A 72,089-nucleotide genomic window follows, 5' to 3' on the forward strand; every position below is an offset into this window, starting at 1 on the left:
CTTCTGTGTAGTTCTTTGTCTTGAGGCTTATAGTCTCCACTCATTTCCATAGTTACTTAAATCAGCACACGTCACCCTCCACCTCCTTCAATGAGGTGGTTCCATAATTAGTTTACAATCCTTCCTGGTATCCTTGGAACCCCTCAATAGCTTTTTAAATCTGCCTACATTAAGTTTCCTTATTTATACTGTAAAGTCCTACAGGTCTGAACAAATGCGTAAAGTCATGCGTCCACCGTAATGGTATCCTACAGAATAATAGCTTCACCACTGAAAAAATTTCCTGTGAATCATCTGTTCAGCCCTCTCAACCTCCCCTTGAAGGCTTCTAAATGTTAGTCTCTATAAATCTGTTTCTTCCAATGTCATATAAAAATGCCTGGGTGTGTTAAGCCTCTGCCTTCAGCTCAGGTCATGGTCTCGGGGTGCTGGGATTGAGCCCCACATTGGGCGCTCTTCTCAGTAGGGAGCCTGCTTCCCCCCCCCACTCTGCCTGCCTCTCTGCCTGTGATCTCTCTCTCTCTGTCAAATAAATAAATATAATATTGTAAAAAAATAAAAATAAAAATCAATCATACATCAAGTAGCTCTTTCAGACTGACTTCCTTAACTAATATGCATTTAAAATTGCTCCATGACTTTTAGTGGCTTAACATACCATTTTTTTAAATCACTGAATAGTATTTCATTGTATGGATATGCCAGTTTGTTTATTCTCTCATCTATTGAAGGGTATCTTGGTTGCTTCCAATTTGGGACATTATGAATAAAGCTGGTATAAGTATTCATTTGCAGGCTTTTGTGTAAATGTTAAGTTTTCAAATAAGTTGAGTAATTACCTAGGAGTGCAGTGCTTGGATTACACCAGACTATGTTTAACTTTGTAAAAACCTGCTAAAGTTTGCAAGTATTTTTAACTCAATTTATAGTAAGAAATACACTTTAATTCATGATCCAATATAAACACAAATATTCATTTGACATTTATCCACTGAATATTTACAATGTGCCGTAACCTAGGCACTGTATTTATAGTACTAACTAAAATAGAGAAAACTCCCAGTTTTGATGGTATTTACATTCTAGGGAGGGAATATAAAGAAAATAAGCAAGACATTTCATATGCTAAATAACACCTCTGTAAAAAGTTACAGTAGGAAAGGGAACAGTTTACAGAAAAGGAAAAACTATGGAGACAAGATAAAACAACAAATCAACACTTCCCTTGTCACCCGGTGTGAAGCTATTTAGCAGCAAATGCTTTATTTCCCCTCTATAGTTATTAGTAAATACCATCATAAACTGTTTGCTTTCTGCTGGCAAGGCCAGCAATACACCTTCACTGTCCTACCTCAGGGGCTTATCAACTCTTCAGCCCAATATCACAGTCTAGTCTACAGACAGCTGGATTGTCTTTATCTTCCACCTGATGTCTTGCTGATTTCATTATACTGGTGATATAATGCTGGTTGAACCTACTGTGCTAGGGACGTAGGAAATACTCAAGACACATTGGTAAGACACTTGTCTGCTTCAGGGTGGGATCTAATCCCACAGAAAGGCAGGGGAATGCCACCATGGTAAAATTTCTAAGGGTCCAGTGTTGTAGGGCATGCCAAGGTATTCCTTCTAAGGTAAAGAATGAGTTGCTCCTCCTACCAATAGGAAAGAGGTACAACCATTATCGCGCCACCTTGGATTTTGAAGACAGTATACACCACATTTGGGCCTGCTACTCCAAGCCATTTACTAAGTGAACAGAGAAGCTACCAATTTTGAGTAGGGTCCAGAACAGGAGACTGTTCTGCAACAGATCTGAGCTGCCAAGCACACTGCTGTGCCATTTGGGCTGTATTAACCAGCAGATCTAACATTGCTTGAAGTATTGGTAGTGGAGGGGCCTGCTTAGAGTTTTTGGCAGGCAACTATATGTGAATCACAGCGCATACCCTTAGGATTCTTTAAGCAAAGCCATGCATCCTCTGAAAACAACTATTCTTTTGAGAAACAGTTTTTGGCATGCCTGATGGGCCACAGTGTTAAGACTGAACACTTAACCCCAGGCTACCAAGTTACCATGTATCCTGAACTGCCCATCAAGAACTAGGTGTTCTGGGGTGCCTGGGTGGCTCAGAGGGTTAAAGCCTCTGCCTTCGGCTCAGGTCATGATCCCAGGGTCCTGGGATCGAGCCCCACATCGGGCTCTCTGTGAAGCAGGGAGCCTGCTTCCCTTCCTCTCTCTCTGCCTGCCTCTCTGTCTACTTGTGATCTCTGTCAAATAAATAAAATCTTTTAAAAAAACCCTATAATTTAAGAACTAGGTGTTGTATGATCCACCAAGCCATACAACTGAGTACTCAAGCAGCCCTTCATCATTTAATGAAACAGCATATACAAGATTAGTCTACAGCAGGTTCTGAAAACTCAAGTATGCCCATGACCTCTACTAATGCCTATATTCTACCCTCTTACTGTCCTCAGTTCACAGCTATAGTCTCATGAGAAGCTTATGACCAGCTGACTGAGAAAGAAAAAGCTCAGGCTCTATGTACCGAGTGCCCAGTATACGACCAACAACTGATGCTCCAGTGGTGTATACGGCAGGGCCGAAGAAGGTAGTTTCTCATGCCAGAAGCTCATAGGCAATTAATGGCCATGATGGATGGTCTACAATCTCCAGGAGGCATAAGAGGAGATTGCTAAGGTCTCTAGAGGGAAGGAAGGGCATTGACAGGAGTGCCTGTCGATTTCAATCTGGATTGATTCTAGAGTCTATTTTTGGAGAAGGTCCTATACAAGTTGAGTCAATTTGAAAGTAACAGCATTAGTAAATTAAGTGAACCTTGTAAGTGGAGAACAAGTTGCTTGCAGAACCCAGAAAGGACTAAACGATGTATTTGCATTAACATTCTGTGTGCTAAGAACACACAACAGAGAGAATCATCAATAGCTATTTCTTGACAGTGCCAGGGATGGAGCAGCCCTTGGTTTACCAATACTGAGCCAGATCTTTGCAAATACGTATGGGGAAATGAATTATCCACTTTTGTGATTCTTTTGTATGTGTATGTCTCCAATGAATGTGTGAAATAGCTCCTTAGAAGAGGATGTCATCAGTATAATGTCATACCTATGCTCCTGAAGAAATGTGGATGCAGTTAAGATACTCCCTGCAAAGACTATGTGCAGAGGCAGAGGTGCTGAGATACCCCACTGGTAGCCTGGGAAAGGTGTACTGTGCCCCAAATTGTGGCTGAGGCTGTTGAAGAGGGCACTGAACAGAATATAGTAGCCAAATCTGTGAGAACAAAATCTGTAGTGGTGGCTATTGGGATAGAAGGAGTAATTTCAGTAAAGTGGTGTGGGGTCCTAAACAGATGGGCCATAGCACCGAGGTTACGGTAATCCACTGTGAAGTGCCATCATCATTTCCAGGTTTAAGAAGAGACTATACTGGACTATTAAATGGAGAAGCAGTAGTGATAATCACTTCTTCTCTAAACAGGACATTACAATGGTTTCAACTGTGGTGTACAGTACATGAGGGGTCCCATTTTGTCAATCGATTGTTTAAGTGCCGAAGTTTATATTCACTGGATCAGAACCTACCATGGGATGGTGCTTTAAGTCAAAGGGTGCCATACCATGGAGAACTTTGGCTACAGTTCTGTTGGTTAAGGTAAAACGAACCTATTTATCCTGAATGTCTCAGATTGTTCAGGTTATTAAAATATCAGAGACCAGGTGGCTTATAAACAACAGAAATTTATTTCTCACAGTTCTGCAGGCTGGCAAGTCCAAGATCAAGGTGCCCTGTAGTATCAGGGTCTGGTGAGGGCCCGCTTCCTGGTTCACAGACGGCGGTCTTTCTGTGCTGTCCTCACACAGGCAGAAATCCAAGGGAGTTCTCTGGAGTCTTATTAGGGCATTACTCCCATTCATGAGGGCTCCGTCCTCATAATCAAACTTTATTCAGATGCCATCACACTGGGGTTTAGATTTCAACACGTGAATTTTAAGGAAACACCAATATTTAGTCTATGGAACTTCTATTTTATATTCAGTAAAATCCAAGATTTTAAGGAGTAACATGATTAAATTGAGTGGAATGCCCATACAGCCGTAATCTGAGCCCTGTTTTAAGGCCTTGGAAATTTGCCAATGGTGCATTTCAGCAGATATTTAAATCAATTCAGAAACTAAATAGTAGAGGTACAAAAGCCTATCAATGCCCTTTTGTCTTTGTTGTATGAATTATTTAAGTATGTTCCCCCAATGGGGTCAATTCCATCATTTTGTGGTCTTCTCTTCCTGTATCCAAGTCCCTCCCCCTTCCTCATTCTTTTTTTTTTTTTTTTAAGATTTATTTATTTGACAGAGAGAGATCACAAGTAGGCAGAGAGGCAGGCGAGGGGCGGGGGAAGAAGGCCCCCTGCTGAGCAGAGAGCCTGACGTGGGGCTCAATCCCAGGATCCTGGGATCATGACCTGAGCCGGAAGCAGAGGCTTTGACCCACTAAGCCACCTCTGTGCCCCCTCATTCTTTCTTGCTGTGTATTTCCTTTTTGTTGTCACTAGATAAACCTCAGGGTTTTTTTCTTTACTCTGATCAAATTTACAAATTTCCTTCCCCGGAGATCCTCCAGTCAGGATCTTCAAGGCCATGGGCCTGCTCCATGGTAATAGTTGCTTCTTACAGATTAAAGATCCTGTTGAAGGTCCTGAGTCAGTCTCATAAAGATCCTGGGCTTAAGTCGCATTCAAATAATCCCCTTTGCTGAGGCACAGAGTGGGTGTTTTCCCCTCTAAACAAGAGGATGAGAATTTCTTTCCAACACAGGCACAGGGGGAAGACTGAAGCAGCAGGAGTGTGCTTGGCCCATTACTCGGTGGTTGACGGATCATCTTCTGTATGGTTGTCTCTTTTTTTCTGCCATGCCCATCATCTTCTCTCTCTCCTTTCTCTCTGTACAAATTCCCTCAGAATATTTTGGATTTCTAGCCATGTAAAGTTGCAGGTTTCTGTTTTCGTCACCTGTAGCATGGACCTGGGTGGTCAGAAAGGAAAGCACCAGAGCCCAGCAGTCGGCCTCTTTGGCAGTTGTCGCTTCCTCCAGGGAATACCAGTCAATCTCCCGGGGGTCAGGGTTCACAAACAGTAAGGTCATTTGTCTATAGCCCGGGTCAAAGCCATTAAGCTCCATAATTCCAAGGTTAGACCCTTGGAGTAGTGATAAAACTGCAGTGCTGAGCAGACCTCAGGTTCACTGGCTAAAGGTTTTGCATCAGAAGAGCATTTGAGCTACTTTCTCTGGCGATTTGGAAGGGATCTCTTTTCTTATCACCATCTGAGCCACAGGATACCATAAATGTGCATCTCAACACCATCGGGCATCAGATGTGTGCACAATGGCAGCAAGGGAAGGAGTAGCAGAGGAAAGAGGGAAGGCTCCTGCCCTTACCTGAGCAACAGCGCATTAGGCAACTGGAATGCCATGCTTATCCTCCTGGAGCTGGTTGTCTTACCTTTCCAAAATTTCACAAAGGACAGCTGCATGCCCATCCCAGCGGTACACAATAACAAACCATGCTATGCATGGGTACCCTGAGCAGTCAGGGGTGGTCACCAGACTATGCAGTAACCACAGAGTTCTAGCCAGATCTTTGGTAGGTGGGGTGCAAATGCAGTTAGGGAACAGTGTTGTCACTGCCTTTACAGGAAGGAGCTTCACAGCCACATTGAGCCCAAAGGGAAGTCACCTGGTGTATGGCCAATTAACAATTCTCTTAGGGACAAGAGCTTTTTAGGGTGGGAAGACACAGTGACACCCCAAAAAGGTGGCAGTACAGTGGTCAAAAGGCAGGACTGGCAACAACTGGCAGCTCTGTCCCAAGGGGCCTTTGTCATATCACAGAACCAGTTAGTCAGTCAAGAACAATTAGTTAATGATAACTAAATGAACTACATCTTAGATGGTGACCTTCATCTTGGATGGACCATCCTGTTCATTATGATAAGTGTATTAACTGCCTACTGTTCACTCGGTTGGTGGTGGGATTCCATCTTGGTTTCAGATGTAAAAGAGTCCATTATACGAGGACTTGATTTCAGGCAACAGTTACTATAATTTAGAATATTCCAAAGACTATAAATACATCTCAAATGTTCATTAATGTTGATTATATTTTCAGTGCAGAAACCTGACAAACAAAAACCATAACACAGAAACAAGATGTTATGAAGAGAGGTAAGACATTTATGATACTTCCAAAAAAGATAATAAGGCTTTCAAGAGCAGAAAAGCTATAACTGAAAATAGGTTTAGTGGCTGTCAATATGCGATTTCTGAGAATGCATTCCTGCCTCCCACCATGGGAAAACTGGTACTGAATAATGTGAGTTCTTAATTTTTTAAATATAGAAGAAAGCAGCTTCACAGATTCATCTACACTGCTATATCCAGGCAGGGTTGTTTAATACACTTTATTTTTTAGAATAGTTTTAGAGTTACAAAAAAATTGAGCAGAAAGTACAGAGTTCCTATATACCCCCTTCACTTCCACCCACTGCTACAGTCCCGTTATTTGAATTTTGCATTAGTGTGGTACATTTGTTACAACTGATGAGCCAATATTGATACATTATTACTAACTAAAGTCCACAGTTTACCTCAGGGTTTACCCTTTGTGTTTTACACTTTATGGGCACTGACAAATAAATTACATGTATCTACTATTATAGTATCCTACAAAATTGTTTCGCTGTCTTAAAAATCCTCTACAACCCACCTATTCAACCTTCCCTGCCTTGCCCCAAACCCCTGGCTATCACTCATCTTTTTACTGTCTCCATATGCTTCTGCTGTTATCAGAATGCACTACAGATGGAAACCAAAGTGTAAAGCCTTTTCAGATTGGCTCTTTTCATTTAGCAACATGTGAGTAAGTTTCCTCCAGGTCTTCTGTTCCTGTGAACTCATTTCTTTTTACCACTCACTCAATCACTGTACCTTGTAACCTTGTTATAATTGCTTACCAGTGTCAAGGTACTCTATTGTTGACTCCTTGGAATTTTATACCTACAGAATCATATCGTGTGAATATAGATAGTTTTATTATCTCTTCCTTCCAAACCCAAGTTTATTTTGTCATACTGTGTTAGCAAGACTTCCAGAAGGAGGCTGAAAAAGAGTGGTCAAAGGGGCCCCCTTCCTCCTTATCTTACCAGGAAAGAATCTATTCTCACCATTAAGTATGATGTTAGCTATAGGGCTGTTGCAGACGTGTTTTACCGAGTTAAAGAAATTCCCTGTATTCCTAGTATGCTGAGATTTCTTATTGTGAATATGGGTTAAGATTTTGTGAAATGCTTTTCTGCACCTATTGGTATGATCATATGGTAATTTCTTCTTTTGCCTGTTGATGTGATGGGTTAGATGAACTGATTATCAAATGTTGAACTAGGACTGCATACCTGGAATAAACCCCACTTGGTCATGGTGTGAAAATACATACTGTTGGATTCAATTTGCTAATGACTTGTTGAGGATTTCTGCATCTATGTTCCAAGACATAGAGTTCTGTCTGCAGTTTCCTTTTCTTGTAATGTCTGCCTTGTTTTGCTACTACAGCAATGTTGGCCTCACAGAATGAGTTAAGAAGTAGTTCTGCTTTACTTTTTGGAAGAGATTGTAGAGAAGTGGTATCACTTCTTCCTGAAGTGTTTGGTAGAATTCACTAATGAACACATTTGGGCCTGACACTCTCTGATTTGGAAGATCAAGTATTAACTCAATTTCTTTAACAGCTATATGCCTAGTTAGATCTTTCTGTGAGTTTTGGCAGATTGTGTCTTTCAAGGAACTGGTCTATTTCATTTCATCTAGGTTGTGAAATTTGTGGACAGAGAGCAGTCTATAGTATTATTATCCTTTTTAATGTCCATGGAATCAGTTGTTATGGCTTTCCCTCATTCTCTTGTCAGCACCTTGTATCTTCTCTTTTTCTTAGTTAATTTAGCAGAGATGTTTATCAGTTTCATTGACCTTTTCAAATAACTAACTTTTGGTTCTACTGATTTCTGCTCGAAGTATTATTTCTTTTGTTTTGTTTACGCTGGATTTAATCAGCTCCTTTTCCTAGTTTCCTAAGATGTAAGCTTAGACTCTTTGTGCAAGTTAAGATTATTCATTTCTGTAACCTGGTTTGTGTAATCTGACTGATGGTGTAATTTATTATACCACCTTTATACCCTGTCAGTCAATAAATGCCCCATTCCAGCCCCACCCACTCCAGTCTCAACCCACCTTCTCACAGAGCCAAAAATCTCCAAGGGCTCAGATCTGTCTCTGGCTACACTGGCCTCTGCCTTAGAGGGCAGTTACTTGCAGAGGGTTTGTATAAAATTTGGGCTGAGGACCAGAGGACTCACATATGTACACTCAAGGCACCTCCCTGGTTTGACATGAACCATGGGTGAATGGGGAAAATGAGACTAGGGACCAGATATCCCTCTGCACTGAATACATTCTATTTGCCACTTTGCTATTTTGATTTATACATTCTAAATGGTTACATATGAGCTCTGTGGGCCTCCTTTTACAAACTGCTCAGCCCTTACACACATGGGAGATGTGCCTGATATGGTAACAACTGCCAGATTAGGAGTGTCTGTTCTGTGTTCACAACTAGATTAAATTGCATAATGCATATGAAGCACATATAGTTTATATAAGGTACCGTATGTGGATACACAAATCCTGCACACTTGAGGGACGCTTCACATAAGGATTTAAGGCTGTGGCCCTAATTACTCAGTTTATTTCTGCTTTTAAAAAGCTTCATATTCACATGATTGCCAGAATGAGGGCTGCAGTACGATTAACACAAGGGAACTTCTCATGATGAAATCGTGATTCCCTTGTAATTCTAATGCAACAGAAACTCCAGATTCCTTTTCGATTTTGTAAGCTGTGTTGATGGTTACTCAAACTATTAAGTGATAAAATTTCACAGAACTACATGTACATACACACAAACTGCATGTAAAAACTGAAGTGGGAATAAGGACTGTATGTGACTTAGTACTGTGGTACCATCAACTCCCTGTGCTTGACAATATACCATGGTTGTGGAAGACGGCAACAGAGGAAGCTTGCTGGAGGGCACGTGAGAATTCTATGTACGACTGCAACTTCTTGTAAGTCTATTTTTTCATTTTACTTTTTTGTTTTTAAAGCTTTACATGGCACAATATACTTCTATAAATTACAATTTCTTATGTTTTCCAAAGATAAATACGGCATCAAAACCCAAAACTCAACTTCTAATGTTGTATTACTTCTAAAAATAATCTTCAAGCTGTATACCTCAAATTGAAAGGTTTCTCTTTAATATAAATTCTGACATAACCTAGTTTGTATTTTTGCTAAAAAAGCAAACAAACAAACATACTTTTACAAAATAAAAAAATCTGTAATGTTTTATACCAGTATTTGCTTGGTGGCATTCAATGGAATGTTACTTAACAAGACTGTCCTGCGTTTGTTGCAGTCTACTTTGGAGTAAAATAAGGCCAGTTTGTGTGGAAGAAGGTTCCCGAACATTCAGGATGTCAACAGAGCTTCTGCCAGTGTGAATTCTTGTATAATAGCTGCTGAAGTGCAGCTCGACACTCCTAACATCCACTTCAATTCTAAGATTTTTCTCCTGTGTGTGTTCTCTGATGTACAATGAGGTTTGACTTCTGAGAGAAGGTTTTTCCACATGTGTTACATTCATAGGGCTTCTCCCCTGTGTGTGATCTCTGATGTTTAGCAAGGTCTGACTTGCGATAAAAAATTTTCCCACATTCATTACACTGACAAGATTTCTCTCCTGTGTGAGCCCTGTGATGTACTGTGAGGGATGATTTGTGGCTGAAGGTTTTCCCACATTCGTTACATTCATAGGGTTTCTCCCCTGTGTGTTTTCTGTGATGTAAAATAAGTCCTGACTTCACACAGAAAGATTTCCCACATTCATTACATTTATAGGGCTTTTCTTCTGTATGAGTTCTCTGGTGGACAATCAAGGCGGACTTATGACAGAAAGCCTTTCCACATTCATTACACTCATAAGGTTTCTCACCTATGTGAATTCTCTGGTGCTGCGTGAGCTGAGACTTCTGACAGAAGGTTTTCCCACATTCGTTACATTCATAGGGTTTCTCCCCTGTGTGTGTTCTATTATGTTTAGTTAGGTATGATTTATTATAGAAAATTTTCCCACATTCATGACATTCAAAGGGTTTCTCCCCTGTATGTGTCCTATAATGTTGAGAGAGGGTAGACTTATGGCTGAAGAATTTCCCACATTCAGGACATGCAAAAGGCTTCTCCCCTGTGTGAGTTCTCTGATGTACTGTGAGGTCAGACTTCAAGCAGAAGGTTTTCCCACATTCAAAACATTCATAAGGTTTCAACCCTGTATGAATTATCTGATGCCGGGTGAGAACTGACTTGTGGTAGAATGTTTTCCCACATGCATTACATTCGTAGGGTTTATCCCCTATGTGAGTTCTCTGATGTTGTGTAAGATGTGACTTCTGACAGAAAGATTTCCCACAGTCAGGACATTCAAAGGGTTTTTCACCTGTATGAGTTCTCTGATGCACTGTAAGGTGTGAATTCATACAGAAGGATTTCCCGCATTCATAGCATTCATAGGGTTTCAGCCCTGTGTGTGTTCTCTGGTGTTTAGTGAGGTCTGACTTCTGATAAAAAGTTTTCCCACATGCATTACACTGATAGGGTTTCTCACCTGTATGTGTTCTCTGGTGTAACGTGAGGGCTGACTTGTGGCTGAAGGCTTTCCCACATTCACTGCACACATAGGGTTTCTCTCCTGTGTGTGACCTCTGATGTTTAGTGAGGTTTGACTTCTCCCAAAAAGTTTTTCCACATTCAATACACTGAAAGCGTTTCTCTCCTGTGTGTATCCTCTGATGTCGAGTGAGGTGGGATTTCTCCCAAAACGCTTTCCCACATTCATTACATTCAAAGTGTTTTTCTCCTTTATGACTTTTCTGAAGTTGTGAAAGGCATAAATTCCTCCTGAAATTATTCCCACTTTGATTACATTCATAGTGTTTCATATGTACCCCATGATGTTTCAAAAGGGTAGACTTTACACATAATGATTTTCCACAACCACTAAATCCACAGTGATTTTCCTCTGAGGAATTTATCCGATGGAATAAGAAGGAGTTATCAAAGAAGGTTCTCCCATATTCATTACATTCACAGTCATTCCCTTCTGCAATCTCTCTCTTGTAGGTACTAAATATTGCCTTTTCAAGGAAGGTTTCTTGATAAATGTTATAATCAAAATTTTGCTCTAACGTTTGAATCTTCTCAGGACGAATAGGGTCCTCATCATGACTCAACGTTTTCCCATTTTTAAAAAATTCACTTTTCTCTCTAGTATGAGTTTTCTCATGTTTAATACTGAGTAGCAATTTTCCATAGGCATTAAATTCATCAGTCTTTTTTCCTAAATAGTTTTTCTTATCGATAAAAAATTCTGAAATACAGCTGAAATTCACTCCACATGAGTCCCACTGACAGAGGGTTCTTCTGGAAGGAAAAGACTTTGTGTCCAAGTTAAGTGGTTTTTCTACTACATTACCTTGTTCTTTAGTTAGTGTTTTATTATTGATGAATGCAACTTCCCACACATGTCTAGGCTGGTTTTTGTGGCTTCTTTCTTTCTTGTGATCCGTTTTCCAGATTTCTAAAAATAAGAAAAATTAACCTTGCATAGAAATATTAACACATTTTTTATGGAATGCAATATATATACAAATGCCCTATGTTATAGCTGATTTGGATTTCTTGTTTAGTCTCCAGAGAAGAAAATAATTTTAAGCACATATTTTTTTCTATTCTTGAGTTTGATATGAAAAAACAGAAATGAAAACAAGAAACAAAAGCCTGGCACAGAAAAGAAAAAAAAAAAAAGCCTGGCACAGTGCAAAAAGGGAGCAGAAACTGGCTATTACAACATGTACATCTGCATTCCAATGTCTGAAAAATAACAGCACCTGTTAAAATCTGAATGTGTCCATCTCCCCTCTAAAAAAAATGTATAGATCAATATAAGGAGAGCAAATAAAATTACCTACAACAACCCACGACTTTAGCATAACTAGGAGATACAAAGCACTAGTAAATTCAAATCACCACTAAGGAAAGAAACATTTAAATACAGAAGAAACTGATAATGAGACCACATCCATTGAAAGAGTCAGCTACATACTGTAGCAACCACACATAAAGAAGAAACAGGGAACTCAGAGATGATTAAATGTAATTAGAATCATTCCCATTAAGGGGAAGTTCCACTACAAGTGGGGGAATACTGAGATGACTTCTCAGTTCTGATACACGACAATTCAGACCACTGGGAACTCCAAGAGTATATGGGAACTAAGGACACAACGCTTAGTGATCTAGGTGAGGAATAATATTGTAAAAAGGACAATGTGACCTTAGAATAGACTTAAATTACAAGGAGCCAGATATGAACTGAACTGTCCCTCTCCCAAACATATGCTGCAGCCCTAATTCCCAATGTGACTGTATCTGGAGACAGTGCCTTTAAGGAGGCAATTAAGGTTGAATTAGGTCATCAGGGTGTAGGGCTAATCTGATAGGAATGGCATCCTTATTAGAAGAAAAAGAGACACCAACTTCCTTGCTCCCACCATGTGCACAGAAAAAAAGCGATGTGAGGCTACAGCAAGAAGGTGCTCTCTGCAAGCTGCAGAGATAGGGCTCACCAGAAACCAACCCTGCTGGCACCTTCACCTTGGCTTTACAGACTCCAGAAGTGTGAGAAAACAAATTTCTGTTATTTAAGTCACCCAGTCTGTGGTGTTTTGTTGTAGTAGTCCAGGCAGACTGACAGAGAGCGCAAAGAGAAAAGAGACTTCCCTGGAATTTTAATAAATAGCACTGAAAAAGGCATGATGACAGAGCAGAAAAAATGACAATAAAACTAAAGAAAGAAGAAATGGATCACAAAGCGGCCCGGCTAAAGAAGGTAGTCTGCAAAATAAATAAAAATTTTAAAATAAAATTATATGCATATATGTAGGATTATAGTCTCTATAGAGGAAAAACCCTAGAAAAGAGAAAACTAAACCCAAAAGCAATAAGAGAAGTAAGGAATAAACCCAAAAGCAGTAAGAGAAGTAAGGAATAAAGATCATATGGAAAATAATGAGATCAATGAAATACTATACACATACTTCATTTCCAATATAAAAATTTCCTATATGTTGATTTCCCACAAATTCTGTTTTCATGAACATTCAGCTCAAAATAGTTTCTAATTTACCCTTCAAATTCTTCTCTGAACCATCAAGTTATGTAAAAGTGTGCCATTAAGTTTCTAACTATTTAGGAATTTTACAGCTCTTTCTGTTATTGATTTTTAATTTGGCTAGATTTAACTCTACTCTGGTAAGAAAAAAATATTTTATATGACTTGACTCCTTTTAAATTAATTGAGATTTGTTTTAGATCTTAGAATGTGATCTACCTTGGTTTATATTCATGTGTTCCTGAAAAGAATGTGTATTCCACTAGTTTATTTGTGTGTAGGGGTGGGGGATATTTTATAAATGTCAAGTCAATTTGGTTACTCAGTGTTCTTCTATTTATCAGGACAGGGGTATTGAAACAGACTGTAACTGTGCGTCTTTTTCTCATTCAAGTTCCATCAGGTTTTCCTTTCTAACACTTTGAAAAACTTATCTGTCATCCTAGTAACACTGGGCACCCCCAAGGCAGAGCCCTCTGACAAGAGGCATTAGAGACGTACACTGTGGAAGGAAAGGACTTCAAATAATCCAGTCCAGTCATTAAATAAATAAATAAGCAAGGAAAAATAACAACAGGCCCTTTCAGAGAAAGAAGGAATCAGTATGAGGCTAGGTACAAAATATCTAAAATAACCCTTTTGTCCAAAAAAAAAAAAAAAAAAGAAAGAAAGAAAGAAAAAAGATTTGTCTTGTGATTCACAAGACAAAGAGGAAAATTTCACATATATGGGGGAAAGAGCAGGCAACTAACTGCCCTTCAAAGAGTCCAGATATCGGACTTAGCACTTCTCAAAGCAGCTTTTACAAACACACCCAAAAGGCAACCATGTTCAAGGAAGTAAAGGAAGGTAATGATGGCACCCTCATCACATAGAGAATATCAACAAACTGAAAAGAATGAAACAAAAATTCTCAATTTGAAAATTATAATATCTGCACTGTAAATTCGTTAGGCTCGTTGATTCAAGCTTATAGAACACGAATTAGTTAACTTGAAGATACATCAACAGATATCATTTACGCAAAAGAAATAAGAATGAATAAAACTGAAGAAAGCCTCAAACAAATGAAAGATAGTGCTATCTGCACCAACATATTCATAATGGGAATATCAAAAGAAGAGAAGGAAGAGCAAGAGGAGAAAAATCATTCAACAAAATGATGGCAAAATCCTGCAAATTTAAGGGAAAAATAATGTGCAAATTCAAGAAGATAAACTCCATGTGAGATAAACAGAGATCCATGCCAAGATGCATCATAGTGAAAATATTAAAAAAGAATCACAAAAAGAAAACTTAAGTATCAAGAGAAATACAACTCATTACATATAGAGAACTCCAGTGAGACTGATACCTGACATTTCTGTATGTTATTTTTAAATTTTCCTCTGGGCTGTCTTTCATTCATGCTTTACTTATGTGTCTTGTTTAATTCTGAAGTGTTTAGGTATTTTTCTATTGCCTTTTTAAAAAAGATTTTATTTATTTATTTGACAGATAGAGATCACAAGTAGGCAGAGAGAGAGAGGAAGGGAAGCAGGCTCCCCGCTGAACAGAGAGCCTGACTCCAGGCTGGATCCCAGGACTCTGGGATCACGCCCTGAGCCCAAGGCAGAGGCTTGAACCCACTGAGCCACCCGGGTGCCCTCTACTGCCTTTCTATTACCGATTCGCAGTTTGAATTCCTTGTGCTAAAAGAACATAGCACAATTTTGGTTCTGCTAAATTTACTAAGGTTTGTTTATGGCCTAGGATATGCTGTATCTTACTGAATGCTCCACAGGCACTTGAGAAGAATGTATATCCTGCTGCTTTTAGGTACTATCTACAAATGTTCATTCAATCCCACTGGTGGATGGTACCATTCAGTTCTTCTACATCTGCCATTAATTTATATCTGCTGTCCGAAAGTTCTACCAATTGCTGAGAGTAAGGTGCTGAATTCCCCAAATATAACTGAAAATTTGTTTATTTCTCTTTTCAGCTCAATCAGTTTTGATTTGTGTACTATGAGGTTCTTTCTGTCGTTTGGTGGGGTCACATTTTGGATCACAGTCTTTTTCGTTGGAATACTGCTTTTTCCCCAATAATTTCCTTTGCTCTCAAGACTACTTTATCTGATATTAATGGAGTCAGTCTTGTTTTGTTTTCATTAATGTTTGCATAGTGTATCTTTTTCTTTCTCATTTTTTAAAAAGATTTTATTTGTTTATTTGACAGAGAGAGAGACAGAGAGACAGCGAGAGAGGGAACACAAGCAGGGGGAGTAAGAGAGGGAGAAGCAGGCTTCCCACCAAGCAAGGAGCCTGATGCAGGGCTGGATCCCAGGATCCTGGGATTATGCCCTGAGCTGAAGGCAGACACTTAATGACTGAGCCACCCAGGTACCCCAGTGTATCTTTTTCTATTTCCCATCAACCTCACTATGTTGTATTTGAAATGAATTTCTTTGTAGATAACATATTTCTGCCTTTTGTTTTTTGTTTTATCCAGTCTGCCAGTCTACACCTGAATTGGTGTGTTTTTTCATTTTTTTTCTTTTAAAGATTTTATTTATTTATTTGACAGAGAGATCACAAGCAGGCAGAGAGGCAGGCAGAGAGAGAGGAGGAAGCAGGCTCCCTGCTGAGCAGAGAGCCCGATGCAGGGCTCGATCCCAGGACTCTGAGATCATGACCTGAGCCAAAGGCAGCGGCTTAACCCACTGAGCCACCCAGGTGCCCCTGTTTTTTCATTTTTTTAAAAGATTTTATTTATTTATTTGAGAGAGAGACAGTGAGAGAGAAAGCATGAGAGAGGGGAAGGTCAGAGGGAGAAGCAGACTCCCCATGGAGCTGGGAACCCAATGTGCGACTCCATCCCGGTACTCTGGGATCACGACCTGAGCCAAAGGCAGTCGCTTAACCAACTGAGCCACTCAGGTGCCCTGAATTGGTGTGTTTAGATCATTTACATTTACAGTAGACATTGCTATGTCAATGTTTAAGTCTGCTGTTTTATTTTTCTATTGTTTTCTCAGTTTCTCATTCATCTGTTCCTAATTTATTTTCTTACTGGTTACTTGAACATCTTTTTAAAGATTCCATCTTCATTTACTTACAGTATTTCTAAGTTTACCACCTTGTATAGTTTTTTTAGTGGTTGTTCTAGGTATTCCAAGTCCATTTCTAGGTAAAATGTACATACACAATTTATTACAGTCTTCCTGGATCAACATTTTACCACTTCAAGGAAATATAACACTTTAATTCCAATTAAATTCCTGTATTCTATCTTGTAAATAATCATATCCTCCACACACAGAGCATCAAATCATGATATTCTAAATTTTGCTTCAACAATCAAATAGGATTTCAGAAACTCCTTAGATGGAAACTCCATTATATTTACCCTTATTTTTTGCCACTTTCAATGTTCTTTCTTTTTTGAAGTTCCAAGTTTCCTTGTTATTTCCTTTCTATTTAAAGAACTTCCTCTAGCCATTTTTAAAAGTTTGCTAACAACATTTTCTCTTTTTTTTCCTTTGTAGGATACCTTCAGTTATCCTTCTTTCATGAATGTATTTTCACAAGCCACAGTTCTTTTTGTTTGAAAGTTCTTTTCTTTCAGTACTTGGAAAAAAAAATGTATTATTGCCTTCTAGCCTCCATGGTTTCAGATGACAAATTCACTATTATTTCCAAAGGAAATGAGTTGTTTCTCTCTACTCTCAAAATTTTTTCTCTTTTGGTTTCAGAAATTTAATCATGATATGCCACTGGTATGAATATCTTTTTTGCCAAATTTGGAAAGTTTTCATCATTATTCCTTTAAATACTTCAAGTGCCATCATCTCTTCCCTTTTTAGTTCTTGTTTTTCTTTTTAAAGATTTTATTTATTTATTTGAGACAGAGACAGAACATAAGCAGGGGGAGAGGGGCACAGGGAAAAGAAGGATAAGAAGCAGACTCCCCACTTAACAAGGAGCCCAAAGCAAGGCTTGATCTCAGGACCCTGGGATCATGACTTGAGCCAAAGGCAGACACTTAACCAACTGAGCCACCCACGTGCCCCAATACAAATGTTAGTTCTTCAGTTATTCCAAATACAGAGAAAATCCAGCCTCTTCTCATTATTTTCACTCCTCTCCAATTTTGACTAAATGACCATAATCACCCTTCAGGAAAACTAAAAGTGTCCTCTAGTGAACTCTCTTAAGTGCTTATGTTCTTTCCAATATTTTCTCTACAGAAGTGAGAAAGATCTTATAAACGTAAATCAGACATTGTTTGTTTACCAAAGTACACTAGTAAGAATAAAATTAAAAACTTCAGTAAGACTTATGATATTCATCTTTTGGACCACAGCTGCCTGACATCATTTCTTGCCCCCCTTCCCATCAAACATTCCCCTTGGCCATTGTGACTATTTTTGCTGTTTCCCAAGAAACACCAAACACATTCCTCCTCATTGGCTTAGTAGCTGCTATTACCCCTGCTGTGAAGAGGAGGGATCCTCACAGCTCACACAATCATCTCATTCAAATTCTGCTTTTTTTTTTTTTAAAGATTTTATTTATTTATTTGACAGAGAGAGAGAGAGATCATAAGTAGGTAGAGAGGCAGGCAGAGAGAGAGAGGGAAGCAGGCTTCCCGCTGAACAGAGAGCCTGATGTGGGGCTCGATCCCAGGACCCTGAGATCATGACCCAAGCTGAAGGCAGAGGCTTAATCCACTGAGCTACCCAGGCGCCCCTCAAATTCTGCTTTGATGGCGATCTCCTTAAAGTTTTCCCTAAGACTCTTCTTAGAGTAGCACAATCAACTTAACTTTGCTCTAATTCTAGGATAATTTTTAACACTACAGGGCTTTAATACACATAAGTATCTGATTTTAGTGCCACCTTTTAAATTTATATTTGACATATAACTGCATAAATTTACAGTGTACAATCTGTTAATCTGATACATTTTTATGCTGTGTAATTACCACTGTACCAATAATTATACCCGTTATGTTACATAATTACCACTTCTTACTAGTGATTAGAATAATTAAGTTCTAGTGTCTCAGTAAATTTGATTATTGTAACAAAATATTGTCTATATTCATTATATGATATATAACATCTCTAGGGCTTATTTATCTTTTTTTTTTTTTAAGATGGTATTCATTCACTTGACAGAGACACAGCAGTAGAGGGAACACAAGCGGGGGAAGTAGAAGAGGGAGAAGCAGGCTTCCCACTGAGCAGAGAGCCTCATGCGGGGCTCAATCCCAGGACCCTGGGATCAAGACCCAGGCCGAATGCAGATGCTTAATGACTGAGCCACCCAGGCACCCCTCTAGGGCTTATTTACTACTCGTTACACTTTTATACACTTAAACAACATCTCTTCTTTCTCGCAACCCCTCTACTCCGGGTAACCACCACATTACTCATGTTTATAACAAATACGGCTTTTCTAGATTCCAGACACAAGTGACGACATGCAGTACTTGCCTTTCTCTGTCAGACTTACCTCACTTGACATAAAGCACTCAAGGTTTACCCATTTTGCAAGTGGCAGAATGTCCTTTCTCATGGCTGAATAGTATTCTATTACTCACACATACCTATTTTATTTAGCTATTCATCCACTGATAGGAACCTAAGGTCATTTCCATATCTGGCTATTGTGAATCATACTGTGATAAACACCAGCGTGCACATTCTCTCTTTGACAGCCTGTTTTCATTTCCTCTGGGTGTCTTCCCAAGCGGAACTACTGGATCATACAGGATAGTTCTATATTTTACTTTCTGAGGAATCTCTATACTCTTTTCTATTGTAGCTGAACCAATTTACATCACAGTCAGCAGTGCACAAGCGCTCCTTTTTCTCCACATCCTTCCCAGAACTTGTTATCTCTTCTCTTCTTGGTACTAGCCATTCTAAATGGTGTGATGTGTGGTTCCGATTTGCATTTCCCTGACGTTTAGTAACGCTGACCATCTTTTCATGTATTTGTTGGCTGCTACTGCTATTTGTATAAGCTCATCGACACACAGATAATAGCAACTACTCAAAAACTACTTGAGTCAAAAAATGAGCATAGGAAAGAATGCCTGATGACGGTAAGGCAGGCAACTGAAACTGCTTTGAGAAACAAAGGAATGAAAAAACAACAGTAAAAATAAGGTAGGCAAAGACTGGTCTTTTGATAGATGTAAGAATGGTAAATACTCAAAAAGTGAATCAAAAAGAATGTTTTTTAAGAGTGGTTTCTGGAGATTTGGTTCAAAAACCAGTATTCCCAGTCAGTTCCCAGGATTAAGACTTCTAAAGAGATATTCTTGAAATTGTCAACCTCTGGGTTAATCATGGGAAAATACTAAATGCCCTGATGTTCATCTGTGCAGTGTCCATTAACTCACCTGGGAAGCTCTGGCTTGGGAATTCTTCCTCCAGTATCCACGGCTCCTCTCCTCGCTCTAGCCTGAAGATCACTTCTGGTTTCGTAACACAACACCCTGACAAAGCAAAACAGTTTAGGATTCAGACCAGAAGGCCTGGACTGCAGGGTTTCTGAAAGAGCGGCAAGCTTCTGGAGCTGCTCGACGAAGACGCTATGGAACATTTCACTGGAGAAGTTTACACAAATATCTTCCTGGTACCCAAAAGAGATCAATCAACACTGATTCCTCAATTCCAATATTGAAAATCATTCAGCTCTACAGTGTCTATATACTTCACAGTTAAAAGAATGAGAACATGCTCTTTGGAATTACAAAAAACCAGACCTTACCCAGTGAGACAAGGTTACTGTAGTTCTCCAGCATCACGTCTCTATACAGGGACCTCTGAGCTGAATCCAGGTGCTGCCACTCTTCCTGGGTAAAGCCCACAGTCACATCCTTAAACGACACTGATCCCTGGAATTTCTGTTCAACCTGAAATGTTCAGAATTGGGTAACATGGAAAAAGCCGTATGGGAACCAATCCTCACCAGGATTACCAAAATAGTTTGCAAAACATCTGACTTTATACTTTGAGGGAAGATGAGAAACCATAATGGAAATACTATGCCATTGCCTTAAGGTATTATTCATGTAAAAAAATGATCAAATTGCACACTATATCTGGAACCATTCTAGTTCTTAGAAATGCTAAGATTATTAAAATTGTTCTTGGATTCAAGTAGCAATAATATGGTAAGAAAACACGCAGTAGTATGTTATGATCCCTAAGGTTAGAGTACACAGCAGACAGACTGAAATAAATGAGAAAGAAAATTAGTTCTATTTTGAGCTTCACTGAAGAACAGCTACGGGACAAACAGTCTTGCTGTGCTGTTCACACAACTGCATGGTACATGTGAAGGCAGGGCTCCTCTAGCACATTTGGGAAATGAGCAGAGGGCAACAGCACAGGAAATGTTGAGAAACAGCTGGTGCTGTGAGGACAGAAAGGGCCATGAAGAAAGCAAGCCATGAATGGATTACAGAGTAATTTCAGACCAAGTCTCCAAAATACGTGATCACCACCAACCTTAGAGAGTATTTCTGAGTACTACACAAGTTGTATTTATGAATTATGGAAATAAATTATCAATATATTTTGTGACAAGCTTTATTTTTCCTCAACTTTAAAAAGTAAAAAGACAGCTTAATATTTTATTTCACTGCAGTACATATTCTAGGTTCGGAGTCTTCAATTTAGAGCCCATAATTAGGACGTGTAGAAAATGAGAAGGGAAGATTTTGGAACTGTTACACTTGAAATACCTGTAGAACACAGAAAAGATACCAACTGGATTGTTTGGGATGTCATCTAGAGAGCATGCTTCTACTTTACAACTCACCATTTCAAAGAAAGGGGAGCCAGAGAAGAGATCTGAGTATGTATAAAAATTATGTGACTAGGTTTTTATTTATAGACCAATTCTCCCAAAAAGGTAAAGGGAAAGGTAAAGGACAAAAACCACCACTTAGATAAACTACTACTGCAAAAGCTGTGAAACAAATAGGGAATTGATAAGCGGACAGAGAGTGATAGAACACGGCCACCAATCTTCGGCAGAAAGAAGTTTCCTCAGAGTATATGCACAAACAGCTGCATAAACACAAGTTATCACAAAATAAGCAAGGAAAAAAATAAACTGGACACTGTATTTTAACAAGATACATCTTAAATGTGAAACGTAATACTGTAGGTCTAGAATGAAAATAAAGATTTGACAAACATTAATAATTTGGTAGTGTTTGACATCACCAACAATGAATCAGAAAGCTCTCAGAGAAGTAAGAGACTGAAAATAATCAAGAAGGCAAGGTGAGGAGAAATCACTTTTTAACTGGAAAACAGAAGAACAGGCCATGAAGGAATTTCCTGAAGGTGGAAATAAAAATAAGAATGAATAGTTTTAAAAACTAAGAGATGATAATATGATCATCTGAGTATATACACAAAACTGTGATTTAAAAAAAAAATAGTGGCAAACTAGAAAGAAATTTCCCTAGTGTGATAATGGACTTTCATAGATACCTACAACAAATATTACACTTAATGGTGAAATATACAAGTGTTCAATTTAGGGGCGTCTGGGTGGATGGGTCTGTTAAGCATCTGACTCTTGATTTTGGCTCATGTCATGATCTCAGAGTCGTGAGATCAAGCCCCGCATCAGGCTCCACGCTGAATGGGGAGTCCACTGGAATTCTCTTTCGCCCTTTCCCTCTGCCCCTCCCCTAATCGTGCACGTGCTTATGTGTGCAGTCTCTTTCTCTCTTAAGAAAAAAAAAGGAAGGAAACATGCTGAAGAATTCTGACCTCCATATATGAAAAAATTAACGTTATTCTGACTCCTGGTTTTAGCTTAATGATATCCTTGAGACTTCTTTATTTCACAATTAAATTAAATTAATTTAATTAAATTAATTAATTAATTAATTAAATTAAATTAAATTAAACAATTTGTCACTGTCAACTCTGTGATTTTTGTAAATTGGTTGAAGTATGAATATACATAAAAATAACACAAAAGTGAACCTTGGAATACAAATGGCTCCATGTAGTTTCACACAGTGAACACATGCATAAAACCAGCATTTAGATCAAGAAATAAAACATTAGTGAAACTGAGAAGCTCCTTCATGCCCCATCTAGTATCTACCACCTCAGCATGGAGTCTGCTTCTCCCTATCTGCCTGCCTCTCTGCCTACTTGTGATCTCTATCAAATAAGTAAATAAAATCTTTTAAAAAAATGATAAAGGGAAAAAGATGGGACAGATTGAGAGTTTCAAAAAGAGATATAAAAACTATGAGAAAGACTGAATATAAATGGCAAACCTTAAAAGCAGCCAGAGAGAAATGAAACGGTAATTACCTTCACAGAAAATGCAGTCCCAAACTGCAAAATATATTTATACACATACACACACACACACTTTTCAGATTCACACGTACCTTCTGTACTTAAATTGACCAGTCTTGGACACAAAGCCGATTTCCACAACTTCAAAGATTTGATATCATATAGAGGACATTCTTTTTGCAGTGTTTAATATATCAGTAAGAAAAAGATTAACTAGAAAACGTCACAACGTTTACAGATTAAGATACATGTGTTGTTATATTTATTTAAGAAATATATTTCTAAATAGAGATTAGAGGTTATTTATTTATTTATTTATTATTTGAGAGAGAGAACACACCCATGTGCCTTGCAAGTGGGTAGGGAGGGGCAGAGGGAGAATCTCAAGCAGACTCCCCACTGAGCATGCAGCCCTCCATGCAGCGCAATCCTACAACCCTGAGACCACGACCTGAGCCAAGACCAAGAGCTGGACACTTAACCTACTGAAACATTCATGTACCCCTAGATTAGAGAATATTTTTAAGTGAATTATCAAAATACAACATACTGGGGCGCCTGGGTGGCTCAGTGGGTTAAAGCCTCTGCCTTCGGCTCAGGTCATGATCCCAGGGTCCTAGAATCAAGCCCTGCATCGGGCTCTCTGCTCAGCAGGGAGTCTGCTTCCCTTCCTCTCTCTCTGCCTGCCTCTCTGCCTACTTGTGATCTCTGTCTGTCAAATAAATAAATAAAATCTTAAAAAAAAATACAACATACCAAAACCTGTGAGACACATCTTAGAAGTTATGCTTAGAAAAAAACAAATCCTTAATAGTATATATTAGAAAAGTTAAAAAATCAGTAAGTATCTACCTTTTTTTAAAACAAAAGAGGAAGTTACAGCTAATATATGCACAAAGACATGTTACAGATCAGACATTAACAGATTTTAAAAATCTACATACAGTAGAAAGAGAGAGGACAAAATCAAGTCTGTACCTTGACAATTCTTTGCCAAAACTGATCAAGTTATAAAGAAGAAAGGCTCACTCTCCAATATCTGGCCTGAAAACAACATCTCTATACAGTTCCTGTGGTCTATGAAAATATAGTGAAGAAATTACGGGCCAATAAATTTGAAAATGTGGGGGAAAAGTTTACTTTCAAAGAAAGAAACTACTTACCAAAACTTACTTTTTAAAAAAGAAAATCTAGGGTCACCTGGGTAGCTCAGTTGCGTGTCCGACTTTTTTTTTTTTTTTTAAGATTTTATTTATTTACTTATTTGACAGACAGAGATCACAAGTAGGCAGAGAGGCAGGCAGAGGTTGCGGGGGTGGGTGGGGAGCAGACTCCCTGCTGAGCAGAGAACCCAATGTGGGGCTCGATCCCAGGACCCTGAGATCATGACCTGAGTGGAAGGCAGAGGCTTAACCCATTGAGCCACCCAGGTGCCCCGAGTGTCCGACTCTTGATCCTGGCTCAAGTCTCAATCTCAGGGTCATGAGTTTGAGCCCTGTGCTGGGCTCCACTGTGGACATGTAGCCTACAAAAGACAGGCAGGCAGGCAGGCAGAAAGAAAGAGAAAGAGAGAGAGGAAGAGAGAGAAAGAGAAAGAGAGAAAGAGAGAGAGAGAGAGAGAAAGAGAGAAAGAAAGAAAGAAAGAAAGAAAGAAAGAAAGAAAGAAAGAAAGAAAGAAAGAAAGAAAGAAAGAAAGAGAAGGAGAGAAAATCTAATGCCACATGTCTGTTAAGGAAATTGCATCTATAATTTAAACTCTTCCCATGCGGGTGCCTGGCTGGCTCAGTTGATGGAACATGTGACTCTCAATCTCAAGGTTGTGAGTTCAAGCCCCAAGTTGGGAACAGAGCTTCCTTAACAAAAGAGAGACAGGAAGAAAGAAATCTTCCCATGAAGGCAATCCAGGCACAGATGGCCTCACATATGAATGAAAAACCTAAGAAGTAGCAACAAAATAAAACATCCTGTAGAGAAAGCAAGAGGAAATACTTCGAATTCATGTTATAAATTCAACATATTCCTGATATTAAATACTAAACCGTAACAAGAACATATCCTCCCCCCTCTCTACCCCAAAACACTTACTGGTCTGTCTTTCTCATGAGGTACACAAATATAAAAATCCAAAACAAAGTATTATCAAACTAAAGCCAGGAATATATAAAAAGAATACCATGGCCCAGCTCAGTTTCAAGAATATCTAGTTTGTTTTACATTTAAAAATTAATGTAATTTACCAACTAAGAAAATAGAGGAGATAAATCACATGATGATTTCAATAGATGTTCAAAACCATTGAATAAAATTTAATAGACATTCACGAAAACAAGAAAAACTTTAGATAAGAAGGAATAGAAGGGGACATCCTTGATGTGGTAAGAAATGAGAAATAAGGGGCGCCTGGGTGGCACAGCTGGTTAGGTGTCCGACTCCTGGTTTCGGCTAAGGTCATGATCTCAGGGTTGTGGGATCAGGTCCATGTTAGGCTCTGTGTTCAGTGGGTCTGCTTGAGATTCTCTCCCTCCTTCCATCCTCTCACTCGTGTTCTTTCTCTCAGGTAAATAAAATAAATCTTTTTTTTTTTTTAAGATTTTATTTATTTATTTGACAGACAGAGATCACAAGTAGGCAAAGAGGCAGGCAGAGAGAGGAAGGGAAGCAGGCTCCCTGCTGAGCAGAGAGCCCGACGCGGGGCTCGATCCCAGGACCCTGGGATCATGACCTGGGCCGAAGGCAGAGGCTTTAACCCACTGAGCCACCCAGGTGCCCCATAAAATAAATCTTTAAAAGAAAGAATAAAAGTGAACACCAGGGACATTGTGGCCAGCACCATGAAGATCTGGACTTCAGACCGCGTCTTTGACCACCCATTGGAAACTATTACAGCTGCAATGCAGAAAGACCCAAATGTGGTTGGAGGTGATGTACTGGACAGACATACAGATCACTCTGGAAAGCTGTACAGCCAAAGACTTCTCAGGACAGAGTGGGGCTGCCTTCCATTGTTAAATCTCATATTGCAGCAAAAACTAAAACATTTGTGCAAGAACACTCTGTACGTGATCCTGCAGAGAAAACGATGGAACTTAAATCTACTAATATTTCACTTACAAATACGGTTTCTGCAGTTTATACACAAACCACACCCTCAGGACCCAGAAAAAAACCATTTTGACTCAAGAAGCTGTGATCACTGTGGAAGGAGTCAGTCTTAGCAGTTACCTTGAAGGACTGACGGCAAGCATTCAAATTCCAAAAAAGGCCAAGAAACAATGGAATGGGTAATACATCAATTAAATGCTGAGACTGAAGACTTGGCAGCTTCGGCAAGAGGGAGCATGAAGACACCGATGGCAGTGGCAGGGTTTGTAAGAGAAATGAGGATGAAAGCTGTTATAAGATACACCCGCTCCCCACATCTCTGCAAGCTGGCAATATACTTGTTATTTAAAAATCAAAAATATATTTTACATGGGATTTTTTAAAATAAGCTGAAGAAAAGCTGTATGACTTTTGATAAAAAAAAAAAAAAAGAGGTGGCAGATTTCTAAATAAAAGGGATCATCCGAAAGTAGTATTGTTTGAAATGCCCATCTAATTCCTGAGGATTCTAGTATTTATGTAAAAATTTAACAATTTCTGAAAAGTACCTGGAAAGTCGTATTGGCATATTACATCTCCTTTAATGCAGAACTGTAAAGCTTTTCATGCATTAGTACTCTTCTCGGCTTTGGACTAACCCCAGAACAAAGCTGAGCCACTTAAACACATATAATTATCCTGCCACAGTAAACCTAAAGAGTTTGCATTAGGGAATGCTTTAAAAAAAAAAAAAAAAAAAAAAAAAAGAGAGAGAAATTATAGGGGCACCTGGGTGGCTCAGTTGGTTAGGCATCAGACTTTGGCTCAGATCATGATCTCAGGGTCCTTGGTTCAAGCCCCACATCAGGTTCCCCACTGAGCAGGGAGTCTGCTTCTTCCTCTGCCTTTGCCTCCTCCCCCTGCTTGTGTGAACACTCATTCGCACTCTCTAAGTAAAATCTTAAAAAAAGGAAAAAATTTACAGTTTTAAAAGATATTGATTTGTATAAAATAACTTGCTCTGTTATAAACCACCATTAAAATAACAGTGTTTTGTTTGGTACTTAAATGACATTTTGGGGGATACCTGGATGGCTCAGTGGGTTCAAGCCTCTGCCTTTGGCTCGGGTCATGGTCTCAGGGTCCTGGGATCGAGCCCTGCATCGGCTCTCTGCTCAGTGGGGAGCCTGCTTCCTCCTCTCTCTCTGCCTGCCTCTCTGCCTGCTTGTGATCTCTCTCTCTCTCTCTCTCTCTCTCTCTCTGTGTCAAATAAATAAATAAATAAATCTTAAAAAAAATAAAATAAATGACATTTTTGGAGTGAAAATTATTACTAAAGTAATACATAACTCCAACAACAACAACAAAGGATTTTATTGTATTAAAGAGTACTGTATTAATTTGCTACAGTTTTGTAACTTAGGAAAAGTATTACCTTCCTTGGATTTGTCCTTTATGACTTAGTATGCTATAAAGTGGGCTTAAGATGTTACCTGAAAAATAAAGTCAACCTGGAATTTTGCAGCACTCCAAAGAGAGAAGAGCTGTTCACATCATTTAGCATTTCACATCTGACTAACTTATAAACTGCCAGGTGTCAAAACCATGGTTCTCTAATTGCTAAAGCATGACATGCCAGGTTATTTGGATATAATTACTTTTTGAAGTAATTGTGACCACAAAACATCTTTTTTATGAGATCGGGAGGGAGACAAACCATAAGAGACTCTTAATCTCACAAAACAAACTGAGGGTTGCCAGGGTGAGGGGGTTGGGGGAAGGTGTTTGGGTTACGGACACTGGGGAAGGTATGTGCTATGGTGAGTGCTGTGAAGTGTGTAAACCTGGTGATTCACAGACCTGTACCCCTGTACCCCTGGGGCTAATAATACATTATGTTAATAAAAAATTAAAAATTAAAAAAAAATCTTTTTTACATGAAGAACTCCACATTATTTGAAATTACTCAATCATTGTCTTTCTGAAGCATATATCCCAGGCACTTAGTGTTTTTAATAATATGGTGCAACTGCAGGGGGGTGGGACATGGAGGGGGGAAGAAAAAAGTGATAACGAGAAAAAAAGTACTGATCTAAACTAAGCCCTACATGAATTGCTTTGGAGCTTTTATTTACAGGAAATCCTTAAGGAGCAGCTGCAATCTGAATAACAATCCAGTAAACATATTTTGTTTCAAATTTTGTAGCAATTATTAACCAGTAAATTCCTTTGATATTTGCAATTGTTACATAGAGTACTTTAGTTAGAAGGTAATTAGCTCTTGTCCTGGATTATGTAATGCTTGATGCGATAAACTCATCAGGTTTCCTATAAAAGAAACCAGTTGATTATGTTTATAACCACAGAAATAGTAAACCAAACTATTTAAAAATTCGTGTTTTCCTACTTAAAATACTGTTTAGCTTAAGGCTTCTTAGGATATCGGTAAAACCAAGTTAAATCCAAAGATTTTTTTGTGTTTTGTTTTAAGATTTACTTATTTTTTTTAAAAGATTTTATTTATTTATTTGACAGAGATCACAAGTAGGCAGAGAGGCAGGCAGAGAGGCAGGCAGAGAGAGGGGGAAGCAGGCTCCCCGCTGAGCAGAGAGCCCGATGTGGGGCTCAATCCCAGGACCCTGAGATCATGACCAGAGCTGAAGGCAGAGGCTTTAACCCACTGAGCCACCCAGGCGCCCCTTGATTTACTTATTTATTTTAGAGAGAGCGAGCACACAAGCAGGAGGGGCAGAGGAAGAGAGAGAGGAAATCTCAAGCAGACTCTGCGCTAAGCACAGAGCCCAATGCTCCATCTCACCACCTCAACACCATGACTGAGCGGAAAACAAGAGTCAGATGCCTAACTGGATGCCCCGCCTAAGCACCCTCCGGTAAGGTTTCTGATTACTTTTTGCAGCTAAAGATGGTTTTTACAACTGAAATAATATTCTGGCAAAACAAAACACTGCTAAACATTGATATTTGATAAAAAGCTGCCTTCTATAATTTCTGTAAATTATACTTGTTCTGAAAAAGATGCAATGCCCTAATGATAAAAAGATTTCTCAACAGGGTGCCTGAGTGGCTCAGTGGGTTAAGCCTCTGCCTTTGGCTCAGATCATGATCTCAGGGTCCTGGGATTGAGGCCCGTATTGGGCTCTCTGCTCAGCAGGGAGCCTGCTTCCCCCCATCTCTCTCTGCCTGTCTCTCTGCCTACTTGTGATCTCTGTCTGTCAAATAAATAAATAAAATCTTAAAAAAAAATTTTCTAAACAAGCAAAAGTAAATACCAAGTCCGTTAAAACAGGCATAAATGTGAAAGCCAAAAAAAAAAATTTTTTTTAAATAATAACAGAGGAGATTATCTATGTGGCCTTAGAGTAGAAAAATTAATTTTAAACAGGACACAAATGACAGCAACGTTAATAAATTTAATAAACTAATCCAAGGATCTGGAAAGTCTTCCTTGTAAAGAGCCAGACAGCAAATACTTTAGGTCTCGAGGGCCAGATAGTCTTCATCATTTCACTACTTCATGCTACCAATGAAGCCACTGATTACACACAAATGAATGACCAGCGTAGTAAGAGGTAGGGATTGTGAGAGGAGCACAAGGGAGGCTTTGGAAGTGCTGCCAGTGTTTGCTCTGACCTACGTATAAGTTACACGGGCATTAGATTTGTGGTAATTCACTGGGCTCTACACTTAACAATCTGTGGATTTTTTTAATACATTTGTTGTATGTATAAAAATAAGATTAAAAAATGAAATACATTTTAGGTTAGTGATCAAAGAAGGCATCAGAAAGGAAATGGAAACCTGCGTAGGAAAAAAAGCACCACATATTGATACTTGATACTGATTCTGCAGCTAAAGTAGTAGTAGAGGGAAATTATATCCTTACATGGGCATAATAAAGAGCTTTACAATAAACTCATCTTCAACAAAAAGTTACAAAAAACATCCTATAACCAAAGATATCTAAAGGAAAGAATAAAGGTAAAAGCAGAAGTTAATAAAATAACAGTACAGGGGCGCCTGGGTGGCTCAGTGGGTTAACCCTCTGCCTTCGGCTCGGGTCCTGATCTCAGGGTCTTGGGATTGAGTCCCGCATCGGGGTCTCTGCTCGACAGGGGGCCTGCTTTCCCCCCTTCTCTCTGCCTACTTGCGATTTCTCTCTCAAATGAATAAATAAAATCTTTAAAAAAAAAAATAACAGTGGAGGGGCGCCTGGCTGCTAGAGTCAGTTAAGCATCGGTCTCTGCATTTCTGCTCAGGTCATGATCTCAGGGTTGTGAGACGATCCCCACATCGGGCTCCAGGCTCAGCATGGAATCTGCTTAAGACACCCTCTTCCTCTCCCTGTGCCCGGCTTCCTGGGCTCATGCATACCCGTGCTCACTCTCTCAAATAAATAAATCTTTTTTTTTTTTTAAGATTTTATTGATGTATTTGACAGAGAGATCACAAGTAGGGAAAGAGGCAGGCAGAGAAAGAAAGAGGAGAAAGCAGGCTCCCTGCTGAGCAGAGAGCTCGATGTGGGGCTCGATTCCAAGACCCTGAGATCATGACCTGAGCAGGAGGCAGAGGCCTAACCCACTGAGCCAGCCAGGCGCCCCAAATCTTTTTTTTTTTTTTTTAAAGGGAAAAAAAAAACAGAGTGAAAATCAATAAAACCAAAAGCTGGCTCCATGAAGAATAAAATACTATCTGTGATAAATATTAGTCCAAACAAATTAGAAAAGCCATTAGGAATAATAAGGAACAAATTAAATATTTTTTTCCAAATTTTTATTTAAATTCTAGTCAGTTAACATACAGTGCAATACTGGTTTCAGGAGCAGAATTCAGTGATTCATCTCTTGCATACAACACCCAGTGCTCATCACAAGTGCCTTCTTTAATACCATCACCCATATAGTCTATCCCCACCACCTCCCTCCACCAACCCTGTTTGTCCTGTCCTTAAGAGTCTCTTATGGCTTGTTTCCCTCTCCTTCCCACCCCCCATATATTCATTTCTTTTGTTTCTTAAATTACACAAATGAGTGAAATCAAATTAAATATTTTTTAAATGATTAAGAATACTATAGACAAGGTTATGGAAAAAAATACTGACAAACAGAATTACAGTGATCATCAAAAGAGTAATACTTTTTGACCAAGTAGGGCTTCTTTTAAAAAATAAAGGTTAGTTTTTCAGAAATATGGAAATAGATCTAAAAAGAAAAATTATATCATCATTCCCATAAATGTTAAGAAAGCATTTGGAAAAATTATTCTAATTTTCAATAAAATAAGACTCCAAGGATACTCTGTGAACATGACAAACCCCCCTCAGTCCAAAGTCAGCAACATGCATAATGGAGAAGAAACACGGCAGGAATTCCCACTCACATGCATTGTGTTAGTTCTTTTATTGTTCTGCTTATTTTTTAGAGATGCTCAAATATAAAATCAGATCCCTTCACCACATTATACTAAAAAAAATTCTAGATTAAGGTACTAAATATTAAAAAAAAAGTCTTATTAGAAAAAAGACAGAATACAGAAAAATGTCATCAGGGCCCCGGGGTCAGGAAAACAAGAATAAAAAATAGAAGAGGCAAAAGGGTTGTATCACAATGTAAAATTTCCAGAAATAATACTATTATATTAAAAAACAAAGCATATGGAGAGAAGAAAATTGGTACAAATTATCATGAAAGATTACAACCTAGGGGCGCCTGGATGGCTCAGTGGGTTAAAGCCTCTGCCTTCAGCTCAGGTCATGATCCCAGGGTCCTGGGATGGAGCCCTGCATCGGGCTCTCTGCTCGGCGGGGAGCCTGCTTCCCTTCCTCTCTCTGCCTGCATCTCTGCCTACTTGTGATCTCTGTCAAATAAATTTAAAAAAATCTTAAAAAAAAAAAAAAAGATTACCACCTAAAATACATAAGAATTCTTACAAAACTCAATAGTCTGAAAGACCTTAAAAAAGCCAGATTTATGAAAGTCAAAAAAACTCAACAACCAGAAAAATGGAAATTAAAGTTTTTCACCCCTTAGTGTAAAAATACTTTTTATATCCGGAAAGGAGAGAGGAAAAGTAGTCTTCTAATGAATAAGTTTACCTAGAAAAATTAGAAATGCTCATATCCTGTAACTCAAAAATACTAATCATTGAACTATAGAGCAGTAATTCTTAAACTTGATGTGTATCAGCATCACATACACACCTTGTTAAAAATATGGATTGCTGGGCCTCGCCCCCCCCCACAAGTTTTCTTCCAGAAGGTCTGGGAGCATACATAAAAATCTGCATTTCTGACAAGTTTCAAGGTGATACTGCCATTTCTGGCCAAAGAACCTAACTTTGAGAAGCACTGCTCCAGAGTCTGGAGATACACTTGCATCTATGCAGAGAGAACAAGGATATTCACAGCAGCATTTATATTAATGAAAAGTGGAAATTACCTAAATGCCTATCAATAAAATATAGTATTTAGAATATAGCGTACCCGTACAGTGTGAAAAATAGAGCATTAAAAGGGATAAACTACATATGAATAGATCTCAAATTACTGGTCAGTTGAGGGGGAAAATGTCCATTGCATATACATGAAGAAAATTTACACATTTCTAGAAGTATTCAAAACAATGAACAGTATTATTCAACTCTCTACCTATCTTTTCAATGTTTGTGTATTGATATGATGATAAAGCTAGTAGACAAAGGATGAAAAATTGGAACCAAACCATAGGGCTCAATGAGGAAGACTCCACGAAAGAGCCATCAGAAGACTGATACCAGAAGAGGACAAAGAAGACTTGCCCCAGAAGTTGCAGTAGAGTAATGCAGCAGTTCTTCAAGGAAAGCAATTACAATTAAATCTTTGGCCACCTTTACCTGAATAGATCCCAATAGCAGAGGGGAAAGACCAGGACAGAATTCTATGGGAAGAATTTGACTGGGAAGCTCAGACATAATTACCAGAGAATTTACCTCTGAACCATTGGCTGTGCAACTTAAATACACAAGCTGGCTAAAGTTCTCACGGAGAGTTTTTGAAACAGGCATGCAGGCCATTCATTCCTCCGAACATACCAGCTTTTATAGCAGGACCAAATAAGACCATTATAAATTCACTACTTTAACTATCTCTTGGACCCTATTACTCTCAGTGAGGAATGGCTTTAGGCACTCCTTTCAGGGCTGTCACTGGAAGGTTATCCACTATGTGTCTCTATGTTAAGACCAAAAATTATATCTTTCAAGAAGTCTTTGTGTTTAAAAAAATAAGTATGTCTGTGTCCAAAATACAGTGTCTTCCTTTTTCCATGGTTATCAGAAACAGCAGAGACGTATTTGTGGATCAACTTAGAAACTCTAAGATATATAATGATCAGTATGTATCTATAAGCCAACCTGGCCTTGCTCCTGATCTGTTACTTTATATTTTCTGTAAAGTAAGATTTTTATCAATTACTAATTTTCCACATCTTAACATATGGACTCCTACAAATCTCACAAAGTCCACTGTAAAAAAAAAAAAAAAAAAGTGGGGAATGAACAAATAACTTACCTGGGACTTGTTCATTTTCTGCTGTCTTGGATAAATGCAGACAACTCTGAAGATGTGCTGGGTTACAAGAGGGAAGGAGCCATGGAAGTTCTGGTGTGCCTAGCAGCTCCAGAATCCTCCTGCCCTAAAAAACTACACACATCCAACAGACAGGAAGAATGTCAGTACCTCCGACCTTCGGATGCTGAAACACCCCCTATATAACATGACTCTGATATTATCATGTAGTAGCTCCTGGACATAACGTTTTTCACTGGGTAAATGTAAATATTTGCTCCCTGAGGATTTAACAGTTTAAACTTCCCCTGATGCTCACACACACAAAAATTTTTAAATAAACTAGTTTAGACCAAACAATACACCCAGTGAAATAACATTAACTCTTCACCAAAACTGTTTAAAAAATACTCCGGACTAACCTGTTTATCAATTTCCCTACTGTTACTAAACCCTTGGTTAGTGATTCCGCAGAAAGCTATAAAAAGCAGCGCTTTAGGGAGCCTGCCTCCTCCTCCTCTCTCTCTCTGCCTGCCTCTCTGCCTACTTGTGATCTGTCAAATAAATTAAAAAAAAAATCTTAAAAAAAAAAAAAGCAGCGCTTTGAGGAAAGGTCTAGGTTTCAATTTCTGTAGGTTTGTTGCCATTTTTCAAAAGGACCTTTTAAATGTAATTTGCTTTTCCTTGCGTGTAAAAGCAGACAGTTCTCTCTCATGAGTCAGGAGACACGACTTTTAGTCTTCGCCACTAACAGGGTGATTCTGAACAAGTCGCTAACCTTCAAGAGGGGAATTTATTTATTTTTTATTTTTTGCCATTAAATAAGACAAAAGCAGAGAATTCTTGACGACCCTTCGTAATGGCCAGGGCAAGTCAGGACTGATTAACAGCGCACATCGGGACGCAGTGTTAGGCACGGCTAGTGGGCAGCTCAGCCTCCAGGAAGAATAAGGGGAGAGCCGAGGGAACGGGTCTCCCCGAGGACGGGCGGTAATCGCACAGCCCAGGCGGGTGCGCCCCGCTTCCCCGACTACCGCACGTAAGCACCCACCGCGCACGCGTAGACGTCCTCCCCGCAGCGCCGTCTCCTCCCCGCAGCGCCGTCTCCTACCCACGGGTTCCGCACACCCACCGTGCATGCGCAAACGCCCTCCTCCTTCGGCCTCCAAAACGGGGCCCCACGAACAGCCCCGCACGTTCCGCGCAGGGGCCGATCACGTGGGGTCTTCGACCCCTAGTCTTGATGCAGACGTCCAAATCCTGCCGTGGGCGGGCCCGCGGATTTCCTCCACACTACTGGGCACCGACCCCCTACCACCGACCCGCGACCTCCGGGCAGCGCGGCGCCACACCTCGGCCTTTGTCCAGCTGTCCCGGGCTCACCTGTCGCTTCCTCGTTGGGAGGGACTGGCTCCAGAAAAGCGCGGACATTCAATGGTGCAGGAATCGCCTCCCACGCGAGACCTGAATAGAAGGGGGGGAGGGAGCGGTGGAAGGAAGTGCACAGAGGCAGAAAGCGGAACCAGGCATGCGCAGAAACAGGCATGCGCAGAACCTGGCAGTCCGGGCAATCCGTGCTACCAGTTAGAACTACCTTTCCCTGGTACCCGCGGTGCGAGATTGGCTGAGAGTGCAATCTTCTGTCGAGCACAAGAAAGTTTGGGGCTCTTGAGATAGCTCTCCAAGCAGTCAGAGCCCGTCAGGGACTCCCCACAGCTTACGGATTACAGCTGAGTTCTCTGTGCAAGTGTGCAATTTAGAGCTGTCAGGGAAAGGGAAACTGCATGTAACGTTCACTTTTTCAAATACTAGGCAGTAGATTCCACCAATACAATAAAAGAATGCTTACGGGCGCCTGGGTGGCTCAGTGGGTTAAAGCCTCTGCCTTTGGCTCATGAGGGTCATGGTCTCAGGGTCCTGAGATCCAGCCCCGCTTCCGGCTCTCTGCTCGACAGGGAGCCTGCTCCCCCCGCGGCCCCTCCCCTCCCCGTCTGCCTCTCTGAATATTTGTAATCTGTCTCTGTCAAATAAATAAATATAATCTTAAAAAAAAAATAAAAGAATGCTTAAAAAAATTGTATCTGACCATCAGCGATTCTCTCAGAAAATGAAAAGCCAGGGGGCGAGGGCGGGGTCAAGAAAGCTAGTTCATCAAAAATCATGAAAGCAAGAAACGAAAATTGTAGATAAATCATAAAACAGTCCAAAAATATATATATATTCATTTACATAAACATATTCTTTCCTCTGCGACATTAAGATTATTGAATAAATGAAGATCTATCCTTTCAGAGAATCAATATTCTTTGAAAACATTCCACTATGAATCTCATAAACTTTTATATACATCTTTTTCTCTTTGATTTTTGTATACCTTAAGTGTACTTCACAAAAGCATTCTCAACTTCATCTAGAATAAGTAAAAATCTAAAGTAACAGGAAACATTTCAAAAAGAAGAATCCCTAATAAGTATCAATATGCATAATTTTACTCGACTAAAGATAGTTTGCCATCTACTTCATGGAAACAAAGCCATGATTAGGTGTATGTTTTGAATGTAGTATAATAAATGTAGCACTTCAAAGTACTGAGGAAACAATGGAATATTCCAAACAGCAATCCCTTCCTAACAATTTGGAGTAAAGTTATGTACATAGATCACACATGGTACAATTCACATGGATTCAAGATTTAAAATAAAACACTAAGTTTAATAAAAATAGAGGTGACACGTTGTGACACCAAAAATATAAACCATAAATTAAGTATCTGATACATCAGAAAAATAACTCAGCTCTATTTTTTTAAAAGCTAAAAACAAATAAACCAGGAAATTATATTTTTACTATTTGAAAGAAAAGATGTATTAATTTAAAGAGAGATCTTTAAATCAACAGAAAGAAAATTTTAAAACGGGGTACAGAACTAAGCACTAATATAATGAATGACAATATATAAAGTGAAAATGAATGACAAATGTATATAAAAGTCCATTATCAGAATTGAAACAATGCAAATGCTTAAATAAAAACATGTAAGATATCATTGAGATTTAATTTTTTAAAATTTCTGTACACAAAAATTCACTCTGTAGTTTTATGAATTTTGCCAAATGCATAGGTCTGTGTAACCACCACCACAGTCAAAATACAGAACTGTTTCATCACAGCCCCCCAAATTCCTTCATGCTACCCTTTTGAAATCAAACTTTCTCACCACTCTTCTCCTTTGGCAGCTACTCTCTCTTCTTCATGCCTACAGTTTGCCTTTTCTGGAAAGTCACATACATAGAATCTTACCATGTGTAATCTTATGAATCTGTTATCTTTTACTTAGTACAATACATTTAAGATTCATCGATGTTGTTTCGTGTACCAATACACTTTTGGCTTTTATTTCCCAAGTCCTACTCCATGGTATGAATTCACCACACTTCACTTATTTCTTCCCCAGCCAAGCGACCTTAACTTCCAATTTGGGAAAATTATGAATAAGTAAAATTCCATTTTGAAGTATAAGACTCATATTTTTTAAAAAGAGTAATACAGAGTTAGGGTGTGTGCTTGAGAAAATACTTATTCCTATTCACTTTTACTGAGGGTTTAATTCATGTAAACTCGCTGGAGGTTCATTTTTATCAAATTCTGAAGGAATTTTAAAGATTTATTTATTTATTTATTTGACAGACAGAGATCACAAGTAGGCAGAGAGGCAGGCAGAGAGAGAGGAGGAAGCAGGCTCCCCACTGAGCAGAGAGCCCAATGCGGGGCTCAATCCCAGGACCCTGAGATCATGACCTGAGCCAAAGGCAGAGGCTTGAACCCACTGAGCCACCCAGGAGTCCCTCTGAAGGAATTTTAATCTGGCAATTCCACTTCCACAACTACACATGACTTTATAATAATGCAATTAATTTCCACTGATGTACATACAAGAATGTTTACATCCGTCAAAGTCCAGATGGGAACAGAAACCAAATATGACGAGAGGGAATTTTTTAAAAAGATTTTATTTATTTATTTGACAGAGAGAGATCACAAGCAGGCGGGGGTGGGCGGAAAGCAGGCTCCCTGCCAAGCAGAGAACCCAATGTGGGACTTGATCCCAGAACCCTGAGATCATGACCTAAGCCGAAGGCAGAGGCTTAACCCACTCAGCCACCCAGGCGCCCCAAGAGAGGAAATTTAACAGAATAGATTAAAGCAGGTATTTTTATTTTAAAGATTTTATTTATTTATTTGACAGAGATCAAGTAGGCAGAGAGGCAGGCAGAGGGGGGTGGGAAGCAGGCTCCCCGCCCGAGGAGAGCACCCGATCCCAGGACCCTGGGATCATGACCTGAGCCGAAGGCAGAGACTTTAACCCACTGAGCCACCCAGGAGCCCCTAAAGCAGGTATTTTTTTTTTAAGATTTTATTTATTTATTTGACAGACAGAGATCACAAGTAGGCAGAGAGGCAGGCAGAGAGAGAGAGGAAGGGAAGCAGGCTCCCCGCTGAGCAGAGAGCCCGACGCGGGGCTCGATCCCAGGACCCCGGGATCATGACCCGAGCCGAAGGCAGCGGCTTTAACCCACTGAGCCACCCAGGCGCCCCTAAAGCAGGTATTTTAAAGGCAAAAGTGAACACCAGGGTAACAGGGATAATGGCAGACGGCAGCTACCACCCCAGGGTAACATGATGGAAGAAGTCGAAGAATCCAAACTTAGCCCTCAAGAGAGGATTCCACACCTGAAGCAGGGGAGGTGCCTGGGGCATGTTATTGTACATATGGAGAGAAGAACCCAGCAGAACTGGAATTCAGACCTTCAGAGGGGGGCTGTCCAGTTCCTGCAGGCCTGTCAGAAGGGGGAGGATAACTCCTCTGAGGGGTGTCCTGCTCAGCTGGTGCTGCCTGTCAGAGAGGGATCAATATGGCTACATGTGAGCGAGCTAAAAGAAGCTGGAGAGTGAGAGAACCTGCTGGGATTAGATACTAGTGTTGGTTGCACAACTTTGTGAATATACTTGAAACCACTGAATTTTCTGCTCTTAAGGGAGTGAATTTAAAGATTTGTGAATTATATCTCAATTTTTAAATAATTCAATAAAAGAAGCTGTAGTGTACCACCAGTGACCAAGGTGAAGAGCCACTGCTGGGGTGCTGTTAAGGAAGCATTCTGCAAACAAGAAGAAGGAAGTTGGTCCTCCAGTAACCCTGTCCTCCAAACTTCCTGTAGGATCTCCTAGGGAAAAGCCTAACAGGCAGCGGGGTAAGTATGAAATGTGGTTTACACAGTCCAAGCACCAATATCCCAATGCACAGTAGAGGATTCTAGGTTTTGTGCAACTAAGCTATAACAACATAGCTATAACTAAGAGGATTCTGGGGGCGCCTGGGTGGCTCAGTGGGTTAAAGCCGCTGCCTTCGGTTCAGGTCATGATCTCAGGGTCCTGGGATCGAGCCCCGCATCGGGCTCTCTGCTCTGCGGGGAGCCTGCTTCCTCCTCTCTCTCTGCCTGCCTCTCTGCCTACTTGTGATCTCTGTCAAATAAATAAATAAATAAAAATCTTAAAAAAAAATAAAAACAGGATTCTGTAAAACTTAATTTATAAAAGCAAATACTAGAAACAAAATGTCCTTTTAGTTTGTGTAAGTAAAATAAAATTAACACCATATAGTGGAATGCTAAGATGCTATGATGCTCAACAAAAGAAACTGGTAATGCAGAGGTGTACTAACTTACATAGGGGGTTGATTACCAAATACCTTGAAATTAAGAATTTGGTTTATATAAGAATATTTAAGACAAGATCACATTAAAAATAAAACACAGAGAGGGGTGCTTGGCTGGCTTGGTCAGTAGAGCAGGCAACTCTTTTTTTTTTTTTTTAATTTTATTTATTTATTTGACAGACAGAGATCACAAGTAGGCAGAGGGGCAGGCAGAGAGAGAGGAGGAAGCAGGCTCCCTGCTGAGCAGAGAGCCTGATGCAGGGCTCGATCCCAGGACCCTGAGATCATGACCTGAGCCGAAAGCAGAGGCTTTAACCCACTGAGCCACCCAGGCGCCCCATAGAGCAGGCAACTCTTGCTACCAGAGTCATCGAGTTCGAGCCCCGCACTGGCATAAAGATTACTTAAAACAAAGGTGGGAAACAAAAATGTTCTAGAGAGTGACATCAACATGATGCTGTAGTATAAGACATTGGTTCCTCCTTTTTCTCTCTCTTTTTAAACAACTAATTTGACATCCATCCATGAACAAAAATGCCTTGGTGGTAGTTGTAGAACCCAACACTATATGCCAAGAGACCCAGAATGAGTCTCCTCTACCTGTGTACCTATTAATAGGCACGCGGACCTTGGTAAGAACTGCAGAACCAGCAGAGCCAGCAAACCTGCCTCAGTCCCTTTTGCCTTGGGAAAAAAACCTGGAGAGTGCTCACTTAGGACAGATGGATGGCAAAGAAAATATATAAATACATTCATACACAAACACACACACACCAATATTATTCAGCCATGAATAGGGAAATCTTCCATTTGCAATATTGGCTACACATTGAGGGCATTATGCCAAATGAGGTAAGTCAGACAGTGACAAAAAAATGTTGTGTGATCTCACTTATATGTGGAATCTTTAAACAAAAACAAAAACAACCAAAATCACAGATGAGGGGTTGCCGGAGGCAGGGTGTGGGGAGTGGGTATAATGGGCAAAGGGACTGAAAGGGTACAAACTGCCAGTTACAAGATAAATAAGGCTGGGGGACATAATGTTTGGCATGGTAATCATAGTTAACAATACTGCATTGTCTTTTGAAAGGTGTGAAGAGCGTAGATCTTAAAATATCTCATCACAAGAAAAAAACCTGCAACAATTTGTGCTATTGATGTTAACTATACTTATTACTATAATCATTTCATGTGTGCCAAATCATTATGCTATCAACCTCTTACAATCATAGTATATGCCAATTATATCTTAATTTTTAAAAGTATCCAAATCCACTTACATAGTCAATGCAATCCTAATAAAATTTTAATGGCATTTTTCACAAAATAGAAAAAAACAGTATTAAAATTTATATGGAACCATAGAGACCATGAATAGTCAAACCAATCATAAGAAAGAGCCAAGCTGGAGGCATCACATTTCCTGATTTCACACCACAAAGCTGTAGTAATTAACTAGTATGGTACTGACATAAAAATAGCCAGGTAGACTAATGGAACAGAATTAAGAGTCCAGAAATAGACTCATGCACATGCAGTGAACTAATATTTGACAAGAGATCCAAAAATGCTCAACACGGAAAAGACAGTCTTCAATAAACAGTACTAGGAAAATGAGGTAACATGAAGAAACATGAAATCACACGACTATCTTATACCACTCACACATTTAACTCAAAATAGATTGAAGACTTAAACATTAAGACCTGATACCATAAAACTCCTAGAAGAAAACAGAGAGAAAAAGCTCCTTGACAATGGTCTTGGTAATGACTGTTTGGACATGACACCAAAGCCCAGCAACAACAACAACAACAACAAAAAACACTAGCAAATGGGACTACATTAAACTAAAGAGCTGCCACACAGCAAAAGAAACAATAAAAACAACGGAAAGGCAACCTATAGGAGAAAATATTTGCAAACCATGTATCAAATAAATATATAAAGAACGCCTATAACTCCAAAACAACAAAAATCTGATTTAAAAATGAGCAGAGGAGAGGTGCATGGATGGCTCGGTCGGTTGACCATCTGACTCTTGATTTTGGTTCCGGTCATGATTTCAGGGTCATGATCTCAGGGTCATAAGATCAAGCCCCATGCCTGGCTCCATGCTCAGCAAGGAATCTGCTTGAGATTCTCTCTCTCCCTCTTCCTTTGCCCCTCTGCCCTACACTCTCTTTCTCTCTCTCTCTCTCAATCTAAAGTAAAGAAATAAATCTTTTTAAAAAATGGGCGGAAGAGGGGGCGACTAGGTGGCTCAGGTCATGATCTCAGGGTCCTAGGATCGAGCCCCGCGTCGGGCTCTCTGATCAGCAGGGAGCCTGCTTCCCCCTCTCTCTCTGGCTGCTGCTCTACTTGTGATCTCTCTCTGTCAAATAAATAAATAAAATCTTTTTAAAAATGGGCAGAAGAATAGGCATTTTTCCAAAGTAGGTATCTACCATATCCAAGTATATGAAATGATGTTCAGCATCACTCGTCATAAGTGATATGCAAATCAAATCCACAATGAGGGGTCAATTCATAACTGTTAGGACGGCTATTATCAAAAAAACAAGAAATAACATGTGCTGGCAAGGATGTGGAGAGAAGAGAACTCTTGCACACTGGTGGTAGGAATGTATATCAGTACACTGACTATAGATAACAGTGTGGAGGGTCTTCATAAAATTAGAAATACAATTCTCATACGATCCAGTAATTCTACTAGTGGATATGTGCTCAAAGAAAATGAAAACAGGAAACTGAAGAGGTATATGCACTTCTGTGTTTATTGCATTATTATTCACAATACCCAAGATATGGAAACAACCTAAGTGTCCATCAACAGATGAATGGATAAAGCAGGTGTGGTGTATCTATGTGTATAAATACACACACACACACACACACACACACACACCACAGAGTATCACTCAGCATGAGAAAGAAGGAAATCTTGTCCACTTGCAACATGAGTGGACCTTGAAGGCACCCTGGATAAAGTTTCCATGCCAAATGAATTTTTTCTACAGACTCAGGTCCCAGCACAATGAACAAGAATCCAACCTGGAAGATAAAACTCTCTTACCTGAGCTCTCTCTCTCTCTCTCTCGAGCTAAATCAGAGAGACAGAACCCCCCAAAAGAGCTTACCTTGCATTTCTGTGATCAGAATTTGTTATTTATCTCCCAAGAAGTGGGCAAAACCTGCAGGATGTCGCCATTCTCAGAAGCCATCAAAGACTATGATCCCAGGTTCATAAGGGAGGACCAGCTGGAGCCACAGGACGTGATACCAGCAGTCTGTGCGGGATATGTCACTTGACTGAAGGGATAGCTCCTCAATCCTCCTGGTCTTTCACAACCTTGACACTTTGATGAATAGTTACTGGTTACTTTGTAGAATGTCCCCCATTATGTTTGCCTGATGTTTTCTCGTGATTGGGATGATGTATGTGTGGGACAAGTATACCACTTGAGAGATGTGTGCTTGTCAGAGCATCCTATCAGGGATTTTATCATGTTGCCATGTCATATGACAAGATATGTTAACCACTCGGTTAAAGTTATGTCTGCCAGGGTCCTCTGCTGTAAAGTTACTATGTTTCCCATTGTAAACTTAACTAATATCTCAATATAAGCATCTGTATGCAGTAATCATTGATGTGTGGTTTGCCTTATGATGGCTTTCTTATTTCCTTCATTTAGATGACTTTTAAAGATTTTTAAGAAATATTTTCAATTTTAATTTGTAATTTAAAAGAAGCCTAAATCATTAAATCACCCATAAAACCTCCTATGCACTTATGTAAGAGTGGGGCTCAGTCACAGGATACCAACAATTATAAAATACATTTAGGCTTATTAGTTAAAATATCATTACCACATGGCAACCAGAGGCACAGTTTCATTTGGGAAGTTAGTTTTAACATTTTATAATAATTATTAATTATTAATAATTAATAATAATTAATAATTCAGCAATTGTATTATTTCAACATTTGTAATAATAAATATGACTTCATGAATGTTGCTATATTATTTAAAATTTGCATACTAAAAATAATCTTAGACATGGTATTCTTATTATATATTCTTTCTAAGTACATATATGTGGGTTTTAAATATACAGGAAAGGAAGATGTTAAAGGTTACACACTGAACTAAAAGCAATGGTTACGGCAAAGAAGACTACCAATGTATAAGGGGGGGTCCAGAGAAACTAATTATTTAATGGTTTATTCTGAAATAGTTTCAAACTTTGGGAAAGTTGCAAGAACAATGCAAAAAAATCCCATATCCCCCATTCCTACATCCCCCAACTGTTAACATTTCCCTGCATTTGTTTCATATCTATCTGATCAACTATCCTATCAGCTTTATTCTCTTCCTGAGTATATTAGGTAGAGCTGCAAACGTCATACACCACATTTCCTAAGACCCCACTAGGCATGCTCCTAAAACAAAGACACTTTCTTACAGAACTACCAACTAAATAAGCAAGTCAGAAAATCAACCTTGACAGAACACCATTGTCAAATCCACAAACCCCATTCCAATCTCAACAACTGTCTCAACAAAGTCTTTCCTTTCTAGTCCTGGATCCCAGCAGTCTGGATCTGTCCTGTTGTTTCTTCATTACCAGACTTAGGTCATGCTTTCTTGATAGTCACCACAGAAAAGATGGATCAGTCAGTACCATGTCAGGGGCCACACAGTGCTGATGACCATGGTGTCATTAGCCTGGATCATCTTGTCATTCTGGTATCTGCCAGGATTCCCTGCCATTATAGCACTATTAAGCCCTTTGAAATTGGTAATTGTGGATATATATATATTCTGAGATTATGCCAATAATCCGTTCCTCATCCACTCACCAATCTAAGTATCTATTAATAATCTCATCTGAATCAATCACTATGATGGTTACCAAATACTGGTTTTCCATTTCCATTATTCCTCATACATTTACTAGTAAGGAAGAGATTTCCCTTCTCCCCACTTATTTCTATATCAATATGGATTCATAGCTTTCTGTTTTATAATGCAGGTTATATTCCAAAGTTACTATTCATTTTTATGATCAAGTTGTTCCATATTTGGCCAATAGAAGCATCTTCAAGATGGGTTTTATGTACTTTTGCTATGCCCCCCCATTATTCCTTGAGCCATTCCTTGCCTTCTCTCACAGGAAGATGTTTTAGGCTCATCTGCTTTTCCAAGTCCAGACCTACCAAGGGGTTCTGCTTCCTTCAAGTGGAAAATAGTATCTAGAAACCAAACTCTAGAAGCCAGGATGGAGTTGCTCCTAAGCAATCTCAGCATAAAGAGCTAGGAAATCTGTGTAAGGACGACATTCACACACACACACACACACACACACACACACACACACACACACGTATACCTGCATGTACATGTGCATGTGTCTACACACATATGTACACACACACCCATAAATGTATCTATCAGTGCATGTATATTTAAAAAATGATCAGTTCCTACCAATACCTCCAATTCTAATTCAACAACTCGGAGATCTGTTCAGTCTTCTGCCTTTCTATATTTATAAATATTTTCAACAGGAAGAAACTTGGCTCCTATTTTCAATACATTCATCTTCCCCTCAATGTGATCCATCTCCAACCATGCCAGCAATTTCCTCTATCTATAATCTCCTTAGCTGCCAACTCCCAGTGTCCCATGTATCTGTGATAGGAACAGTAGAATTACTCTGCTTCTCTGTGTGGACATTCTCTCTTGAGAGACCTCAAGAGAGAAGGTCTTGACCTCACTGACCTCCAATGGGACTGCTGTCCCTGTGCTGGGAAGGGAAGAGAAAAGAAAGGAATAGATGTAATTTTAAAAAAGAACCCATTCCAGTACTATCTGTAAAACAGAAATAATAAAAATGAAGAAATAACACTATAGATTGAATGTTTATGTCCCATATCAGCTGTTCCCTCCAAAACAAATCATGTGGCAAAACTAATTCCAATGTATTACTATTTGGAGGTGGGGCCTTTAGGGGATGATTAGGTCATGAGAGTAGAACCCTCAACGAATGGGATAAGTGTCCTTATATAAGAAACCCCAGGGGACCTGGGTAGCTCAGTGGATTAAAGCCTCTGCCTTCAGCTCAGGTCATGATCCCAGGATCCTGGGATTGAGCCCCACATTGGGCTCTCTGCTCAGCTAGGAGCCTGCTTCCTCCTCTATCTTCCTGCCTCTCTGCCTACTTGTGATTGCTGTCAAATAAATAAATAAAATCTTAAAAAAAAAAAACAAAAACACCCGAGAGATCCCTTACCATGTCTGCCTTGTGAGGACACAGAGACAAAAGGGGCTTCTATGAACCAGGAAGTAGGCCCTCAGCAGACACAAATTCTGCCAGTGCCATGATCTTAGACTTCCCAGCATCCAGAAGTGGGAGAAATAAATATCTGTTGCTTATAAACCACCTAGTCTACGGGCTTCGTCATAGCAGCCTGAAAGAACTAAGATGTACAATTATACAACATGGGTCTAGAGTTTTGGGTCACCTTAAGGATTCTAGGAGGTTCCCACCCTTAGCTCCTACATTCCACAGGCTGCTGACAATGGTTTCTCCTCCCTGATTCACATTCTCATCGTCATTACTACAGCCATTCATTCACTGGCTCAGTATGAGTTAAATTTGACAATTTCTAGCTCAAGACCTGACACGAAGTAAGTGTTCAGTAACATACGTTTAGTCACTATACAGAGGGCCCAGAGAGGGACAGTTACCTTAGATAACCCAGCCACTCCCTTCATCCACATAGGACATTCACAATGCCTCTTCCTCCCAATAAAATGGCTGGTGCCAGACCAGGAACAAAATGCCTGAGCCCAGAGACCACCAACTCAGGAGTAAACATGGGTACCAGTCACAGCTGCCAATGCCCTCCAATTTCCTTTACTTTTTTTTTTTAAGATTTTATTTATTTATTTGACAGAGATCACAAGTAGGCAGAGAGGCAGGCAGAGAGAGAGAGAGAGAGAGAGAGAGAGGAGGAAGCAGGCTCCCCACCGAGCAGAGAGCCCGATGTGGGGCTCGATCCCAGGACCCTGGGATCATGACCTGAGCTGAAGGCAGAGGCTTTAACCCACTGAGCCACCCAGGTACCCCTCCCTTTACTTTTTTAAAAAAGTGACTCAAAGGGGCACCTTTTGGTGGGCTTCCCATCAGCATCCTGAGCCGTCAGCACCTTAGCAATACTGTGTCATGCCAGTCAGAGTCTTCTGAGAGCAGCAGCTAAATTCAGTTTGTGGTTTTGGTAACACGTGGATACTGGCGGCGACATCATGCCCCATCAGAGAAACCGGTGCCAGGCAGCCAGCACTCTCTCCTCGGCCAGTATGGGCCCTAATCCCGTGAGGCCCCTGCTCTGGGCTCGGACCCCCACATCAGTGGAACAGGTTCCTTTCAGAGGCCTGCACTTCAGCTCTGAGGGATCCTCCTGTTCCATCTGACCAGTCTCGAGCTGGTAGCTGCTGCCTGCAGTTGCTACTTTAGTGATACACTTGACCTTCATTCTTCCCTTTCAGATTCCTGCCATCTTCATGATACTCAGTGTTCCCTTTTTACCCTTTCAGATCCCTAGTTAACAACTGTACATCAAGTTAACAATGCTCTATATCATATTTTGTTCAAATCACTGCTATGGTTTCTGTCTTCTGACAACCCTGATAGGTCTCACTGGAACTGAATCTCAGGAAGAGGAGAACTTTTATTCACTGCTGTACAATGCCCTCCACTTAGTATGTGACTAATAAATACTGATCGAATCAACAAATGTTTGTATTTACAGTCACTAAAACCTTTTTCTCACTGTGGGTTGAGGATTCAGCTCTACTCTGTATGAAATACTCAACGTCCAAAATAGTATTGTTCATAATCATGAAAAATTAGAAACAAGAGGCCTTTCAACAGAATTTAAGATATTTTGATAGAACGGAATATAAGATGCTAAAAAGTAGCCAGAGCTACGTATATAAACATGGATGTAAAACCATTTTGTTGGTTTTTTTTTTTTTAAGATTTCATTTATTTATTTGACAGACAGATCACAAGTAGGCAGAGGCAGGCAGAGAGAGAGGAGAAAGCAGGCTCCCTGCGGAGCACAGAGCCCGATGTGGGGCTCGATCCCAGGACCCTGGGATCATGACCTGACCTGAGCGAAGGCAGAGGCTTTAACCCACTGAGCCACCCAGGCACCCATATTTTGCTGGTTTTAATAAAGGAATAGTGCTCAGGATAAGGCACAAAGTGTGACATGACAAAATGTTACTAGAACCACTGAAATTCACAATGAGTTTATACACAGCGGCAAAAAGCAGAGAGTGAGGAACAGTGAAATCATCAGTGTGGGGTAGTAGGGTGGTGTCCTATGGTTGGCCCATCCACATTGTGTACTACCAGTAGAATAATGGGGACAGGAACACAGGGCCTAGAAATGTAACAGCCACACCAAAGGATACATCTGTATACAATAAAAATGTGGTTTCAAATCGGTGAAATAGGGGTGAATGAATCAAAAGGTGAAAGATCAATTGGCTATTCATTTGGAAAAAAACGAAGTTGGGGTTTTTCGTTTACACCATATTTAATCGACAACAGAAAGAGATCAGTAGATTATTCCATTTATTTTAAACATATTTGTTTTGTATGTTTTAAGGACAAACCTGACAAAACAGAAGGTTTTAATAAGAATCTTCTCGTACCAACTCAAGAAGCAGAAACACATTTCATACTGCAGGATGACAGACCATTTTATTTCTAATGTTCAAGTTCTAAACATAAATGCCTTTAGCTCTAATAACAGAAAACTCTGACCCTAACCGTTCAGTATCTGTGAGGTAGATATTATCTCCATTTTGCTGATGAGGAAATTGAGACAGAGATTAAATCACTACATAGGTCACTCAAATAATAAGTGACACACAGAATGGCTTGTCTGAAAAGACCATGTATAACTGTAGGAGGAAATATGTGGCATTCTACTACACTAAATACAAATGCAGATAGTTCTTTGCTCACATAAAATTTGAACTTCACTTTTAAAACTTATATAAGTATTCTTTGGACATAACACAAATATAAAGTGGGGAAAATTTCTTCAGTGGGCACTGCTTTTAATCTGTACCTAACGTTCAAGACCAATGTTGAAAATTGATTCAGGTGTGTATTTTAAATGTGTACTGAATCACTGTATACATCAAGTAAATCTTGATTTTATTAGTCATTATTTGGCTTATTTACTAAAAGAACGGTTTGTTAACAATGCCTGCACTGATTTACATGTGCCACCAGAAAGCAGAAAATATACACGACATGTAGTATTTCACGCATTCCACGTTTCTTTAAAAAATACATATTGTGGTATAAGTATGCGGTGGGACAATACCAGTTGGTGTCAGAAAACATAGTGTATGTCACAAAAATTATTTAGGTAAGAGTGCATTGTTCCTACTATAACTATTTTGGAACCTAAAACAAAAATCAAGAATAGAATGTAGCCGTTGAAGGGCACACTCATATGTTTAAGCCTGATTAAGCTCAGAGGCTTATTATTCACCTAAACACATAATGCTGTTACTTTATTCACAGAGACACTTAGTGGTGTTACTTTGTTTACATATATTATTCACATATATACTTAGTGCTATTACTTTATTCATATATACACTTAGTGCTGATGTTTACAAAGTGCAGCTATTTTATTCACATACACACTTAGTGCTGTTACTTTGATGTCTCAACTCACCTGTGCAGTCTCAAAGCCACATGTTGCTCATTGTGGTCAAATAAATATCCCATGGTAGATTATTAATAAGATTATTTAGTATTGCATCCAAAACATTGCTTCTAGAACAAGATTATTTCTAGACAAGGATGTTTTCCTCACTTCCTAAACTGACAATTTTCCTTTGTTATGCATTCTCTGATAAATAAATTTTGAAGTGCTTTTCAAGTTATTAGCTTCTATTCTCCATTATATGATGGCCAATCAGAAGCAGATTGTGAAAATTCTCCTACATTCATTTCATTTTAGGGTGTCTCAATTTGTAAATTTCTGATTTACAAAATGCTTGACTTGTTCATCAAAGTTTATTAAGATGCAGAATACTGAGAGCAATTTCCCCCCTAATGAATTCTCTGACATACAGTGTTTCTCATGCCTTCATTAGATTCACAGGGTATATGAAATAAGGGATGGCTAGGATATACTATGACAACAAAAAGCCCTAAACGTGTAATGTCTGAACAAATCTGAAATTTATTTCTGGTTCATGACAAGACTTACAAGGGATGTTAGAGAAGGCAGAACTCTGCCCAGGACCCTGGTTTCTTCAAACCTGTGAATCTATAATCTCTAATGACTAGCTCCCAAGTACCCTGAGGATGATCCCCATACCCTTTGATATGGAAAGAAAAATGGAAGTAGGAAAAATTTCAAACAGGCTTGGAATTTATGCCAGAGGTCACATGGCCTCATGTGAATGGAAAGCCACAAAATCTTGACTAGTAGGTAACCACAAAGAAAAATGGGTATGAGGAAAAACCCAGCAAGTTTCTGCTACAGAGTTTCTACCCTAGGTGAATTCCTTGATGATTAGTAAGGGCTGATTTCCGGCCAAAAGTTTTTCCACATTCACAGCATTTATAAGGTTTCTCTCCTGAGTGAATTCTCAGATGGGTAGTGAGGGTAGATTTATGACGAAAACTCTTCCCACACTCATTACATTCAAAGGGTTTTTCTCCTGTGTGAGTTCTCTGATGATTAATAAGAGTCGACTTTGTAAGAAAAGATTTCTCACATTCATGACACTGAAAGGGCTTCTCTCCTGTGTGAGTTCTCTGATGTACATTAATGGCTGACAGATGACAGTAAGTTTTACCACATACATTACATCGAAAGGGTCTATCTCCTGTGTGAGTTCTCTGATGTTGAGTGAGGGCTGACTTCTGGCAGAAGGTTCTCCTACATTCATTACATTCATAGGGCTTTTCCCCTGTGTGAGTTCTCTCATGTCGAGTGAGGGATGATTTCTCATAAAAGGATTTCCCACATTCATTACATTTATAAGGTTTCTCTCCTGTGTGAATTCTCTGATGTGCGTTAACATCTGACTGCCGATAAAAAGTTTTACCACACTCATTACATTGAAAGGGCTTCTCTCCTGTGTGAGTTCTCTGATGAACATTAACTTCTGACTGCCGATAGAAAGTTTTACCACATTCATTACATCGAAAGCGTTTCTCTCCTGTGTGAGTTCTCTGATGCACATTAACGTCTGACTGCCGATAGAAAGTTTTACCACATTCATTACATTGAAAGGGTTTCTGTCCCGTGTGAATCCTCTGATGTGCATTAACGTCTGACTGACGATAAAAAGTTTTACCACATTCCTTACATTGAAAGCGTTTCTCTCCTGTATGAGTTCTCTGATGAACGTTAACATCCGACTGCCGATGGAAAGATTTACCACATTCATTACACCGAAAGGGTTTTTCTCCTGTGTGAGTTCTTTGATGTGCATGAACGTCTGATTGCCAATAAAAAGTCTTACCACATTCATTACATTGAAAGCGTTTCTCTCCTGTGTGAATTCTCTGATGTGCATTAACATCTGCCTGCCGATAGAAAGTTTTACCACATTTGCTACACTGAAAGGGTTTCTCTCCTGTGTGAATTCTCTGATGTAGCTTAATGTCTGACTGCCAATGGAAAGTCTTGCCACATTCATTACATTGAAAGCGTTTCTCTCCTTTGTGAATTCTCTGATGTACCTTAATGTCTGACTGGCGATGGAAGGTCTTACTGCATTCATTACATTGGAAGTGCTTCTCTCCTGTATGAATTCTCTGATGTTGAGTGAAGGCTGACTTCTTGCAGAAAGTTTTTCCACAATCATTGCATTCATGGGGTTTCCTCCCTATGTTTGTTTCCTCATGTTGAGTAAGAGATGACTTCTTGCAAAAGGACTTCCCACATTCACTATACTTATAAAGTTTCTCCCCTATATGTGCTAACTGATGGTCTGTGAGGGGTGACTTATGACTCGTTTTCCCACATGAATTAAATTCATGGGGTTTCTCTCCCATGTGTGTTTTCTGATGCACTGTGAGGTTTGACTTGTAGTTGAATGTTTTCCCACATTCACTACATTTGAATAGACCCTCACATCTCTTTTTTTTCTGAACTTGAGTAAAATGTGACATCCTGCTGAAATTATTTTCAATTTTATTGCCTTTGCATTGTTTCATTTCAAAGGAAACCCCATAACATTTCAAGAGAGATGACTTCTCACAGGTTTCTCCATGTCCATTATATTCACAGAGTTTCTCTCCTGTGTCAATTTGCCTGTGTGGAATTATTGTGGTCTTTTTTCCCAAGGATTTTCCACCATCATATTTTAAAGTCTTCTCTGAAGACTGAGTATTTACATGCTGAATAATACCATTCTTATGACCAAGGGCTTTCTCATATTGATTATTTTCATGAGAACCCTCTTGAGTATGAGGTTTTTCCTGCTTAATATCAAGTAACTGCTCATATACATTTAACATGTGAGGCTTTTTCCTTGAAAAATATCTATTACTACCAATTGATACTAAAATATTTTTCAAATTCATTCCATGTAAGTCATGTTTACAGGGTATTTTTCTTGAAGGAATAAAATCTGTACTTTTATTAGATGATTTCCTTAAAGCATAAACTTTCTTTGAGGTCACTTTTTTGTTGTTGAATAAAACGTGTGGCAAGTATTTGTCTTGGTTTTTCTGGATTCTCTCTGCTACGTAATAAGCTCTGCTGTCTTCTAGAAATGAAAATATTGAACAAACCGTAAGAATTTTACAGTTCTAATGGAACTGGATTAACATATATATTTGACTTTGGTTTCAGTAGTGTCTCAGGATCAAAGTGCCTCTTTCCCCACCTAGTTTGAGAAAACGTGGAAAAAGGAAGAAAAGCTATTAACATGCAGACATATAATTATTTAGCACTTTATAAGTAAGACATTCAAAATGGACAAAAATGTAGATTTAAATTCAAGAAGCAGTGAAGAGAGGATCAAAGATTCTACAGGAGTGACAGATCCAGGTAGGAGAAAAATCACAGGAAATAAGATGGGTCCAACTGAGCTAATGAAAAGTAATTGGAATAACAAGAAAAATGAGTAGGCAAAGATGTTCATGGAGGAAAATGTGACATTAAGGAGACAGAGTAGGTCTAATACACTCCAACCTGTATTGTTTTAGTAATATCCAAACAAGTTCTCATGCTTCCAGTTAAATTTCCCTCCCACACAACAGCAAGATAAATTTCTGAAAGCACCAAAGGCCTTATGTTCAAGGAGTCATCAGAGTGTACTCAAATTCCCTTCCCAACAGGAATGCCAATGTCCCAAAATGAAATACAAAATAATGACAAAATAAGTAACCTTGTGCCCACATAGATTCAATGTATCTCCCTATTTTGGCTTTGATACGCTCATATTGCTCTACTGTAGCCACTCAACAGGTGAACCTATGTTCACTTATTTTTCCTTAAAATAGCATTACCTATGCCAAAATACTAATATTTAATTTTCCTTTTTCTTTCACATCTCACATTTGCACATTTCAGATTTCTGCTTATTATCAAAACTTAAGGATCATATGTTTCCAAACAAATCTCAGGAAATGAGTAACATTTATATTGATTTACCATTTAAAAAATATTGTTCACATTTGCTACCCACTGCAACAAATTCTATCCCAATCTAAAAAACCTCTGGCCTGACCCAAGTACCACATGACGACTGTTACAAGTCATCATTCTAGCAAACAAAATTTACACCTACTAAATTCACGTCGCATCTTCAAGCTGCCATCCTACGACTCCTCAATCAACATCCTCTCTGCCAGTTTAGTCAGTTCTTTGTCTTATTAAATTACTCATTCTTGACTATAAAGTTAAAGTGTGTTCTCTCACTCAGAGCCACGGCTACGGTATAGGCTAACTACTATCTGGGAAAATGACATAATAATACCATTATTCCAACCCTTCAAGAATGCCTTTTCAAATCTTCATACTTTTAAAACTTTCAAACTTATATTTGTTCTAAATCTAAAAATAGTTCCAATGTAGATGAGCTCTTTTTAACACAGTCATAAATAGCACTGCTTTGTAATATACTGTATTTCTTCAATATACACATATTTAACATTCTAAAATCTAAAATCATCCAATATAATATACACATATTTAACTTTCTAAAATGCTTCTTATAATTGATCACAGATCTGTGCTCAGCAGGTCACACTATAATGAGCAAGGTTTACTTAGTGGTTCATCACATAATGATCTAGTTACAATCTATGGCTTCTTAGAGCTGAGAGAATGACAATTTTTTCTTAATTAAATGCTGAATTTAAAGTGTTCCATGCAATTTTATTCTCATTCTTCAGTCCAAAGGATGGCAAACTTTTCCTTAAAAGGCAAAACAGTACATTTTCTAGGTCTTGAAGGCCATACCTGTCTATCACAATATCAAACTCTGCTATTAGAGCATGAAACTGGCAAAAGCCCATATGTAAACGAAGGAGTATGGTTGTGTTGCAAAACCATTTTATTTACAAAAACATGTGGAAGGTCTGCAGACCATACTTTATAATCACTGCTCATAACAGGTGTTGTTAAGTCTGATTTTTAAAAAAATCTGAGTAATTTGAAATCAATAGACTTCAACCAGCTATGTGTATCAGCATTACCTGGAAAGATTTTTCAAACACAAATCTTTAGACACTATGCCATTTTATACCTGATGAATCAGGAACTATATGTTCATGTAAGTAATTAGAGATCCTTCACAATGTTTTCAGAATATGAAATTTTTCCTTTCCTTGATCATGTTAATCAAATGTTCATTTCAGATTATATACCAAAGTAAGAAAGAATAACACGATTGCCGTTCTCTTTGTTAGATCATACCCCAGGTGTGAAAAAAGGTATTATTAGGTAACAGATCATTTACTTTTGCTTCTTCTGAAAAACCCACTATATGCTGAGCATTGAGAGAAAGAAGACATCACACTGGCTCAAACATTCAAAGTCTCTTCCTTCTTGGAAGCAGGTACACTTAACTTTTACTATAACGACATTCAATATAATAACAGTAAAAATAGAGTTTTACTTATATACTAAACAATGTTCTGAGTAATTTTCATTTATTAATGCATTTAGTATCTAGTCAAGGAAAGCACACAGAGAAGAAAGGTGTGATATGGGAAAGCACACAAGATGCCTAAGTGACATTTAATGCGAGTGGATCAAATGATGTTTAGCATGAGTATAAGCAACCTAAAAATAAAACTGAAGCAGCCAAATAAGGTTAGAATACAGTTGTCAATAAAAGGTACATTAATTTAAATTTCATGAAATAAACAGGAGGAGCACAGATTTATTTTGTCATGCTACTGAAAAAAATAGATGTTCTAGGCAAACAAAAGCACAAAAACACCACCATCAACAACAAAAGAACTCTCACCAACTACAATTAGGAAAGGGACAAAATAAAAGTATGAGGGAATATAGTTCTTACTGATATTGACATAAAGCAAGAACATGAAAACTATTAGAAATTTATAAAGAAAAAATACTCAAAAATAAAAAAATATAAAAGAACAAGTTTGTCATGTATGTTTAATTTTTTTTTTTTTTTTTTTAATAACCTCTACTTTTATCAGACTACAACTAGGGAATGTTTTATTTCCTACTTCCTAGGATTTACTGAAGGTTTCCTTTTAGCATCATATACTTCTACTTATTTGCAAATGTTTTTTAAGCACGAAAACAGGTCTTTCCCCCATTTTCTTAAGGTACCAACAGAAGTACAACTGTAAAATTAAGGCTGTAATTTTCTTACAATAATCTGGTAAATATGAATTTGTAATCCTATTAATTTATAGGTAATTTTTAAAAATAGTACCAAGTACTACAATACAACATGTAACACTGAAACAGTGTTTCCTCCCGTCTCCTCAAGAACCAAATTTTAGTAGATTTTCTCACTTTCTTAGTTTTACCTTTGTGCTATTAAACACAATAAAGCCAGTATTACTTGCTTATCTGCATAAATGATATCCTTGGACCCCTAGCTGTGAATAATCAGAAAACCAGTTTACATGCCTCTGTAGCATTACCCTTTTCTCTTCCAATTTTAGAGCATATATATGTATATATGTTATATATAATACATATTTTACATTTCTCTACTTCTAAAGTAGGTGCCACTAGGAAGAGATTCTTAGAAGACATTTTAAATAATGTCTAACTCCTAAACTGACTGCCTAGATTATAATTTCCCCTCGCTTCCTCACTAACCTTTCTAGTACTCACTAACTCACCTGGGTAGTTCTGGTATAGAAATTCTTCCTCTAATATCCATGGCTCCTTTCCTTCTTCCAACTTGAAGATCACCTCTGGCTTTTTAATGGGATACCCTGTAAAAGGAAAAATGATACAGAATTTGGACATGGGCTACAGCAATTCTTCTTCTTCTTCTTTTTTTTTTAAATAGCAATTCTAAAGGAGAGAGAAGACAGACTTTCTGGAGCTGCACCTTGATGAGGCTTATTTAAACATTTATGGGATGTGAGCATACAAAAATTCTTCCTTGTGCTCAAAAGAGATTAACAACCGCAGATCCTGAAGCAAAAGTCTCAACCACATAAACTATAAAAGACCAAACATTTTGGTATCTAAGAAATGAAGTGCATGTTATACAAAATTTGACATGAAAACTGCTTACCCACTGAGACAAAGTTGTGGTAGTTCTCCAGCATCACATCCCTGTATAGGGTCCTCTGAGCAGGGTCCAGGTGCTGCCACTCTTCCTGGGAGAAGTCCACAGTCACATCTCCAAATGACAGTGACCCCTGGAAGAGCACATTTCTGTTCAGTCTGAAGTCATCAGAATTGGGGTGGCACATGAAAGAAATATGGAAACAAATTCTTCCCAGGTTCACTGTTGAAAACTGATGTTACAATATGCCTATTGCATACATTACCTTGTATTAGGTTTTATAGAAGTAAAAAAGAAAAGCAAAGTAAAAGTAAAAATTATGCTTATTTTAATTTATTAATGCTCTATGCCTTGAAATGTGAATATTAACAAGAATAAAACACTGTTCTTATTCTCTAGAAAGTTAAATACTACACAAACACAACATACTCCAAAACTAAAAATAAGGTATTACTAGAACATATTAGCATACATAAAAAAGCAAAGGAAAGAAAATGTAAAATGTATATTAGAGTCAGAAAAGAAAAAAAAGTAACTTTTTGTATCACAACCTGTACTTAATTAAAGAGTTAAAGCTATAGGGCCTGAAATGTGATGGATAAATGTTCTTTATGACTATGAGGCAACACAACATAAACTGAAGGCATTAAAAACACGTGGGTTGACTTTGCTTCTGCTCCAGGAGGCATAAAGCAAGGAAGAAAATCACTTTTTCTCCTACAATGAAAATGAGTCAGACTATTTTCAAATTCACAATTTTTTTCCCTTACAGGGGCGGCATGATTACAAAGCACCCAAGTACCCCAAATCTAGGAAGACACAATACGCACAAGAAGAGAGAAAATGTCTATTTTTGCCTACCTGAGTTGGACCACAGGTAAGAAGTCAACCAGAATAGAGGGAATTTAATTAATGAAAACAGAGTGTGAGTTGACACAACAATGAGAAACCCCTTCGGACCAGACATGGAGGAGACTTGCACCTTTTTACAAGCATTTTTTTCCTTTTCTTTCTTTCCTTTTTCTTTTTCTTTTTTTCTTTCTTTCTTTTTTTTTTTTTTTTTTTAAGGTTTACTGATTTATTTTAGAGAGGAGAGGAGAGGTAGGGGGAGAATGAGTCTCAAGCACATTCTATACTGAGCAGAGCTCCCTGCAGGGCCCAATGTCCTGACCCTGCGATTCAGACCTGAGCCAAAACCAAGAGTAGGATGCTCAACTGACCATGCTACCCAGATGCTCATTTACAGGCTTTTTCTCTGTGAACCCCACTGGGCACTTACTCTATTCCTGGGGAATAGCAGGGTTATGCACTGAGTCGACAACTACAGCTGGATGGGTGGTGGGGGCCAAGAGAATCAAGAAGGTCACATCTGCATGACCCAAGGACACAGGGCCGACTTAACACTGAGGCCATATTGGAGTAAGAGAACATATTCTGCCCATAACTTCTCACCACCAAGCTAACAAGCTTGGAATAACAAAAGGACCAAAAGAATATTGCTGACAGAAAGATAAGAGATAAATAAAAGCATGTAAAGAGACCCTCCTCTCTGAGATACACAGCAAGGAGAACCCTTAAAACTCAAATGAACAGACAGAGCTCTAGTAAATGAACCTGTATCCTAAACACAAGGCAACTCTATAGAAAGTGAAAGCCTATTCTGCCCTGAGAGTAGTAATAGAAAATTAATTCTCAAATTCTGCCAACTCCTAACTAGTTAAACTTGAACCCGTGGACTAAAGGCCTCACAGGGAATTGCCATTTCTAGCAATAAAATCTAGTTATCCCAGTTTAGAGTCTGACCCAAGACATATACACTTCAACAAAAAATTACAAAGCATATGAAAAGGAAAGAAGCTAATAAAATACTACAAAGATATAAAGTAACCATCAGAAATAGATATTACATAGATGTTGAAACTATCTAACAGGGTTTTAAGTAATTATAACTTTATGTTAAAGACGCTAATGTATGTTAAAACTCAAAAGGTATAGGACATGCAAAATCAAATGGATAATTTCAGCAGAGAGAACCAAATGGAAATCTAGAAATGGGAACACAGTAAGAGATGAAAAACAACCACAATGGGACAAAACTAGAAATCAATTACAAGAAAAAAACTAGAAGAAATACAAATATGTAGAAATCTAAATCTAAACCTAAATAACATGTTCCTCAAAAATGAATGGGTCAATGAAGAAATCAAAGAGAAAATCAAGAAATATCTGGAGAGAAGTGAAAAGAAAATGAAAACACAACAGTCTTAGAGATGGAACAAAAGCAGTACTAAAGGAAATTTACAGTGCTCAAGACCTACATCAAAAACAAGAAATAACTCAAATACATGATCTAACCTTACACCAAAAGGAATTAGAAAAACAAAAAACAAAACCCAAAGTTAGCACAAAGAAATAAATAATAGTGGTTCCTGGGTGGTTCAGTCAGTTAAGCATCTGAGTCTTGATTGCAGCTCAGGTAGTGAGCCCTGTGTTGGGTTCTGCATTCAGCAAGAAGTCTACTTCATTTAATGTTTTTTTTTTTTTTTAAAGATTTTATTTATTGTGATTTTATTTATTGTGACAGAGACCACAAGTAGGCAGAGAGAGAGGGGGAAGCAGGCTCCCTGCTGAGCAGAGAGCCCAATGTGGGGCTCGATCCCAGGACCCTGGGACCATGACCTGAGCCAAAGGCAGAGGCTTTAAACCACTGAGCCACCCAGGCGCCCCAAGAAGTCTACTTCAGATTCTCTCTCTCTGTGTCCCTCTGCACCTCCCTCCCCCTTTGCAGTCTCTCTCTAAAATAAATAAATAAATAAATCTAAAAAGAAAGAGAGAGAGAAGGAAATAATAGAGATCAGAAAGAAATAAATGAAACATATGACAAAAGAAAGAACAAAGAAAAGATCAATGAGGCTAAGGGCTGGCTCTCCAAGAAGATAAACAAAATTGATAAAACTTTAGCCAGATTAATCAAGAAAAAAAGTGAGAGGACACAAACATATAAAATTAGAAATGAGAGAGGATGAGTTAAAATTGACACCATATAAGTACAAAGGACTGTTAAGAGATTACGATAAAAAACTACATTGGAAAACTAGAAAAAAATAGACAATCTAGAAAAAAATGGATAAATTCCTAGAACATACAGTCTCTTCTGAGACTGAATCACGAAGAAATAGAAAAATCTGGGGAAAAAACACAATTACTAGAAATAAAATTGAACTGGTAATAAGAAAACTCCCAACAAAAAAACGTCTAGGACCAAATGGCTTCGCAGGTGAATTCTACCAAGGATTTAAAGAGTTAATACCTATCATTTTTAAACGATTTCAGAACACAGAAGAGGAAGGAATGCTTCTTAACTTATTCTATGGAGTCAGCATTACTCTCACAGGAAACCCGAAGTCGCTACAAAAGAAAATTATATACCAATATCCCTCAGGAAGACAGATGCAAAAATCCTCAACAAAATATTAGCCAACCAAATCCAACATACATTAAAAAAACCATTCGCCAGGATCAAGTGGGATTTATCCCAGCAATGGAAGGATGGTTCAATATACACAAATCAATCAATGTCATATTCAATGGTAAAAAGCTGAAACCTGTTCCCCAAGATCAGGAACATACAAGGATATCCACTCTTAACCACTTTTATTCAACACAGTACTGGCATCCTTAGCCATGGCAATCAGACAAGAAAAAGAAATAAAAGACATCTGAGTTGATAAGGTCCAAGTAAAACTATATTTCAAATGATATCATACTATATATAGAAAAAACTAAAGACTCCACCAAAAAAAATTAGGCCTAATAAGTGAATTCAGTAAAGTTGTAGGATATAAAATCGATATACAGAAATCTGTTGTTTCTATACCCTAATAAAAAAGAGCAGAAAAAGATATTTTTAAAATACTGTTTACAACTGTATCAGAGAGTAAAATACCTAGAAATAAATTTAACTTAAGATGTAAAAGAGTAGTATTCTAAAAATTTAAGACATTAAAGAAAGAAACTGAAGGCAACACAAATAAATTGAAAGTATACTATCCTCATAGACTGGGAGAAGCAATATTGTTAAAATTAAAATGTCCATATTACACAAAGCAATCTATAGATTGAAGTCTACAAATCTGCAATCCCTATCAAAATACCAAGAGTATTTATTTCAGAACTGGAACAAAAGCATCCTAAAATTTGTATGGAACCATGAAAGACCTCAAATAGCCAAAACAATACTGTGAAAGAAGAACAAAGCTTGAGGTATCACAATCCTAAATTTCCAGAAATACTACAGAGTTACAATAATGAAAACAGTATGATACTGTTGCAGAAATACATCTATAGGTCAATGGAACAGAACTGTGAGTCCAGAAAAAAAATACATACACACATAAAGAGAGGGAGAGAGAACAACAATTAATCAATAACAATGGAGGCAAGAGTATACAATGGAGAAAAGACTCTCTTCAATAAATGGTGCTGGGAAAACTGGACAGCTACATGCATTAAGCATGAAATTGGGCCACTTTCTTACACTACAGACAAAAATAATCTCAAAATAGATTTAAGACCTAAATGTAAAATTTGAAACCATAAAACTCTGAAAAGAAAATACAGGTTGTAATCTCTTGGATATCAACCTCTGTAATACTTTTCTGAATCAGTCTCCTCGTACAAGGGAAACAAAGGCAAAAATAAACAGGAATATATCAAACTGAAAAGCTCCCGCACAATGAATGAAACCATCAACAAGATGAAAAGGAAATCTAATGAATGGGAGAAAATATCTGCAGTGACATGTCTGAGAAGGGGTTAATATCCAAAATATATAAAGCAGTCACACAAACATTAAAAAAAAAAAAAAAAACAAAAAAAAAAAACCAAATAACCCAATTAAAAAGTGGGCAGAATGGTGGAAAAGTAGGTGTTGCTCCCACCAAGATAAACAGTATGGAGGGTCCCCCCCAAAACTAATATATTAATATACTATTAACATATTATATTAAATTAATATATTAATATGAACCAGTAATTCCACTACTGGGTATTCATACAAAGAAAACAAAAATACTAATTCAAAGACATATGCATCCCTGTATTTATTTACAATAGCCCAGATATGGTAGCAGCAATAGTGTCCACTGATAGATTAATGGATAAAGATAGAGATTAATGGATAAAAATGGATAAGGTTGGATGGAATATTATTCAGCCACGAAAAAGAACTGGAGCTTGCCATTTGTGACATGGATGAACCTAGAGGGTATTATGTTAAGTGAAACCAGACAAAGACAAATCCATATAATTTCATTTATGTTTCACTTACATTTAGAATCTGAAAAATAAAACAAATGAGTGAACAACAACAAAAGAGAAACAGACTCAGGGCGCCTGGGTGGCTCAGTGGGTTAAAGCCTCTGCCTTCGGCTCAGATCATGATCCCGGGGTCCTGGGATCGAGCCCCACATCGGGCTCTCTGCTCGTTGGGGAGCCTGCCCCCCCCACCTCTCTGCCTACTTGTGATCTCTGTCTTTCAAATAAATAAATAAAATCTTAAAAAAAAAAAAAAGAGAGAAACAGACTCATAACAAGAGAGAGAAACAGACCCATAAACACAGAACTAACTGGTGGTTGCAAAGAGTACAGGGGAGGGGAAGTGGGAGAGATTAGTGAAGCAGACTAAGAAATACAAACTTCCCCACTGTAACATAAATAAGTCATGAGGATGAAAAGTACAGCCTAAGAAATATACTAAAAAATACTGTAATTTACTTACAATGATGAGCATTTCATGTTATATAATAGTTAGGTCACTCTGTTTTTCATCTAAAACTAATTTAATATGTCAACAATACTATATTAAAAGTTAAAAAAATTTCAAAACTAAAAAATAAAAACAAACACCCCCCCCACACAAAATAACTTCAACCAAGAATTATTTATTGAAAACATCTTCAAAAATGAAGAAACAGGGGCGCGTTGGTGGCTCAGTCAGTTAAGCATCTGCTTTCGGCTCAGGTCATGATCTTGGGGTCCTGGGATCGAGCTCCATGCCCAGCTCCCTGCTCAGCAGAGAGCCTGCTTCTCCCTCTCCCTCTGCCCTTCCCCTTGCTTGTACTCTCACTCTCTGTCAAATACATAAATAAAATCTTAAAAAAAAAAAAAAAAAAAAAGAATAATGCCTTCCCAGAAAAACAAAAATTTAAGCAATTCTTTATCAGAACTACTCTGCAAGAAATATTAAAGGAATATGGTGCCAATGAAACCTGAATCTACACATAAAAATGAAGAGTAATAGAAACAGAATAAAAAAGGAAAATTTAAGTTAATTCCTCCCATCCCAATTTTTAAGTGTTCTAAAGCAAAGGTTAGAAATTTTTTTCTGTAATGAACTAAATAGTAAACACTGTATTGTGAAGGTAGCCCCAGACAATACATAGAAGAAAAGCATGAGGCTGTGTTCCCAGGAAACTTAATTTGTAAAAGCAGACAGGGAGCTGAATTTCACCCATGGGCTTCAGGTTGCCAGTCCTTATTCTAAAAGATAACTGTCTAAAGCATAAATAGTAGTATCGTATTATGTGTACATAGCGCATGTTAACGTAAAATGTATGGTGCAAGAACACAAAGGACAGGAAAGAATTGGGAATATGCTGCTATGAAGTTGTTATACTATAACATCATGTGGTTTAATATTTGAAGGGAGGCTCTGATTAATTAAAAATAGCTATTATAAGTCTCTCACTAACTATTTTAAAAGTAAAAAAGAAAGGTATAAATAATAAGTCAAGGAATGCCTAGGTGGCTCAGGTGATTAAGCGTCTGCCTTCAGCTCAGGTTTAGGTCATGATCCCAGGGTCCTGGGATCAAGCCCCACATCGGGCTCTCTGCTCATCAGGGAGCTTGCTTTTCCCTCTCCCTCTGCCTGCTGCTCCCCATGCCTGTGTGTGTGCACTCTCCGTCAAATAAATAAAATCTTCAAATCAAATAAGACAATAACAATGATAAGATGGAGTAAACAGAAAAAATATTCAAAAGAAAAAAGAAAGAATAGAACAAATAGAAAAATAGCTAGCAAAATGGAATATTTTAATCACCATATCAATAACCAATTTTTAAATAGAGTGTTCTAATCAAACCAGACAGATCATCAGATGGGGTTAAAAAACAGGACCAATTATATACTGCCTATAAGAAAGTCACCTTAATTATAAAAATACATAAGTTAAAATAAAAAGGATAGGGAAATATAACACAAACAATTATCTAAAGAAAGCTGGAGTTGGGGGGCACTGGGCAGCTTAGTGGGTTAAAGCCTCTGCCTTCAGCTCAGGTCATGATCCCAGGGGCCTGGGATTGAGCCCCGCATCCGGCTCTCTGCTCAGCAGGGAGCCTGCTTCCTCCTCTCTCTCTCCTGCCTCTCTGCCTACTTGTGATCTCTGTCTGTCCAATAAATAAATAAAGTCTTTAAAAAAAAAAAAGAAGAAAGCTGGAGTTGCTGCATTAATATCAGAACAGACTATATATTAGGAGATATTATTGAAGATAAATAGGCACATTCAATTCACATTATATTAATGACAAATGGTCAATTTTCCAAGATAAAATTAAATGTACATGTACCTAACAAAGCAGCTTCAAAATTTAAGAGGTAAAAACTGATAGGACTGAAAGGGAAAAGAGACAAAAATTAATACAGTTGGATGGGACGCCCAGGTGGCTCAGTGGGTTAAGCCTCTGCCTTCAGCTCAGGTCATGATCTCAGGGTCCTGGGATCAAGCCCAGCATCAGGTTCTCTACTTAGCAGGGAGCCTGCTTCCCCCCAACTCTCTGCCTGCCTCTTTGCCTACCTGTGATCTCTGTCAAATAAATAAAATCTTTTAAAAAAAATTAATACAGTTGGACACTTCAATATTTCTCTCAGTAATCAATAGAAGAAGATAACTGAAAAGAATATAGAAGTCCTAAACAAACCATCCCTGAACTAAACCTAAGTGACATCTGTAAAACATGCCACCCCACAATTTCAGGAAAATTTTCTGTCTCATTAAGAATCATTATCATATGGGGATCCTGGGAGGCTCAGTTGTCAAGCATCTGCCTTCAGCTCAGGTCATGATCCCAGGGTCCTGGGACTGAGTCCCATGTTGGGCTCCCTACTCAGCAGGAAGCCTGCTTCTCCCTCTCCCACTCCCCTGCTTGTGTTCCCTCTCTCACTGTGTCTCTCTCTGTCAAATAAATAAATAAAATCTTTAAAAAAAAATCATTATGGGTTATTCTCACTTTCACTGCACTTCCTGTAATAATGTTTGCTATCGCTATCAGAGACAAATGAATAGCTCAGCACTGACAACTTCAACATTAAGTACTTGAAGGTCATCACCACAATAGCCCCTCAGCCCTGCTACTAACCTGCTACTCCATATTTCTCCCAAAGTTGACATTTATCTATTTCCACATTTACATTTTAAAGGTTATATCTTATTCATAAGAGCTAATGTAAAACAAAGTAGGAACTAAAAAACAAAAAACCACTCACCTGGGGTTTGTTCATTTTCTGCTTATCTTAAAGAAGCATGAAAACGTGTGAAGATACAACTGAGAAATAATAGAACAGAGATGAGTTATAAATGATCCTGCCTCCTCTCTAGCTCCTTACCTACAGATACTCTTCATACCAGCAGGTAAAATGTCCTGTTCTTTCCTAAAAAGAGAGGGAATGGACACATAGACGTAATACCAATTGACTCAAATACTTATGAGCAGCCTCCCAAAAAAAAAAAAAAAAATACAGAAAAACAACCAAAAAAACTCCCCAAAACAAAATAAAAAGCCACCCCGAATCCCCCCCAAAACCCTCAACTTTTAGTTGCCAATTTCAGATGCATAAATACTCCTGCCATGACCAATTCCAGAGTACCAACATAGTGTCACCGAGCACGGCCGGGAAGAAGTGTGCAATAGCATACCATTATACAGGATTTTTACCATACTGAGAGATAAATAGTTTCAAGACCAGAATCCAGTGAAAAGAAGGAAATTACTTAGGAAGTCATGAGTTTTGAGTATGATCACAACCATGAGGAGCTTAAGCAAACAGCTACTAAATGTAACGCAGTATCCTAGAAAGGAACCCAGAACAGAAAAAAGAACATTACAGAAAAACTGAGGAAATATGAAAACATATGCACTATACTGGTTCATTAATTGGGACAAACATACCATACTACTTTTAAATGTTAAAAATAGAGGAAATTCATGTAGCGTCTACGGAGTTGTCACTGGCTGAACTAGTTAGGGTTAGAGAAGACCCTGGGCTGGGGGGCTTCAACCACGCCCATCCCAAAGATGTCCTCAAAGGTTCCTGGTCTCAGCCATGAGGAAGAACTCAAGGCCAGACACAAAAGAGAGGGGAAGTTTATTATTTTAAAGTGAAACTACACTCTCAAGATTTGAGAACAAGAGAGAGCAAGCGTGCTCAAGAAGTGTGGGTGTTGGGAGTCTGGGTTTCTCTTTTATGACAGTTGTTAACTAGGGAGTAGAATATTCATTATGTGGGGTGGGGATTTCTTAGAAGCAAGGTTTTCCCCTCCTTCTTATTTGGTCAGGAGTCTCCTGTCATGGCACCCACCTTCACGGACCTATCTTGATTGAATCCAACTTTCTTGTAGCTTTGTTTTGGGAGTGATTCCAGATCAGGCCCCCGACTTTCCCCATAGCTGCCTGTGACTTCTTTGTGGATGGCCTCCCAGCCTCCTGTTAGAACCCGGCTAATTGCCTCTAACAGAATCTCTGCATTATATTGATCTTAAGTCTATAAATCTAGAAACTGTTCTAAAACAACTTACTTAAATTCATCAAAGAAAAATCTAAAGAATATCCACTTAATACAAAACAAGGCAGTAAAGGGACAAACAAGAGAACAAAAAAGACATGAATACACAAGGAAAGTATAGCAAAATGGTGGGCATAAATATAACCAAGTCAGTAATAACATTAAATATAAAGGGTTAAACATGGCAGTTGGGTGTCTGATGTGGTAGTGTCTCCAACTAGATCCCACGACCTGACCTCCACAGCCTACCTGCTTGTACCCACCTCTGTCACATTTGTCCTTTAGCTCTTCTTTCTGGCTTATCTCTTAACTTAGACAAATTGAAACTGAAACCACCCTTCAGGCCACTGCCCTGACGAAACCTCCAGCCAGCCCAGACCACCCAGACCAGTGGGAGCTTAACCTCCTACTCTCACCTGTGCAGATGCATCATGGAGCAAACTCTGGAAAGACCAAGAGCCACCTCTACCTCATTGTAATACTAAAATCTCTGCCCAAAAAGGAGCACCAGTCTCACTTATTAATATACACTCTATGTATAAGCATGTTTCCTTAAGACATAAGCTTGACCTTATGCTTACCTCTACATACAATGACAAGGTTTCCCTATCTAAATATTCATACTAACCCTAAACAAAAGAACCATCCACCCTTGATAGGAGAGTCCTGACTTTGGAAGTTCCCCACAATCTCCTTCCTTGCTTCAAATGAATTTTACTTTGTGTAACAACCCCACCTGATGTAGTTCTAGGACCCACCAAGGAGCAATTTGCTCACAAATTTGGCAATCCAGATGGGACTGTTCTCCCTCTGAAGTTCTGCCCTCTGGTTACCTGGTTTTCAAAGGACAGCAGTGAGAACCAGCAGTCCTTCTGGGCTAACCCATTCAATTAGCCAGGACTGGGAGAGGGAATCCTGGGGGGGGGGGGGCTCTCCTTTCTTGGGGCTTGTGCTGCTGGGCTCCCTTAAAGAGACTGTGGCCACTCCAAGCCTCTTGCTGAGAATCTCTCCACAGAACTAAATGGTGCCAATCCTATGGCACTACTCCAAGAGTATTTTCTTTGAGTTGTCTCACAAAGCCTGGCAGGTCGACAGTCAGTTAAGAACAGGGCCTCTCCGATCAACACTGCAGGGGATTAAACTCTCTTTATAGTGGAGTCCAGACATCCCTGGTGGCAAAGGATAACACATGCTGGCCATTCAGAGGCTGAATGCTTTAGCCTGGCAGATGGGAAGTGGCCCAAACGAGACTAGTCTAGAATCAGCAAGGGTGAAGGATATCTCCATCTTATCTGTTTGACCTGTTAACATTTGTTGGGGACATCTGACACTGTCCCTGGTTTGTTTTTCCTCTTAAAAAGAGAGGTGTGCTTTGAGTTACTGAATCTAAACCAGATTCTCCCTGAGCCATTTCCCAAGTAAATCCTTCAGGACTAGGTGGACGTTAAGGGGCTGGAAGAGGCGCAGCCTATGCACCAGGCCACTGCTCCTCAAGGCATAACTACCCAGACCCACTTGGATTACCTTAGCATTAACTCACTCTCCTTGTGGGCTTGGTTTTAAGTCAAACGAGTCTCATATGTATTGTGGGTAAGGTTTACCGCACCTTTGTCACCAATAACACTGAAAGTTACCTTGAGAGAGGGTGAGAGGAGACCCTAAGAAGGAATTCCAGATTATGGGAGGGACAATTCCACCCTGAAGGAAAGCCTCCGTTGGGCTGTAGCCTCCAGAAATAGAAAGTATTTGACTACCTTCCTTTAATCCTAAAACAGATGACTTTCCTCCTTAACACAGCCTGGCTACAATAACAGACTCTAGAGGACGAAGAGAAGTGGCCAGAAAATGGGACTTTAAATTTTACTACGACACTACAGTTGAGCTTATTTTGTAAAAGAGAAAGAAAAATGGGAAGAGATTCCATACGGTCAGTGCTTTATGGCATTATATCAAAACGAGGGTTGCAAAGGAAGTTTAAGATTTGTGAAATGAAGGTAGAACTGAAAACCCTAAAAATGCGTCCTGTACTCTCGGGGTCAGGTAATCTTTGTCTCCATCACCATCTCCTCCTCCAAACCACTGGATTGTAATAAGCCTCCGCCTTATTTCTCTGCTACTTGGGCCTCAGCTATCCCAGCTTCATGAGTACCAGGCTCTAATCCTTTGCAAACACTCCCAAAGCCTTCCCCGATGTCTCCAGCACCCTTTTATCCTCCTTTGTCAGACAGCACTACCAGATTAGGGACCTATTTTAAGCCAAGGATGGGAATGTTGCCATTGAGATGGGTACCTGATGGAGATGGGTGTCTCGCTAATGTGCATGTCCCATTTTTGACCTCAGACCTGTATAACTGTAAGGCACACACTAAAGGGTTATTATGGGCTGACTGATTTATACATTTTTTTTTTTTTTTGATTTATACATTTAATAGAGGATATCTTTTCTACTCACAACCCATCTGGGAAGATATGCAAGCTTTGCTCACCACTCTCTTAATGGCAGAAGAAAAGTTTACTGTGTTAGCAGAGGCCAGACAGGAAGCTGATAAAAAAAATTCAGCCAGGATCAAGTTCTCAGAGACCAAATGAGGAGGCATTGCTAAGAACTGACCCTGAGGGGGATCCCAACTCCCACAACGAGAGAGAACATTTTGGCCATTATTGAGGGCTTCTTTTAAAAGCTATGAAGGAGGGGCGCCTGGGTGGCTCAGTGGGTTAAGCCGCTGCCTTCGGCTCAGGTCATGATCTCGGGGTCCTGGGATCGAGCCCCGCATTGGGCTCTCTGCTCAGCGGGGAGCCTGCTTCCTCCTCTCTCTCTGCCTGCCTCTCTGCCTGCTTGTGATCTCTCTCTGTCAAATAAATAAATAAAATCTTTAAAAAAAAAAAATAAAAATAAAAAAATAAAAGCTATGAAGGAGGTAAGTAGATCTCCTGGTCCAAATTATGGGACATTCAACAAAGGACAGATGAGAAACCATCAGCCTTTTTGGAAAGGCTACAAAATTACCTAAGATGAAATACAATCTGGGACCCTGAGGTTCAGGGTAGTTGAATGGCCTTTAATAACCTATTTCATATCTCAAACTGTTCCGGACAGCCAAAGAAAACTCCAAAATTGGCATAAGTGTGGATACTAACCCTGCTCAGCTTCCAGAACTAGCTTTCAAGGTGTTCCATAACTGGATGTGATGGAGGATGTAAAAGAAGACCAGAAGATGAGAAGGCAAGTTGCTCTTTCGGTGGGAGCTCTCCAGCCTACACGAAGTAACCTGGGAGAGGAAAAGATGATACCCATGAGTGAGTGCCCCAAGCCCCCTCCATGGGACCAAGAGACCAACAACAAAGTTGGGGTCCAATCAATGTGCACATTGTAACCAGGAAGAGCACTGGAAACAGGACTGCCCAAACCACTCCCGGAACAGAAAAAAGGGCAAAGCGCAATCATTTCGGCTGTCCCTCACTGAAGATGAGATATGTTAGGGCCACAAAGCTCCCCAACTGGTCTTGGACCATTAGATTCTCATCTCCCACAAGAAGCCCTGAGTAACCTGGGCAGTGGAGGGAAGTTGTTTGAGTTTTGACTTGATACCGGAGTTACTTTCTCTGTACTCAACACCCAGAAGGGTAGCCTTTCTAACAAAAATTGTAATATGAAAGGAATCTCAGGAAAAGGAGACATGAAAAGGTTTCTGGATCCTTTGACTTGTGAAATAGGATCAAAGCTCTTAAAACACTCTTTCTGATATGTGCCAGAATGTCTCATATTCTTTTAGGATGAGATACTTTAGACAAATTGGGGGTCACAGTAGGTTCAGAATAAGACAAATTAGAAATTCAAGTTCCTAAGTACCAAGGAACTGAACTCAGGTCATTATCACAACATATCCTAGTATTTAAAAGAGAAAATTCCCCCCAAAATATCATAAGGCAAGTCAACCCGCAAGTCCAGGTGTGAGGGTAGGCGGGGGCATGACATTAACACATTTGTAAAAGTGAAATTGAAACAGACTGCTAGCCCCAGATGCTATACAAAAGATCAACCCAGTAATTAAGAGGCTCTTAAAATGGGGGTTGATTAGTCATGTAGATACTCATGTAACACCCCAATTTTACCTTAAAAAGCTGGGAAGTGTGGAATACAGATTTGTTCAAGGCCTCAGAGCTATTAATGAAGCTGCTTGAAACATACAATCTGTAATACCCAATCCCTTTACTCTACTGACCAACTTAACTGAGTAATAGTAAATATTACATTGTGTAAGAGCAAAAGGATACCTTTTTCTGCATCCCACTAGATCCTGAATTCCCAGTACTATCTGCTTGAGCAGGAAGATCCTCTTTCCCACCAAACACAACAGTACTGCTGGACTGTTTTACCTCAGAGTTTCAAAAACTTCCCCCATCATCTCTGGGGAAATTCTGGGATGAGATTTAAGAGAATGGAGTTTAGAAAAATAGCACTGTATTATGGTATGTAGATGGTATTTTGATAGCTACTCCCACCCACGAGGTTTCTGACCAAAATATCCTGTCTACGGCCATACCACCCTGAACACGCCCGATCTCGTCTGATCTCAGAAGCTAAGCAGGGTCGGGCCTGGTTAGTACTTGGATGGGAGAGCATTTGACTGCAAAATACTTTATCCATGTTAAATTTCCTGGCAGACAGGATATATAAAGTCTCAAGGAAAAGGCCCAATTTCTAAGGAAACTGTACAGTACTTGGGGTTTATTATTTTTTTCCAAGATTTTATCTACTTAATTTTAGAGGGAGAGAGAACGCACAAGTGAAGAGGAGGAGGGGCAGAGGGAAAGGGAGAGAATCTTAAGCAGACTTTCGATAAGCATGAGCCTAACAGGAGGCTCACTCCCACAACCCTAAGATCATGACCTGAGAGGCAATCAAAAGCCCACCTCTTAAGTGACTGAGCTACCCACGTGCCCCTGGGTTTATTATTTCAAGAGGACAGTGAAGTCTCCCTCAAGAGAAAAATGGTAATACGGGGCTAGCTAGCTCCACCAAAAACCCATACTCGATCTTCCCGTTGGATTAAAAAAAAAGAGCTTCAGGACTAATTCTGGCTGCTGTTGGATTGGCTGTTGGGAGTAGATGCCTCTTGGGGAAGTTCTATAGGTTATAAAGTCACTGCAAGGAAATTAACTGATGTCATAGGAACCTTAGCTAAAAACACAGGATATGCCCTCGAAAACTTAATGTCCCTAAACTCTTTAGCCAACATAGCGCTAGACGATGATTAGTCCTACACTACTTATTGGCAGAAGGAGGAGGAGCTCATTCTGTACCTGGATTAATACTTCAAGTGAAGTGGAAATAGATATTTTAAAAATCTTCAAGCAGACTTCAAGCCTGGCTACATACTTTCAACCAAAAAGGAAAATTCCCCTGATGAGGTCTACAGGCTATTAAAACAGTGTTACCCAATACTCCATGGTTTCTCCCCTTCCTGAAGCCACTAATAATCCTACTGCTCCCAGACTGCCGTTTAGACTTTGCATTATTAACTGACTGATAAAATTCTCTACGAATGCCCGGGGGCCAAGAGCTACAGCTGGTAGTAACACAAAGATAGGAGCAGCTCAGGGTTAAAGGGTTAAAACTGGTGACCCACAGACACATCAAAACCTGAGGGAAAATTCTGTTCTGCTAACAATATCAATGACCACCCCAGCAGGAAGCAACTATAGAAGATGGACCTTTGCCCTGTGCCCCTGAAGAATGAGCAGCAGAATAAAACCAGAGGATGGATTTGTCACCTGCTAGACCCCAAGACCTGACTTTTACTGCCCACCTACTTGTACTCAATGCCCTCTACCCCACATTGGTTCTTAACCTCTTCTTTCCAGCTTCTCTCTCAACTCAGGCAAATGGAAACTGAAATCACCCCTCAAGCAACAGCGACTGCCAGGACCAGGTCTAGCTCATCCAGACCACTTTGAGCTTAACCCCTGACTCTCACCTGTGCAGGTAGAACCATGGAGTGACCTCTAGAATGACCACCACTTTTACCTCTTCACAATACTAAAATCTCTGCTCAAAGAGCACATGTACCACTAACATAACATAGAATCTAATTTATTTATAGTATAAATACTATGTACATAGTATTTATGTACTGGCATGTTTCCTTAACAAACAACTTTATGCCTGCTCTACATACAATGACAAGGATCCCCTTTCTAAATATTCATTCCCTCTCTAAATAAAAGGAACCCATTCACCATCTCAGGGAGTTATAGTTTTTTAAGTTATTCCTCATGATCTCCTTATTTGCTGAAATTTTCTTTTGCATAACAACTGCAGAGTTTCTACCTGTGACTCGCCAAGTAGCTAACTCAGGTTAGTTCAGTTACAGCCACACCTCAACA

At 39.1% G+C, this 72,089-nt stretch overlaps 2 protein-coding genes and 1 pseudogene across 10 annotated transcripts in view; 1 reads left to right on the plus strand and 2 right to left on the minus strand.

Moving 5' to 3' along the window:
- Positions 1-9,368: 9,368 nt before the first annotated feature.
- LOC111144927 (zinc finger protein 33B-like) lies at positions 9,369-34,828 on the minus strand. The gene is given in 6 exon segments (XM_022499536.1): positions 9,369-9,701; positions 9,703-11,771; positions 19,761-19,856; positions 20,132-20,276; positions 33,347-33,478; positions 34,727-34,828. Coding segments are annotated over 5 exon segments (2,508 nt in total). The 5' UTR covers positions 33,362-33,478; positions 34,727-34,828; the 3' UTR covers positions 9,369-9,518.
- On the plus strand, positions 25,533-27,952 carry LOC111145280 (annotated as a pseudogene).
- Positions 34,829-47,821: 12,993 nt separating the features above from the next.
- The window catches only part of LOC111144697 (zinc finger protein 260-like), a 25,103-nt gene continuing 835 nt past the window's right edge, over positions 47,822-72,089 (minus strand). The window contains exons 2-6 of one of the 9 annotated variants that reach the window (XM_022499120.1): positions 68,841-68,971; positions 64,407-64,571; positions 55,871-55,997; positions 55,467-55,562; positions 47,822-51,895 (exon numbers count right to left, since the gene is read on the minus strand). In XM_022499120.1, the coding sequence (XP_022354828.1) occupies positions 49,662-51,895; positions 55,467-55,562; positions 55,871-55,997; positions 64,407-64,421 (2,472 nt within the window). In that variant the 5' untranslated portion in view covers positions 64,422-64,571; positions 68,841-68,971 and the 3' untranslated portion in view covers positions 47,822-49,661. Of the gene's footprint in view, positions 51,896-53,711; positions 53,727-55,466; positions 55,563-55,870; positions 56,330-63,490; positions 63,513-64,406; positions 64,572-65,498; positions 66,055-68,840; positions 69,393-72,033 lie in introns of those variants that run through there. The other 8 variants (XM_022499122.1, XM_022499125.1, XM_022499124.1 and 5 more) reach the window with 8 other exon arrangements.

This window comes from Enhydra lutris, unplaced genomic scaffold, assembly GCF_002288905.1.
Source record: "Enhydra lutris kenyoni isolate GAN:26980312 unplaced genomic scaffold, ASM228890v2 scaffoldscaffold12, whole genome shotgun sequence".
Taxonomy (NCBI): Eukaryota; Metazoa; Chordata; class Mammalia; order Carnivora; family Mustelidae; genus Enhydra; species Enhydra lutris.